This window comes from Halichoerus grypus, chromosome 10 (genome assembly GCF_964656455.1).
Source record: "Halichoerus grypus chromosome 10, mHalGry1.hap1.1, whole genome shotgun sequence".
NCBI classification, from domain to species: Eukaryota; Metazoa; Chordata; class Mammalia; order Carnivora; family Phocidae; genus Halichoerus; species Halichoerus grypus.
The window spans coordinates 14,590,876-14,662,964 of NC_135721.1; the positions used below are offsets into that span (position 1 = coordinate 14,590,876).

Genomic DNA, 72,089 nt, shown 5'->3' on the forward strand with positions numbered 1-72,089 from the left:
CAGAATTCCCAGGGATTTTAAACCATGTTAAAGAAACTTGTATGTGCTCTTCATTCTAGTTTACTGTCTTCAACAAGCTCACACATACTCCCTGCCCATCCCAGCTCTAGCCTGGTCAGCCCTGTGGAAATAGAGGCTACTGGTAACAAAATCATTTAAACCATCTCTTATAACCTCCTTATGAAAGCCAAGTGTTTCTACTTTCAGTATATTCACATGCCTCTTTGTGAGAGAGAGTTTAATAATCCAGTCTTGTGAAGATTGGGCTCAATTTTCTGACCTGAATCTGAGCTCTGTTCTGAGGCCTGCAGAAGACAGAGACAAGACACTCCACACCACAGACCTCTCTGATGAAGGACAGAAACTACAGAAAGGCAATGTGCTTTCAAGAGACTTCTGCAACCACCACCACCACCCCTGATCAAGCATTACTCACTACCTATGATCCAAAAGTTCTTATCATAGCTACTTGGCAATTTTATATTGAGTGGAGCCTCTGCCATTAGAGCAACATTGGATGCTTAATTCGTGGCCACAACTTGGACCTTCTGATTTCCCACTGCATCACATTTTTTCCTCCCTTTCAAGCTTTATTAAGGTATAATTGACAAATAAAAAATGTATATATGTACAATGTGATGTTTGATAGATGTATAAATTATGAAGTGTTACCACAAATAGGTGAATTAACATATCCATCACTTCATATAGTTACTGTGTTTTGTTCATGGTAAGAACACTTAAGATCTACTCTCTTAGGAAATCTCAAATAGCAATAGAGTATTGACTATAGTCATCATGCTAATTTCAAATGACTTATCTTCAAGTTAGTAATTCTTTCATCTGCATGATAGAGCCTGTTGTCGAAGCTCTCTGTTGAGTTTCTCAGTTCAATCACATATTCTTCAGTTTCAGAATTTCTGTTTGGTTCTTTTTTATGGTTTCTATTTATCAAATTTCTCATGTTGCTCATATATTGTTTTCTTGATTTTGTTTGGTCGCCTGTTTTCTCTTGCATCTTGTTGCACTTCTTTAAGATGATTATTTTGAATTCTTTGTCAGGCAACTTATAGATTTCCATTTCTTTGTGGTTGGTGACTAAAGTTTTATTAGTTTCCTTTGATGGTGTCATGTTTACATGATTTTTCATGATCTATATAGCCTTGCACTGGTGTCTTTGGCATTTGAAGGAGCAAACACCTCTTCCAGCCTTTACAGACTGGTTTTGGCAGGTAAGATCTCCTGTTAGATCTCTGGGTGTTGGTGGTATCTCTGGTATTGCAGTTGAGTAGGGTTGGAGCCACATCACGTGGCTGCTGCTGGGTTCACAGTTAGCAGACCTGTTTCCAGGAGCTTAGGTGGTTATGGATACTGCCTGGTCCCTAGGAAGACAGGACTGCCTCCAGGATCTTGGTCAGTGAGGCTGGCACTGGGACAAGGGTCCACTTCAGGGTCTACAGTTGGGTACACAGACAGAGGGGCTGTTACCAGGTATGCAGAAAGGTATGGTTCCCACCATTGTCCCTGGGAGGGCTCCTACTTCATCACAGGGCAGATCTCTGGGTGGGTAGGACTGGCCCCAGACCACAGGAGGGTATGGCTCAAACCAAGTCACAGAGCTGCTTCAGGATCTATAGTCAGGACCAGGGTCTGTAGGTCTGCCTCTAGGGACACAGGAATACATCTCCCACTGGGTCCCTGGGTAGGCAAGACCAATCCCAGACCATGACTGAGAGGGGCTAGAGACAGGTCATGGGCTGCTTCAAGGTCCACAGCCAAGACAGGTCAGTTGGCTTTCTACCCAAGACATAGGGGGTGTGGATCTTCCCAGTTCTCTTGGCAGATAGTGCTGGCAGATAGCCTTGGCAGGACCAAGGACAAACAGGGCTCTTGCCAAGTCCACAGGGGGATGGGGCTGTTTCTAAGTCTATAATTAGGACCAGAGTTGGCAAACCTGCAACATGAGTGTGTGTGACTCCCTCCTCTAAATGGCCCTCCTTGGTCTTGGGCTCCACTGGGGTTTCACGACATACTACCTAGATCCCAAAGCTCCCACAAAGGCACTTTTGTCCATTGATGGCTGCCAAATTATTATTGCTGTTGGAGGATATGAGTGGAGAACTTCCTGTTATACGACCTTGCTCTCATCCCATTTTTCTGTTTGGTTCGGAGACCCCTGATCTGGTAAAAGATAAGATGAGGTAGGAGCAGATGTTGGCAACTGCACAAAAAATTTTAGTTGCTCGTGTGTGATTCTTGGTCTAAATCAAAGGGTAATATTAGATTTGATAACGTATGTTGGGGTTCTTTTGTGGTGGTTTAGGTTTGGGTTTTCATTGGTTAGTTGGTTCATTGGTTTAGGGGAATTTTGTTTTGTTTTGATTTGTTGTTGCTTTTGAAACCATCAACCTGAAGGAAAACATGAGTTAGAAACAGAGCAATGAAGAGGCATGTAATAAATTATCCTAAAAATAAACCACGATCATATATCTAACTTTGTAGAAACAGGATGAATTTATATCTCCTAAGCTTTAAATTTTTTTCTTTATTCTACCACCAGAGAGGAATGGCAGAAAAAGAGAAGAAAGAGGCACCCCCATGGCATCTTTGACAGAAAAATCTGGATTCTGGCCAATCATAAGTATGTGTCTAACTTATAAATATTTGAGGGAATAGAAATGGGAGAAAAAGAGATCTTATTTTTAATTGTTAATGGGAATTTAAAAATAATCAATGAAAGTCAGAAAACTCTTGTGGGCTATTTTATGGGAGACTTTTTCTGTACTGTCCTTGACCTAAGGGGGTCATGAGCTGGCATCAATCCCTAAGACATGCAGCATATTTTAAAGAAAGGAATGCAACATGTGAAAGTAGAGAGTTAGCAGCATAAAAATATCAGATTTTGAATCACAGAGCATGTAATTATAAAGGCATTAGAGGGTTTCCAGAATAGTTCCCCATTTAATACATGGGGAAGATGAAACTATAAGAGGAGAAATGGACCCAAAAAAGGGGAAAAAAAACAGGCACTTTACCTAAGAGGAATTTCAAATAACTATAAACATATGTAAAGTTGCTCAATTTGATTAGAAATGAAAGCTGCCAGTTAAAACATCAATAAGATATATTTAACACTTACGATATTGGCAAAAGACTTAAAATATGACAATACCAAGTGTTGGTGAAGATGTGGAAAAAATAGAAACTCTCTACCAACCAGACAGTAAATAGGCTACAACAAATTTAGAAAGCAGTTGGGCATAAAGTCGAACACACATAACTATGACCATCCATTCTTAGGTGTATATACCCTAGAGAAACTTCAGCAGATGGATCCCAGCAGAAAAGTCTAATAATGTGCATAACAGAATTATTTGTAATATCAAAAAGCTGCAATGACCCAAATGTCCACTGAGAAGAGAATGATTAAATAAACTGAGATAAAGTAGCATGCCATTTAGTACTGAAAATAAGTGAACTATAACTATATAGTTGAATTTCTTTTTTTTTTAAGATTTTTTTATTTATTTATTTGACAGAGAGACAGCAAGAGCAGGAACACAAGTAGGGGGAGTGGGAGAGGGAGAAGAAGACTTCCCAATGAGCAGGGAGCCCGATGTGGGTCTCGATCCCAGGACCCTGGGATCATGACCTGAGCCGAAGGCAGACGCTTAAGGACTGAGCCACCCAAGCACCCCTTAGTTGAATTTCATAAATACAGTTAAAAGTATAAAAAGCAAGTCAAAGAAAAATACATTACAGTGTTTCTCAGTTTAATAAAGTACAAAAACAACACTAATGAATATACTGTTTAGGAATAGGGTATGTGTGTGTGTGTGTGTACATATATACAAAAACAAGAAAATAACAAAAAAAAACCAAAATCTAAAATAATGGTTAGCTTTGGGGTTTAGTGAGGTTAGTGTTGCCAATAGGGAGGGACACATGGAAGGCTTCAAAAGTATGGGCAATGTTCTACTTCCTAATCTGCTTGAAAGGTACCCAGACATTTGTTTTATTAGTCTATAAACAATACATATGCCCTTTTATATATGTAATTGTCAACTTTAAAAACAAAATTAAACTTGTAACTTTAAAACAATCAACACAGACCAGTAGTCAAAGGTTAAGTAATTTTCCCAGGTCATTCCACAAATAAATGACCAAATACAGGTGATCTAGTTTCATCATCCAAGCTTGTAATGACTGTTATTCAGCCTATCATTCCACTAGACAATATATACTATACTCCTTACTTAACCCTGCTGAGTCTCCGTCTCTTCATCTATAAAATGGAAATTAATTGCAGTTTGTAAAGCTCTAAGCACATTGCTTCACCCATGTTATGTCTTCAAGGAAAGGTAACCCTAAGAAGGAGGAAGAAAGGAGAAGGAAGGAAGGAAGGAAGGAAGACATAAATGGAGAGAGGGAGAAAGAGAAGAAAAATGAGAAGGAAAGAGAGAAATACCCATGAGGAATGGCATCCTTAAAGAAACTGCACATGCCCAATTTAGAAAATGCACGAAATGGAAGTGTAAACTAGAAAATCTGTTTTCTCTTCATTGCTGCAGGCCCCAGAGCATCTGGTCTCATTAAAGGTGCAAAAGTCGAATATCCTATTGAAAATTCTCTTTGGTGTAGGAAATTAAGTTAAATTAAAAACATGACCTTTCTTTCAAACTGGCAAAAGTGATCTCGCTCTCTAAGCATGATCGTATCCATCAGCAATACATCAAAACCAGACGTCGCTGTGGGACTTCTATGGCAGAGCCATCAACCTCCTTTGAGACTCCCATTTATTTGGCTCCATTCAGGCAAAGAGGATCAGGTTCTTTATAAAATCCAAAAGAAGAAGGTGATATCCGCCCAGGGAGGAGGGTTTCAGGTCTTCTCTAACATTTCACAGGCCATTCACTCAAAGGGAGAGCTGCTCACAGCCTAGAGGGTTGCTGCCCCCACTCTTCACTTTGGATACAATATTGAGCAGGGCGGTGCAGACAGAACTGCTCTCTCTGGCAGAGATCAAGTCGTGAATTCAATCGTAATCTTATAAAACCCAGCTGGGAGAGCCCTGGGGACCCGATGGGGACTCTTGGCAGGAACACACATCCACGATCTGATGTGCCCTCCCTCTCCTTGTTCTCTGCTTTCCCCATCCATCCCCAAGCAGAGACTATCTTTTCCCTACACCAAGATCCTCCAGAGCAACAGGGCATTATCAGTCTCATTTTGCCATCCTACCAACAACTACAAAGCCCATCTTTTTGCAATCCCTCTCATACCCAGGTCTTTCTGGAGGTCCTTCTGTAGTCCAGAGAGAATGCAAGGGGAAAGAACTCTTCAAAGAGCAGAGCAGCAATGCTGATAAGACAGGAGTCCAGAGCAATGGCAGCCCAATGAGAAAGTAACTGGCCTTCTGGTACCAAACTCGAAAGAGATATTCAGAAATGCATACAAAGAATCTACGCATAAGCATAATAATTGCAGTGTTCTTGGGCGCCTGGGTGGCTCAGTTGGTTAAGCGACTGCCTTCGGCTCAGGTCATGATCCTGGAGTCCCGGGATCGAGTCCCATATTGGGCTCCCTGCTCAGCAGGGGGTCTGCTTCTCCCTCTGACTCTCTTCCCTCTCGTGCTCTCCATCTGTCATTCTCTCTCTCAAATAAATAAGTAAAATCCTTAAAAAAAAAAAAAATAATTGCAGTGTTCTTTTTTTTAAAGATTTATTTATTTTAGAGAGAGAGCGAGCAGGGGTGGGGGGCAGAGGGAGAGGGACAGAGAGAATCCCATGCAGACTCCCTGCTGAGCACAGAGCTTAACACAGGGCTCGATCTCATAACCTGATCATGACCTCAACCAAAATCAAGAGTCAGAGGCTCAACTGACTAAGCCACCCAGGCACTCCGATTGCAGTGTTCTTTACAGGCCCAAGTAGTCTGAAACAATTTAATTGCCCAATTTAGAAGATGGTTATGTAAATTGTGGCTAACTCTACCATATCACTTAAAATAGGCTATGTCATATGAAAACTCTGGTCCCCAACAGGAGGATATTTTTCCAATTACATTATTATTACTATAATAATTTTATATTACTATTAAATAGAACTTTACAATTTACAATGAGCATTTCTTTTTTTAAGATTTTATTTATTATTTATTTGAGAAAGAGAGAGCACACAAGCAGGGGAAGGAGGGGCAGAGGGGAGGGACAAGGAGACTCCTCACTGAGCAGGGAGCTTGACATGGGGCTCGATCCCAGGACCCCAGAATCATGACCTGAGCCAAAGGCAGATGCTTAACTGACTGAGCCACCCAGGCGCCCCTACAATGAGAATTTCTTATGTCAGACTTATCCCATTTAATCAGCACAAATGTATGAGCTAGACACTGTTCCTGTTTATAGATAAGGAAACATATTTTCAGAAAGATTAAACAATTTGCCCAAGGTCAGATACCTAATAAGAGGCAGAGATGAGATTCAAATCCAGGTTCTCAATTGGAGTTGGGGGGAGTAGATATACATGCAAAAAAAATGGTAGGTCATACTTGAAAGGGCTTCGGATAATTATGAAATGCACTGGAATATGTGTTTGACCAATATCAAGGGCCAAAAAAGACTTTTGACACTTTGTACTGGAAGAGCAAAACATTTACAACTGTGAGGAGGCTTTCAGCCTAGAGCCTTTATAGTCAGGGGTCTGCTAAATAACCTAAAGTGATGGGATAGCTGTATCTAAAATAAATAATAATAATAATGAGGAGGAAGAGGAGGAAAAAGAAGAGAATGAAAGAGGAAAAAATGGCACTAAAATAATATTTATTTCATAATTTTCTAACAAGCACCTTATAACTCCTAAAAAATCCCTTAAAAATTACATATTGGAAAACCAGAATCACACAGAGCTTATTTATTTCCTTGACACTTTTAATTGTTTTGATCACCAAAGGCTTTTCAGAGTGAAAGTAAGTATAGAAAACTCTCCTCAAATATCTTAGTTATCTTCTGGTCTTGATCCTACTGGTTAGCAGGGGATGTGAAGTCTGAGGCAGTCATTTGGAGAAATGTTAAAAAAAAAAACATGCAATAGCATTATTCACAATAACCAAGATATGGAAACAACGTAAGTGTCCATCAATGGATGCATAGATAAAGAAAATGTGTATATATTATGGAATATATACATATGGAATGTTATACAGCCATAAAAAATAAGAAAATCTCACCATTTGTGACAACATATATGGATCTGGAGGATACTGCGTTAAGTGAAAGAAGCCAGACACAGAAAGAAAATACTGTATGATCTCATTCATATGCGAAATTTTTTTAAAAAGTCAAACTCAGAACCAGAGAGTAGTTGTTGCCAGGGCTGAAGGACAGGAAAAATAGATGTTGGTCAAAGGGTACAAACTTCCAGTTAGAAGATGAATAACTTCTGGAGATCTAACATAGAGCATGGCAACTATAGTTACTACATACTTGAAATTTGCTAAAAGAGTAAATCCTAAGTGTTCTTACTACAAAAAGAAAAGGTAACTAAGTGAGGTTATGGGTGTGTATTAGCTTGAATGTGGTAATCATTTCACAATGTATATGTATATCAAATCATCACATTGTATACCTTAAATACATTCTCTTTTATTTGTCAATATACTTCAACAAAGCTGGAGAAAAACATACACAATACGTGTAGATATAGTCTTATTCATCATCATCATCAATTCAGAAAAAAACAAGCAAACTAAAACATGCATTGAAATACAAAGAGAAAATTATACTGTGGTAATACAATATGAAATGTTTTGAGTGTGTGTGTGTGTATGCATTTATAAACTAAAGAGAAAAGGGTAGTAAGGAAGAGAAAGGAAAAAATGAGCACTTAATTCCACCCAAGAAGAGAAAGATTAAAGCTACTGTACAAAACACTAATGGGTTTCAAACAGACCCCTAATTTCTGAAGGATATGCTCAATTCATATTTGTTCATCCGGTCCTTTCAATGGACCCATCTGCTACTCATGGAAACCTACAATTGTTGTTAATGAATCCAATGTTCTCTAGGTTTTCCATAAAAGGTTCTTTAAAATAAATGGAACTTGAGTAGCTAAACTGTTTTTAAAAGAATAGTCCATAGACTGTGCAGTGTTACTTTCCCCACACTCTACCACGCACTGAAGTCTTAATTAGAGCTGTAGCTATCTGAACTATTTTTGCCTTTGACTTTATAGCACAACATGTAATTCCTATTGGTATAGTAAACCAGTAACTTCAGTATTTGTTAAAACTAAATAAAGTTTATAAGCCTATCAAAATACCTCTTGTTTCTTGTAAATGTTTAGGAAACATTTCTGAAATGTTTCTGAAAGTTAAGGTCTTAAGAGTTAGCAGGAACCAGTGACCTCACTTTGCACTTTTCTTCCTTCTGAATGAAGCAAGCCCTTCACTCTACAATACTAGGGCAAGGAGAGCCACGGGCATCAGAGAGGGGAGTCAAAGAGGAGATTGACCACAATAAGAACAGATCTCTTCCATAACCACACAAAGTCCCTGAAGATGGCATGCTTGTCTGTTAATTGCCTAGCATCATCCATTAAAAATGGTACCTGTGGGGTGGCTGGGTGGCTCAGTCGGTTGAGTATCCAACCCTTGATTTCAGCGTAGGTTGTGATTTCAGGGTTGTGAGATCGAGCCCCATGTTGGGCTCAGCACAGAGTCTGCTTCAGATTCTCTCTCTCTTTCTCCCTGTCCCCTCCCTGCTTTCTCTCTCTTTCTCTCTCATAAATAAATTAATTAATTAAATCTTTTTAAAAAATGGCACCTATATTCCCAAGAACTCCAAGTGAAGTAGGAAGGAAGAGTGAGGTCTCAATCCACATAGTAGCCCTTGGGGAAAACAGCCTTTACTTATTCCCTATTTCACTTCTGAAAAATTGTGTCATGTTATTGCTCTTTGGCAGGGTCTTGAAATAATGCCTAGATGCAAAAAGTAATAAAAATCAGAGTCTCACCAATATTCCAAAGGACTACACCTCTGCCTATAAACCACCAAGTCTGTAAGATAGAAATAACAGAGACACCACCCTCACTGGGTTGTGAGCACTAAATAAGACAATCCATGACACACACTCAGTATAATGCTTCGCAGTGAGAACTCTAATGTATTATTATTAGTTGTTGCTACTATTGTGGTTGTTCCTATTAGTAAGAGGCTCTACAAGGCAAGCCTTGAGTTACTTCTAGGGAAGCTATAGGTGTTGCAGCCTTTGGCTGATTCAACACTTTCCGACCTGGTTTTGATAGATGATGATCTCTCTTTAGGCCAATGTAGTATGTGGAAATATTAGAACAACATAGCAATAACAAAGCTATTCGTGGTTTATTCATGCATAACCCTTTGAAAATCATGAGAGTCCTTGACATATTTTAGGCTACCTTGAAAGACTTGTCATTACTCTGTCTCCTTTCCTCTCTTCTTATTCTCTTTTGAACACAATTTAGTCAGGCTTTTGATTCTATTATTCCACCAAAGCAGCTCTTACCAAGACCTCCTGTGATTTCCAGAAGTCAATTTTCAGCCCTCAACCCACCCTCCCACCCTCCTTACTGAAATATATTTTCCCCTTGACACAACCCACTTGGTTCACTTCTAAATTCTTCATCTTCTCCTATTCAGTCTCCTTTCCAAGACTCTCCGCATCTTCCCAACTTCTAAATGATGAGTGCTCCAGAACTCAGTCCTAGGAACTTTCTTTTTCTCTATACTGGCAGTCTCACATAAACTTGTGGCTTTAAATGACCTTCATATGCTAATGACTCCAAAATACGTATCTCCAGCCTGAACTCTGGAGAATTCTATCTCCAACTACATGCTCCATACCTCCAATTAAATGCCATAAAAATTGTCATGTCCAAAACCAGATTTGGAATTTTTATCTCCAAATCTGCTCCTATAAGTCTCCTCCAACTCAGTAATTGGTAACTCTATCTTTCCAGTTGCCAAGGATAAATTCCTTGGAGATATTGCTGATTCCTCTCTTCTGGTCATACTCAATGTCTGATCTGTCAGTGAGTCCCCCTTAGGCTACACCTTCAAAATACAAAGAGAGAATACAGCTCTTATCACCTCCACCACTACCCTTCCCTGAGTGAGATGGGAAGCTATCAGGAGACTATGAGCCAAGAAATAACATGACATGACTTAGGTTTAAAAGGACCTCTGGCTGTACTGACAATGAACAGCAGGGGGTCAAAAAGAATCTATCAGATGGGGTGCCTGGGTGGCTCAGTCGTTAAGCACCTGCCTTCAGCTCAGGTCATGATCCCAGGGTCCTGGGATCCAGCCCCTCATCGGGCTCCCTGCTCCGCAGGAAGCCTGCTTCCCCCTCTCACCCTCCCCCTGCTTGTGTTCCCTCTCTCGCTGTCTCTCTGTCAAAAATAAATAAAATCTTAAAAAAAAAAAAAAGAACCAATCAGAAACCTATTTCAGTAATTCACACACTAGATAGCAGTATTTATTGCTGTATCCCCACTACCTAGAATAGTATCTGGCTTACAGTAAGTGCCTAATAAATGTTGTTGACAAAGGAATAAATATAGCACCAGCAGATTCTGAAGGGGCTGAGTCAAAGGTCAGGATTTGTCATAATAACAGGTAGATTAGACAAGCTACTCTATTGGTGCAAAATAGAGTATATAATATGCAGTAGATGCTCAATAATTGCATGTTTGACAATTGGTTAATTGGTGGACGTATGGATGAACGATGGAAGAAAGGAAGGATGAATTGACTAATGGGTAGACTTTAGGAGGTAGGCCAGCCAAGCTGCTCCAGCAGCTTGGACCTTTGTGAGATGGAGAAAATGGAGGACAAGGGCTCAGAGAAAACAATACACCCAGAATCACCACCAGAATAACCAAGGAAAGGAATGTGGGGGAGATGTCTGTCCTTCAAAACTTCCAATTCTCAAAAAAAAACTTACTACACTCAGAAGTATGTTTTGATTTTCAACAGTACATGAAATTGACCACACACATCATAAAGTAATAGTTTTATTTGTTCTGTGACATTGTGAAAATTACAAATATTTTATTGAGCCAAAATGTTTAAATATCTATTAAAATGTTGTTTTAACCCAACTGATAAAGATACCACACTTAAACAAGCTCTACTCCTCCAGGGTTCTGCCAACTACCCAAACTCATCATTCACATTAACACATGCACAGCCCTCTATCACATAACACATCCTGTAGCAGCATTTTGAGCCATGTCAGTCTGGACTTTTTCTTTGGTAATATAAATCTCTAAGAGAGACTAAAATATCTCTTTTTGTCCATAGGAATTTCTCAGTGACTTATCCAAATGCTATTATCAGTCTGCTTCTCTACCATCTTGGCCTCTTCATTACACATTTCTGGCTCAGAATTTCTGGGAGAGACTGAGCAGCCATCAATGGTGGCCTGAGGTTAGGAACTACAGCCATGCCCCATGCAATGATAGTTCAGCACTACGGACAGCAATGTGTATGATTGTGTACCCCCACCCCCAAGAAATTTTGTGTTCCAACTACACTCAGAATGTACCCATATTACATTAGTGTCTGCCCAAAAAAACAGCAATAATAACAGGTGAGATTTATTGAATACCCAATGTGTGCCAAGCATCATACTACTATGTTTAGTCCTCTCGAGAACTCTACAAGATAGGTATCATTATTGCCATTAATTGATGAGAATCTAAGGTTCAGAGAGATTAAGTAACTTTCCAAATGTCAACAACTAATAAGTCTCCAGAGTGGGTCCTTGATCTCTTTGCAATACCATCTCTACCCCCACATACACACATAAGGTTTCCTCCCAAGAGCCCGATGAAGCTCTAGCTTCGTGGGCCACCAGTTCACTTCCTGATAACAAGCAGTTATTTTCCTGTCTCAGAAAGGAAAGAAAAAAACAATTTTCCTCTCTCAGAAAGGAAAATATGACAACCATCAGGTGCCACCCAAGGAGAAAGCCATCATTGTGCAAGGGAGAGAAAAGGGCCTCTAAAGACATGTTTTCCCCAGCCATATCTACAGGTTGCTCACAAGGTCTCTGGGCACATAAAACCACAATGATAGGCATATTCCATTTACAAATGCTTGCATGTTTTCATTTTCATTTCATTTCATTTCATGTCTCTGAAATTTACATTTCTTCCCAAGCATAGCAGTTTTCTAATCAATCCCTCATGTCTGCTCTCAACCATGTTTCTGAGGGCCAGCTGCAAAGTCCTTGGCCACAGAAGGACCTTGCTCCCCAGTGATGTGGGCCTCATTGTCTTAAATCTAGGAAAGGCTTTTTGATCTCCCTGCTTAGACAAGATTGTGGCCAGGCACCTTTCCAGTATCCTTCCAGACTCAGCATTCCCTCTTCTCCCAGATCCTTCCCTACTCACTGACATCAAACTCTACCTCCCCTTCCATCTTCATCTCCCATAGTTCTGAGCAGCCATACCTCTTTTTGGGTCCTTCTCTTGCCCTGATGACACATCTCATAGAGCTTTCATCCAGGGATATGCACATGACTCTCTACTTAGACTGTAAACTTATTGAGGACAAGAGGTACCTCTAAAGGAGGCAGCCTTGATCCTGGAACTACCCCAACTTTAAGCATTATTCCTTTGACTTTCTATGGAGCTATATTCTTATCAGTCCATGGATCCTAATTTTGACATTAAAACATGGTCAACACATTCACAACTTTGGATCTCTCACATTGAGTGTTGCCCCTTACCTTAGGATACCCACCTCCCAAAATACACACAGACACACACACACAAGCATATATGTATATGTATACGTGAGTACTTGCATGCGTTGTTATGCATGTGTGTGTACGTGTGTGTAGTACTTTCTCTGCTACTGAATTACTGACTTCCTAAGAATGAGGGATGTGTTCTAATTCTTCCCTGAATTTCTAAGCCCTGGAACTGTTCCAGGCGCATAGAATGTGCCAGGTATTTGAAAGGTAGGTTTAAACACAGATCATGTGCATTAAGTGGCTCAAATACTGAAATGTGAAAAACTCTCCCATGAGCGTCTCCTGGAAAGAGCCTAACCAGCCAAGTCTAACCTGTCTGTGTGTGTACTCAAGAGCTGGGAGGTAGTGCTGAATCTCCAACCCACCAAGGGATGTGGACAAGAAACACCTTTACCCCAAGCACCACAAGCAACTCATCCCCCACACACACCCACTGATCATCTTCTAACGTGCCAGACCCTCCAGCTAGGAATAAGAAACTAATTGGCTTAATTTTAACTACTTTTTAAAAACACTGAAGAAAATTAAATTCCTAAAATAGGACACAAAAAAGGAGAGTAAACTGCTCTTACTGAATACCTCTTGTGTGCCAGGTTTATTGCACATATTATCTCACTTAAGCATCGCAACCAACCTGAGAGAGGGAAATCACTTTCTCCATCTCAGGGAGCTCTAGAAAGATCTGAGACCTCATCTGCACACCTGAAATGCATGCTGCTGGCCCACAACACTTGTGGGATGCGAGATTGATCACACAAGCATCCCTGCTCAACTCACGCACTATCTGTTTCCATTTCTTCTACAGCTCATCAGAGATGGTGAGCCAACTTGAGCACATAATACAGTACCTTTATGATAGAAAAACAGTAAAGATTTCCTGTTGTAATATTAAATGCCACTTAAAGGAGTACAGATGCTGAATCTGAGTAGATTAGCCAAATTCTGGTATAAACTCCAACTCTCAGAGTTGTATTCCCAAGGCAAAGTAAAATGTCCAGTAGCAGTTACCCCATTCCTCAACAAAAAACAGCTTTCTAAAATGTGATGCAAATAAAATATTACATTTCTTAAACTATGTTGTCTTTAGGTTGGTTGCGTATTTTCTATTGGAGTTAATACCACATATCGAGGTATAGGAACTTAAGACAGGCAACTAATACAGTGAGCCATTTTAGGCAAACCAAAATTTAAAACAGCAATGTGCTCTGCACAATGTAACTTGTGTTACATTGCTTTTGGTCCTCACTGATTCTTTGCTGTGCAGTATGAAATCCTTTACCTCTGGCTGCAGCTCTGGGCAGAGCAGAGAAGCATGTGTTGGCCAAGGAGATAAACCTGGTACATGTCCTCTAGGCCTTGCTCTTTGGGATGCTCTGCCACTGCCCTCATGACACCACTGTAGTCCAGCTTTGCGTTTCAATCCTAAATCCGGAAAAGGCATCCAAGACTCCAAACTACTATCTTCCCCCTAGACTATTCAGCATGTCCTCCCCACGTCAGAGCATTGAAGTTCCAAACGAGACAAGAATTAGACCCACTTTCCACTGTGTCTGGTCTCCATATAAACAGCTGACAGTTACTGAAAATTCTGTTATGCCTGGCACTGGGCTAAGCTCATTATACAAATGACTGTGTTTACTATTCACAACTTAATTGAGCATATTCATTTCTTACCTCCACTTTACAAATAATGAACTGATGCAATTCCAGAAGTCAAACTCTACAAGGACTTTATCTTGCACTGTGACTCCAAGGCCTAGAATAGTGTCTGGCATGTGAGTGCTCAAGAAATAATGGCTGAGAAGAGTGATACCATCAGCATGGTGGAATTGATAGTTTTCTACCATCTTCCTCTTCAAAAGCACTGATTTAATCACCCATGAACTAGAATGCCTTTGTGGAAGTCTGGGAGTCCAGTGGAGAGGTTCCAGCACATAGCTGGAAAAAAAAAAAAATGAGATTTGATGCACTGAAGAAGGTAAGAGGAAGTTTCACTTTACCCACATTACCCTTCCTCCAAAGTGGCAGAGCTCATTGCCAAGGGAGATCTTCTCAGCCTGTGACTTCTCCCACAAGGGAAAGTAAGAGCATCTGAGTGAGCACCCAGCTTCCCCTGCTTTGTGGGATACCACAAAAGAGACCCAATTCTTTCTCATTTCACCCAAAATCCTGAGGTGTGCTGCCTGAGTGGGGAGTGAGAAGTGTCAGGGAGAAGAGCAGCCAGGCCTCTTGGAGGGCATCAAAGAGACATATATCCTACTAACCGTGTTGCACACTCCATCAGGAAGCCCACCAATGAGCCATTGGGCATATCTCACCTACAGATCCTCCTACTGGTCCACAGGCACTCCAAATGCGTTGCAAGCTCACCCATACCCCACCCCACCATCCTGTGGCCAGCTCCCTCAGCACAATCCCTATGGCAACAAAAATGAGCCTTTGCAGACAGCTAGTGAGCACATGCAGAAAGCCAGCCCAATTCAGCAGGATTGTGATAAAGCACGCAATTTGAGCATTCAGCACCGTCCTAAAGAAAGCAAATGGGTAGCTGACAGCCCCAAATCTGGTTTTGCAGGATCGAAAGAAGGCATACAATCTTAAGAATTCACCCTCTATGAGGGAACAAGAACTGTGGAGCAGAAATATCAATAGAAAAGATCTAAAAAAGGCTTAGAATCCCTAATATAGATGATGGAAGGTATTTCCCAAAGCCAGTCAGTAAAGACTGGAGGAGGCTGATTATTTCTTTAAATGTGAATGCAATGACACAAACTTCAAGGAAAATTAAAAAGTAAGCAAGCATAACACCACCACAGAAATAACATTTTCTAATAACCAACTTCAAAAAAATGAGATTTGTCCAATAAAAAACACAAAATAATCATTTTAAGGAAACTCAGTGAACTACAAGAAAACACAGAAAGGCAGTTCAGCAAAATCAGCAAAACAATAACAAAATGAGAAGTCTATTAGAGAGATAGAAATCATTTTTTAAAACAAGTTCTGAAACTGAAGAATAAAATGAATGAAATTAAAAATTCAGTAGAGAGTATCAGACTGGATCAACAGAAGAAAGAATCTGTGAGGTAGAAGACAGATCTTTTGAACTTGTCCAATAAGAGGAGTACAAATCAAAAAGAATGAAAAAGATTAAAGAAAGCCTATAGGGACTATGGGATACCATTAAGAGAAACAATCATGCATTATTGGAGTCCCAGAAGGAGAAAATAGGAAGAAAGGGGCAAAAGCTTATTTAAGCAAATAATGGCTGAGAATATCTTAAAACTAGGGAGAGATTTGGACACTATTGGTGGGAATGTAAATTGGTACAACTACTATAGAAATCAGTATGGAGTTTCCTCAAAAAATTAAAAATAGAAATACCATATGATCCTGCAATACCACCCTGGATATGCATCTGAAAGAAATGAAATTATATTGAGACATCTGCCCTTCCATGTTCATTACAGCATTATTCACAATAGCCAAGACATGGAAACAGCCTACATGACAATCATGACAATCAACAGATGAATGGATGAAGAAATATGATAGATAGATAGATAGATAGATAGATAGATAGATAGATAGATGATAGATAGATGGAATATTATTTAGCCATAAGAAAGGAAAAATGTGATATATCATATTATTTAGACATAAAAAAGGAAATCTTGCCACATGCAACAACATAGGTGGACCTTGAGAGTATTATGCTAAGTAAAACAAATAAATAAGTCAAAGAAATACCGCATGATCTCACTTTATGTGTAATCCAAAAAAGCTAAACTCATAGTAACAGAGAGTAGAATGGTGTCTCCTGGGAGCTGGGGTGGGAGAAATGGGGACAAACTTTTAGCTCTAAGATGAGGAAATTCTGGGGGACACATACAGCATAGTGACTATAGTTAACAATACTGTATCATACACTTGAGAGACTGAGAGAGGGGAAAGCAGATTTCCCAACATTATGCGTGGTCACTGCTACCATGACAACTTGTCAGAGAAGCTTCAGCTCTAAGATCTGCCCTTTGTCTGCAGCACTCACTGAGGCTTGGGGCCACTAGCCAAAGCTTGGGCAAAGGATTTTACATCAGGAAATTTCAGACCTGGGCTTAACACCAGGATACTGATGTCGCCGCATTCCGATCTACAGGAGTTAGGAGTCAAACCTGGCACAGGACTCCCTGCTAGCATGCTACCCTTAGCCCAACCAGCTTTCCTAATCTTTGCTGACACCTGTGTCATCTGCTTTTGGTTCAAAGCCTACCACTCTGGGTGTTCATCCAGTTTCCACTAAGAAAGTCACCTAATATTCTATACCAACTGTTAAGTGTTAAATTGTATCCCCTAAAAAAAAAAAAAAAAAACTAAAGTCCTAACCCCCAGTATATCTCAGAATTTGACCTTATTTAAAAATAGGGTTGTTACAGATGTAATTAGTTGAATTAAAATGAGATTATATTCGAGTAAGGTGGGTCCCTAATCCAGTATGACTGGTGTCCTTATAAGTGGATGTCCATTTCAAGACACAGAGATGCACAGGGACAAGGCCATGTGTGATGAAGGCAGACAATGAAGTTATGCAGCTGCAAGCCAAGGAACCCCAAGGATCACTGGCAAACTACCAGAGGCTAAGAAGAGGCAACAAAGAATTCTCCTACAGGTTTCAGAGGAAGCATGGCTCTGCCAACACCTTGACTGCAGACTTGTAGGCTCCAGAACTGGGAAACAATACATTTCTATCATTTTAAGCCATTTAGTTCATGGTGCTTTGTTATGACAACGCTAGAAAACTACTACAGAAATTATTCTATGATCCAGCAAGACTGCAGTAGCCCCACTCCCACCCCTGACTCACCAATAAGCACACTTCCCAAACAAAGCTCTGAAGTGGCATTATATCTCGTGTATCCAAAAAGCAGTACTTTAGCAGACTCGACTAGGGAACTGTGGCCAAGGACCAGAAAGGAAGCAAGAAAGCAGCCCAGTCAAACACATATGACACAGTTCACGTTTTTAATTCCTAGAAGAGATCTTCAGACACTCATTTAGAACCTACTGACCCTTATCTAAGAAACTGCCCTAAAACAGAGGGGATGCATAAACTCCTGGAGAGTAGGCAAGGAGCTGATAGCAGAGGCAAGCAGTCACTGAGGAAGGAGAAGACAGACTACAAGTGACATTTTAAAAAAATCTCAGCATCCTGGGGCCATTTAGAGCAGAAGGAAACATTTCTACATTTTAATAAATGCCTGGAAAAGAACGATGCATTTGATTCATCCAAAACGCGTAAGTGTTTTTTTGCAGTCAATACGGAGTAACAGGGACTATTTTTATCCCTCTGCATGGAAGGAGTCAAAAGCCAGACAAAATATATGAAACAATAGTGTTCAGGCCATAGGATACCAGGCAACGAGGGACAGCGATTCCTGAGAGACAGGAAAAAATGAGGTGAGCCCTACTGTTGCCTTGAGAGAGTTTGCAGGCTTTGGGACTGGGAGGGAGGGTCCAGGCAGAGCCCAGGTTCTCTTGAGTTGAGGAACAGAGCAGGAACTCCCGTGAGCTCCCAGGGAAGAGTGCCAGCAAGAAAAGAGCTGCCGAAAGAGCAGTCCCAAGATCTGGAGAGTCTCTCTCACATCTTCACGGTGTTGGGGAACTACCCAAGGCTGGGGAAAGAGCCACCAGAAAGGGTCAGCAAGAACAAGCCCCAGAGTTCATACACACCTGGAAATAATTCCTGTTGCCACAGCAGAGTAGATAACCTCATAATTCATAGAGCATCAGGCAGAGTACTAAGCAAGGTTTTTTTCCCCAGTCGTGGGACAAAATTGGCCCTGAACTAAACGCTGATTCCAGTAGCACCGAACAAAGCTTAAAATACTTTAACAACAGTATGGTCTCAAAGTATCTCCCCACGAAACACTTATTGTTTACAAATGGGAAAAGGGTAAGTTTAGGGTGGTAAAGCCTGGCAGACACAAGTTAATCAAATGATCAAAAGTCGAGTCCCCAGAACTGGACAAATCAGTGTGCCTCCTGATAGGACACATTAACGGCATTCCTTATGGGACACTCCTGCCAAGAAGGCATGATCCAAATCAAATCATGGGCACACGTTAGGCAAACCCAAACTGGAGGACATTTTACCCTATAACTGGCCTTCAAAAGTGACAAGGTCATGAAAGTCGCGGAAAGACTAGAAACTGAGGTTGAAAGAGATGAAAGATGTGTAACAACCAAATACAACACAGGATCCTGGATTGGATCCTGTTTCTCTAAAAGCCATGTTTGGGGATGCTGGTGGAACTGGAATGAGATCTCTGTGTGAGCTGACAGTAATACATAGACGCTGATGTCCTGATTTCGATTTCGATAGTAGTACAGAAAGTCTTTCTTTGTCAGAATTACACACCGAAATCTTCCAGCAACTCATTTTCCAATGGTTCAGGGAAAAAATTATTTGTAACATTCCAGCAAATTTTCTGTAAAGTTGAAATTTTATTAAAATAGAAAAATTAAACTTTCCTAAGGAACATGCAGGAAAATTCTAGTAAGTAGAGAGACATTCTATATTGCTAGAATGGGAAGACTATATATTGCAAAACCATCATTCTTCAACGTAAATATTATGAAGTCAATACACTTCAAATTAAAATTCCATCAAAAATTCGTGAAACCACTAGGGAAAAGGAGCCAATAAAATATTGAAAACTAAATAAAGCAAGGAGGAATTTACATTTCAATGTATTTAAATTTATTTCAAAATATAATAACCAAAAGAGCATACTGTGGCACCAGCCTACAAAACAGAACAATTGAACAGAATGAAAAGCCACCAAAAAAGGTCAAGTATGGAAATGGCATTTGAAATCAGTGAGGATGAGTTATATGTTAAATATTAGGCTACTGGTTAATAAGTTTGGGGGAAAATTTTAAATATGTACCTCATACTATATATCAAAATAAATCCCATGTACATTAAAGTTTAAATACAAATAATGAATCTATAAAATAGAGAAATATAATCAATATATTTCTAAAATCTTGAGATGCAAAAGGATTTTCTAAATATGACATCAAGGCAAAAACAGAAAGGAAGATATAAATGGAATTGTGTACCTATGTATTTAAAACCTTTGTACATCAAAAAGTACACAAAGATAAAATAGTTGTAATAAAATTAGTGAAGTTATAATGTCCTTACTATTACAGAACATGATATATCAATTAGAAGATAAACCCCAAAAAAGAAGAGAAACAATTCACATAAGAAGACAAATGGCTAACACATGAAACTGAGTGTTGAATTTCATTAGAAACAAAAATGCAAATAAGAAAATATCGGTTCTTCACCTAGCACATTAACACAGGATAGATGCTCATCCAAAAACAACACTTATAATAATAAAAAATGAGAAATAAGCCCAGCTTTTTTTTAAAACAAAGAAACTGTTAAATAAATGGAAATATTCTGGTAAGTAGAGACCTAAGATGGCCCCACTATTTCTCCACCCTGGTAGGCATGCCCTGCACAACCCTGCCGACAATAGTATGATGGCATTTACTCCACTGATTAGGTCACATTATATGACATAGTTGTCCTTAAAATGAAATTATTCTGGTGGGCGTGGCCTATGCATATGAGCCCTTTAAAAGCGAAGAGTTTTCTCCAGTTGATCACAGAAGAAGCCAGAGTCCAAACACAATAAGGATGCACTGCACCATTGCTGGCTTGCAGATCAAAGGGGCCACATGTCAAGGAAGACAGGTGGCCTCCAGCTGCTAAGAGTGTTCCTTAGCCAACAACCAGCAAGGACAAGAGGACCTCAGCCCTATGGTCTTGAGGAACTGAATTCTGCCAACAAGAAAGAGCTTGGAAGCAATTTTTCCCAGAGCCTTCAGAGAACTTAGCCCAGCTGACACTTTGATTTTGGCCTTCTGAGATGTAAGCAGAGACCCCAACCATGCCATGCCAGACTTCTGACCTATAGAACTGTGAGCTAATACATGGGTATTACTTTAAAGTGCTGAGTTTGTGGTAATTTGTTACACACCAATAAAAAACTAATGCAAATATATTCACACAAAGTATTAATAGGTGTTTTCATTAAAAGTGCAAGAAAACTGGCAAATGCGTAGGATATAATATTTGGTTTTTTAAAAGGAATCAAAACCAAGTATACAATATAATCACAACTTTACTTGACATGCATAGAAGAAAGACCACATGAAAATACATCAAAATGGCATGAGAGGTAATATCTGGTGAAAGAACTGAGTATTTTAAATTTCTCCTTTATACTTTTCTGACCCAAGTTTTCCAAAATGAGGGTATATTACTTTAACAAGCAGAAATTAAATCAGCTATACTTCAATAAACTGCCAAGAACAAAGCATCTGGTTTTGAGGGGCTACTAAAGTATTTCAGCTAGTTTATCAATCAGATGGGAAAAAAAAGGATACTTAGCATCTTTATACTAATATTATAAATTAAGCTCTGTTGTGAAATAATAATTCATAAACACAAGTCAAACACATGGGACTGTCGTGTCTCTGACCATTTCAGGGCCAGTCCCTGATGTGACATGAATTCTGGAGCCTGTGCCTGCCCAGTTTGACAGCTGACCAGCCCAGCCTCAGATGCTGTGAATGAACTTGCGGAATGCTGCAATATTAGCCTTCTCTGCTAATCCTGCTAATGCACTCACAATCTATTTGACAGGCTGCCCATCACGGCCCCTCTGTCAGGGCAAGCAGCCTTCAGAGGTGGCTGTGACAAGGGGATTACAGAAAGGACACCCGGGAGGACAGACTGGCCCTCCCTCTGCTGCACTCTGACCAGCTTTGTAGATAGGCCGCATACCACAGAGGGCATCGGATTTGTCTTCAATATGGACGTCTTGGCACAGAGTACCAGAGGGAGATGTTCACCAACCCAGGGGGATGAGTGTTTTCTGACAGCCACGCCATTCTCCAGTCTCATCGAGGAGAGAGACAAGGCTATTGGAAGGGACAATTCACAGGGCTAAGGTTTCTAGCTCATTCCTTAACAGCAGAGCCCTCCTCCTCTGCAGAGATCCTGTGTGCTCTAGAAAACTAGGAAAAGTTCTGGACTCTTGGGATGAGTCATCACACACCTCTGCCCCCTCCTTTCCCTCTGGTTACCAGGTTCCTCAGTGAGTGGCTGACACCCCATAAAAGTTACATTTACAGCTTGGTCTTCATTAAATTAGCAGGACCGCTTTATTTGCCTTCTCAATTTTCAAGGATGTCATTTTAAATGTTTCATTTAAATACAAGGCAAAACGGAAATAAAAGGTACATTCTTCATACTAGCAGATTACCATTTGAAAAAGTAATATAGGATTTGTTCAGAGCAAAGCTGCTGTTCCTTTTTCTGAAAAAGTCCCTTCCAGCCAGCCTCCATCACTCAGGCAGCGGACAGCTCCTTCTACCTCAATTTATACACATGGTTCTCAAATGATCGGAAGGACGCTTTTTCCAGAAACAGTTAACTTGTTAACAGAAAACTTCTTTTCTCATGAAGTTTTCCTCACGCCTATAATCTGGCCAAGGCTCTTGAGCTTCCCGCTCAGCTAGGAACATGTTCTCAGGCTCAGGTGCCGCAAAAGACATAGGGAGTGCTGAGACAAACAGAACTGGCCCAGGTCCTCGAGGAGCCTGCAATCTAGAAGAGATGACAGTGACCCAGGGTTAGAAGTGCTATGAGCGAGGTTTCTGTATGAGCATCTGGGAGAGATCCCTGGACCAGACTGTGGAGGCGAGAGGCTGAGGCCATGTCCAGAAAGAGTCTAGTCTGGGTGACCTAAGTTCCTCTTACTGCCTTCTCCAGCTGTATTTTAGCCACACTCATCATTGGTGCCTCTACTGCAAGGTGAACCCCTGAAGCTTAGCTGTCATAGCCGTGTCCCATCAGGACAGCACCCAGAGACCCACCTGGGCCTCAGTTTCCACTCTGCCATCTGTCCTTGCGATGCCCAGCTGAGGTGCTTCAACATTATTCAGGTTCACAGGCTTGTAGGGAAATGAAGAGAAATGCAGAGGAACATCTCACACACCACACTGCCCGTCTCAAACAAGCCACACCCTCTGCTGATGGAAGACCAGCACAATAGCTCTCATGCAGGCAGGGATCAGCCACAGGCTCCCATTTCCCTTTCTCCCAGGAGGGCTCCATCCTGAATGAGACCCTTGGCAGATTGCTCCAGAGCAATCTGGAGCAGGAGCAGAGCCTCCGCCTTGTGCTTGGAGGCAGAGGCTAGGACCCCGGCCGGCCTTCATCATTCCTTGGCTTGTGCTCAGCATCCCCTGGGAAGCCCAGAGCTTCCTCAGCCCACCCCTCTTACCTAGTCTCTCCCTCCCCAGGAGAGGTAAAAGCCCAGCACTCTTCATCCTTCTGGGCAGGGCAATCAGAATCTTAGAGATCTCGGTGCACCTCAAGGACAGGGAAGCAGTAGAGGGTCTTGTGAGCTCATGAATTTTGGAGTCTGAAGAACCTGGAATTGAAGGCTGGTTCTCATAACATACTGTGTTGCCTTGTGCAGATATATACATCCAGCCTCCATTTCCTCATGTAAAAAAAATGAGAAGAATAGTATCCGTGGATGCCAATCTCTCGGCACAGTGTTCTGCATGTGGGAAGGACTCAATAAATGGTAGCTCTATAAAATATCTCCTCCTAGCATATCTCCTAGGTCTGCATCTCAACATCGGCTCTCGCTAAGGAAGGAAGGGTTCTCATGAGAAAATGAGGGATTCCAGACCCCTGGGGAGCAGGTGAGAGTTTGTTTTCAAAGGGAGGTAGACTCTGAAATCATCCTGCCAACAGAAGTACTTTCAATTAAGGCAATTTCTGTTCATCATTTAGAGGCACGCCTCCCCAGACACAGGAGAGTATGCACCAAGGAACACACCAGACATTAAGCCCGCTGTGCGCCCAACTTTCTGGCTGCACATTTACATGGGGATTTTCTGGGAACCTCAAAGGACCTGGTGCCAGCCAAGCAGGCTGAGCTGAAGACAATCACCCATTGTAGAAAACAATGAAACCAACAAGCTGGAAAAGTCAGAATGGATTTCACCTGGCCTCCTCAGGCTACACTAACAGATCCTTACTGATACTCATGCTCTGTGTCTTTCTGGCCCATACCTATTATATGGCTCAGAGTGATTTAGGTGACAGGGAAGTAAGCCAATAGTAGACACACACAGAGAAAACTCGAGACGTTGCTTTACATTTTTTTCTGCCATTCAAACATGTGCTCTGCAGCCAATTGTAAAATGACCTTAATATCCACAGATAAAGTTCATGTCATAGTTAGCTTTGGCTCACTCCCTAACTTCAGATTCTGAAGATCACAAACAGCAGATGAAATTTACAGGGATTCTTCGTTAATTCCTTGCCACATCTAAGAACCAGTCCAAAGACAGGAGAAGAGATCCTGCCTACCATGGGGTTGGCGGCAGGGCATCTTGCCACCTACAGATGGCCTTATGCAGAAATCCCCATGTCAACACAGCAGGATGGTTGGTGTGGTCTAACTACCGCAAACGCTTTCCTCTGAAATTTGAAATGAGTTTGCCTTGTTTCTCTAGAAATAAATATTTATGATTCAAATCTTTGTGTTCATTTTTTTCAAAATTTGTGTTTTTGTAATTGTTCTTACTTCAAGACCAGTTGGTTTACTTTTATTGTGCTTCTGGGACAAGTCAGAATATCCACATGCTTCTGCGTAGTTCCCAAATGTGAGACTGATTTTCTAATTATAGCTATTTCGATCCACGTAAGTCTGCTACACAGTTCTGTAAACCACGTGTGAGGCTTCTGCCTGACTCTGCATGGGTGACGTAACTAGCTGCTGGGCAACTAAAGAATCAGAGTATCCAGGAGAGAAAAATAAATGTGGTTGCTCACTCATAGCAAAAATGGACATAGTCAACTATGTCAATTAAGTCTGTAAAATGTTTATGGCTATCCCAAGCACTTTTTGAATTCTCTTTGCTCAAAGACATTTTGACACCAAAAGAAGCCGAAAAGCTATGAGTGTTTATAGATACTTTTTTAAGACTAAATAAAAAGAGGTGGATAGTCTTTAGCCATATTATCTATATTTATGGCACAAATCTAAATTTTCCCTGACCAAAGCTGTACAAGTCAGAAAAGATAAATACTTTTATTCTCATGGACAGGTAAGGAAATTGAGGCCCTAAGAGGTTACGGGATTTGACTAAGGCGACCCAACAAAGTTAGCAATGAAATGTGTGCCAAGACACAGGCTTCCTGCTTCCCAGTTCCTTTTATCTAGGTTATCTATTTAAGTTGCCCTGACTCATGGAAGTAAACATTATGCTGTAACCACATATATCTGGAAAAAGCAAAAACTATTGCTCTCAATTTGCATGATGTTCACACTTAGCCTATGATCGGGCACAAGTCAGAGGTCTTAGTCAATAAATAATATTAACTGAAGAGAAGTTTTTTGCTTCAGTAATTATTTCTCTCCCTGACCAAGGCAACACTAAGAAAATCTGTAAGGCACAAGAAGAAAAAAAAATCCTGTCCTGTTAGGAAAATTTGGACAATTAAGGAAACTAACCTAATATTTTAGGAAAATTTGGACAGATTTCTGAAATTCCATTCTCAAAAATTTTAAAAAGTTTAAAATCCTATGGAAATATTTATATTAAAAATTATAACCTGAACACCAGACACAGGAGTAGAGTAAAAAAGAAATCCATGCTCCCAGCCACTAGATACATTAGATTTTTTTTTTCTTTTCATAAACAAAATAATAAAAGACTCAATTTTCCTGGGTCAAAATTCAAGACATTATAGCTACTTTAAAAATATCAATTGTTTTTTTTTAAATCCACAAGGATCCTACATACCAACATTTGAGAGTAGGCAAAAGTTTTGTAACTTTATAATAAAATACCACCCCAGAGCATTTTATGTCAAAACATAAAGTGAGAATTTTGTATTACAAAATTAAAAACACCACAATACCTTAGAGTGGACACCCAGGACCATGTTAGAACAATAAAAGAAGTGATGCCAGGAAATGGGAATTTGTGGAGAAATTTGTCCCTTAGTGTATAGTTCCATAAGGCCAATACCAGTTCACTTATGCAACAAGATATTCAAAGGGCCATAGATCACCCGTCAGGAAAGACGGAATGAGGACTCTGGACTTCTGTCTTTGTCTGCCTGCAAAGGTGGGCTCCTCCCTGCCCTACCCAGGTGTATCTGAGAAGACTGAGTGGGCAATCAAACTTGCACCATCACCGAGAGGTAACAAGACCTTCCACCCTACCCCCAGCAGAAGCCATGTGGGAACAACAAAAAGGATCTCTCCCCTCCTAGCCTAGGTGGTGTCATGGAGGCCTAGTGGGGAGCCTGAAATCTCACCTCTACCAAGTAGCAGTGTGGCACCCCTCTCTTTCCAGAGTGCCAAGGGAGGCCAACTGGGGGTCCTGGACATTCACCCCCACATGGTAGTGGTGAAGTAGCACCCCTTCTCCCACCATGTCACAGCAAGTCAGAGGAAACTTACTGAAACAGATTTGAATAAGATCCAGAGTTTCATAACACAATACCAAAAATTTCAAGGGTACAATCAGAAATTACATGTCAGACCAAGAACCAGGAAAACCTTAATTTGAAAGAGAAAAGATAACCAACACACATCAACATCGAGATCACAAAGATGTTGGAAGTATCAACAAGAATGTGAAAGCAGCCATCATAAAAATACTTTAATAAGCAATTATGAACCCTTGCAACAGCTGAAAAGTAGAAAGTCTCAGCAAAGAAACAGAGTACATAAAAAAATATGGAAATTTCAGAATTAAAAAAAATACAGTCATTTAAATTTTTTTAAACTCTCAATAGGAAGTAGCACAACATTTTTCAAGTGCTGAAAAGAAAGAACTGTCAGCCCAGAATTCCATACCTGGTGAAATTATCCTTCAGGAATGAAGGAGAAATAAAGACATTCTCAGATGAAGGAAAATTATTAGAATTTTTCACCACCAGACCTAACCTAAAATAATGGCTTAAAAAGTTCTCTAAACAGAAAGGAAATGATAAAAGGAGGAAACTAAAACTATGAGGAAGGGGAAAAAAAAAATTTTTTAAAGCAAGAACATGGCAAAATAGGCTAAATACTATAGACTTTCCCTCTCCTCTTGAGTTGTCTAAATTATGTTTGATGGTCAAAGCAAAAAATATAACATCGAATGACTTCGATGTTAGTGTATGTAGAGGAAATATTTAAGACTATTCTGTCATAAACAGGGAGGATAAAAGGGCTTAAAAGTTGGTGTTTTAGGACAGGCTGCTATAACAGAATACCACAGACTCATTGGCTTAAAAGGACAGGCATTTATTTCTCACAGTTCTGGAGCCTGGAAGTCCAAGATCAAGGTGCCAACAGATCCAGTGTCTTGTGAAAGTCATTTTCCTGGTTTGTAGATGGCTGTCTTCTTGCTGTGTCCCCCCATATTTATGAAGCAGAGAGAAAGGAAGCAAGCTCCCTCAAGACTCTTCTTATAAGGGCATGAATACCATTCATGAGAGCTGACCCTCAAGACCTAATTACCTCCCCAAAACCCCATTTCCTAATACCATCACATTGAGGGTGAGGATTTCATCATAGGGATTTGGGGGAAACACAGTCAGTCCACAATAGGAGGTAAGGTTTCTACATTCACTCAGACTTCTAAAATATTGATACAAGTAGATCTTTGTGGTGATTTTATAGTTCTGTATCTTCATTGTGGTGGCAGTTAGAAGAATCTACCTATTCCTATTTTTGTGGGGAAATAGCATAAAACTATATGCATACATTGTACCAATATCAATTTTCTTGTTATGATACTGTATTATCATTATGCAAGGTGTAACCATGGGAAAAAAATGGGTGAAGGGTACCGAAGGGTACATGGAACCTCCCTGTATTATCATTGTAACTTCCTGTAAATCTATACTTAATTCAAATTACAGGTTTTAAAAAAAGCAGAACTGTTCTAGATTAAAAGATGCTAAAGACACAAATGCAATATGAAATCTTTTATTGGATTCTGATTTTTAAAAATTCAACTGGTGGGAAAATTGGAGGAAACTTTAATGTAGATGGGATATTTGATGATATTAGGCAAAATTATTATTGATAACAATGTCGTGGTAATGTAGAATAATACCCTTATTCCTAAAATATGTGTGCTGAATTATTTAGGGCTAAAATATAATGAAGTCTGAACCTAACTTTCAAATGGTTCAGGGAGAAAGCGAGAGAGAAATATAACAAAACATGATCAATTGTTGACTTTATGAAGACGAGATGAGAGTGTTCTTTGTCCTATTCTTTCAATTATTCTGCGTGTTTACAAATTTTCATTTTAAAAAAGTTTGAGGGATGGAGTGATGGAAGGAAATGTGATAAAGCAAGTATAGTAAAATGTTAATTGTGGGATTTAGGTAGTGGATGATTGAGTGTTAACTATAAATTTCTCTCTATTGTTCTGTATGCCTGGAAAGGTTTAAATTAAAATATGGGGGGAGAAAGCTGAGGAAACATATCAAAACCCAGTGCCCTCCCCCAACACTCCTAATCCTCCCCGGCCCAGTTAAATACATACTTATGATAGTTAAAATAAAGCATCATTTGCCAGGGGAAAAAAGCTTGCCTGGCTTCCCGCCTGGAGAAGCCCTAGCAGGGCCTCACACTTTTCCCAAAGTGGTAAAGCCCCAGTCACTGACATGGTCCCCAATGCTACACTGAGGAATCTCCCGTGAGTACTGCTAACTGTCAAGGAGAGACAAATCTTAACATGTTATATATATTAGAACTTCAACAACAAAAAAACAATTCTACCATCATAGTGGGAGTTTTTAACACACTAAAGTACCAAAGTTAGGTATTAATAGACAAAGAAATTGAAAAACTAAAAAGAATATAGAAAATAAAAGATTTAAAAGATAGATCTATGGCACACAGATCCCTTTAACAGTTAACAAGAACTCTCTGAGCCACTCCACTCACTTTAGAGTGACTCTGCTCAAATATTTCAGTGTGGGCTGGTCTCTCTAACAAGGCCATACATAATAGAAACTGTCCCTGACAGGTACAGCACCACCCCTGCCCTGGTTCTTCACCAACCACAGACCTACAGGAGGAGCTACGTATGCTGTGAGATACCGTGAAATACTGAAGATATTCTGAATTCTGCACAGACATGTTCAGCTCCTGACCCAGGTTAATAAGAAGTGAACCAACCTCCCAAGTAAATCTCATTATTTAAGGATTCTCCAGAAGCTCATTTTCCCTCTCTGGTCCTTTGAGTGGTGAAGAATCTAGCGATTCCTGCCCCATCTCCTCTAGTTTTATTCCATGTCCCCATGCTACCATCTACCTACAGTATCCAAGTGGTACCCACTCCTACCAGTGACAAAAAGCAACCCATCCCTGCCCTTGTTACGACAAAACTCCTTATCTTATCTCACAAGCAAGAGTTCAATCAAACCAAACATTGAAAACTAATTATGCCTACACCTCCCCAGAGATGGCTTAGCTGCTAAGATCCAACTCCATGTTTAGAAATAAGAAACAAAACTCACTCCATTTGTCCATCCACCCCACTTTTCTAAGTCCTTCTATTTTCTAATCGCTGGAGCTGGAACTAGCATTGGCCAAGAAAAATGGCAAGGAGTGGTATCAGATAGCCAGGGCTCAGGTGGCTAGGTAAGAGGAACATTCCTGCAGATCTGTCCATGTAACAACAGTGTACAACTATCTTTTCCGTAGGCCATGGACACTCTAGTACAAATCAAAGAAAGCACATATCCAAAGAAGACTGTAGCTGGGTGTGTTTGCAAAGTGCAAGACACCCTACCTCCTATTCAGTCCCACTTGCCACATATATAGGCCCCTGCCCTGACACCTCAGTCTGCCCCAAGTTGTATTTTTCACCCTAGGCATATGCCACAAAGGAGTGGTAAGTAGGGCACTTACATTTTGTCTCCCACCTTCCTCTCTCAAGCAAATTTAAAAATAATCTGTGAACTGATTTATCCATTCTTCTCCACGGAGTTAAAGGCGGCTTCTTTCAAGTTTTCTAGGAAGTTTCATGACTACCAGTCCAGGTGACAGCCTTCTTCCATCCCATTTCATTATCTCTGGGTGATGAGAAAGTAAAGAGGGAAGATGATTCTTTTAGGAATAAGGCAGCTTGGGAGGCAGGCTACTTCAGGATGCTGAGAGAAGCATTTCTACTACCTTTACATGGTGCTTCATAAATGCGAAAGTTGTTCTGCAACACATGAGGGCCCAGTTGTTGATTCGAGTGGTGAATAAATGATTGAGAAAATATGTATGATTTTGACCTTGTAAGTGGCAGGAAAAGCTACAACTGGGTCTTCAGGCCCCTTGCCTCAAAGGAAACGCAACTTCTAATTCTTCCTCTACCACTGACATGAGGTTTGACCCCCTCATCCTATCTCATGTCCATAGTGAATTTTTCATCTGGAACATATGCAACCTGAGCCCAACCATCAGTCTGGCTGTCGCAGCGTCCCAGAAAGCCAGGCTGAACCGGCAGGGTGGGTGACCAAGCCTGTGCCTCCAAGAGCTCCGCTGGACTGGTGACCAAGACCTCTGCCTCAAAAACCCAGAAAAGACTGGGGCCGAACTGGATCTACGGCAGGGGCGGCCCGCACACTCCCTCTCGGCTCGAATCCCAGGGACCTCCGTCGGACCACGGCAGCGTTGGATTCGAGGCGCCATAGAGACTCCAAGGGTCTCTAGCCCGCATTAACCCAGAGCTGCCCTCTTCGGCGTTAACATCTCTAGGGCTCATAAAGACCGATAGCAGGATGCGCCCGCTGGGCCAGTGGTACTCTGTGTTCGTTACACCTGAAACTGGGACACCGAAGTCCACACCGACCGCCCAGAACCGCCGCGGGACGGTTAACTCCAGCGCCAGCGGTTCTGGGCAACGAGTTCCTTCTGCGCCTGCGCGCAGAGCATGCGCAGTGGTGGAGGCGGTGGGTAGGCCGGGGCAACGTGGGCGGGGCTAGTATCCCGCCGCGGCTGGTGCTCTGAAACCCTACCCGCGCGGACAGCATTCTAAGCCACGAGATTCCGGAGGGGAACGCTGCCGGGCACTCTTCCTCACTCAGGGCACCTACCAACGCTTCGGGTCTGACCCTATTGTCCGGGAACGGACTAATTCTCCGCGCGTTTCTGGCAGGATTCGCAGGGCGGGGCCGGGAAATGTGGGAGCCGTAGTATCACCGCCCGTCTGTGACGTCATCGAACTGCATAAATGAGATCCCGCTGTAGACTTGGCGGAGCTCTGGCGTATCTTGCCGGAGGCCTGTGTGGCGTCACAGCGCCCTAGTGCTGTGGCAGGTGGGGTGGGATGCCTCTGAGCGGCTCTGGAGACACGAAGATTCCAGGGATGGGGTTGGGTATGCCACGTTCTTGGTGCTGAGGTGCTATCAAGGAGCCCTAGACCAGTCCACTGCGTTTCTCCCTTCCCCACGACCCTATGTTAGCTCTGACTCCCGCGGCCAAGAGGTCCGCAGGGAAAAACGGTCCATCCTACGCCGCAGAACCCTGACTACATTCGGAAGGAGGAGGTGGAACCTTAACCTCTTCCTCTTGGGGAGAAGCCCCTGCGAGCTGTTCTTTCCCCAGAGCGCTGCTGATCTCCCAGAGCGAGCACCAGGAAGCTCCAGGCTGCCTTGAAGGTCTCTTGCGCCTTCTACCCATCAGCAAAGAGGTCCAGCCAAGTAGCGCCCGCCCCCCCCCTCACAGGAACAGCTGGCCTAGCAGCTTGGGGGAGGGCCCCAGCTGAACTCTCCTCTCCCTTCCTTCACTCCTGAAAACCGACCTAAGTCACACTGGGGACCTGAGACCAGAGAAGCTTAATGTCTGAGAACTGGAGTCAGGGGAGGTGGGGGGGCAGAGGAATGGGGTCTTCTAGAGGTGTGTGGGGGGGGGAGTTGTCCCCTTGCCGCGTGGGCAATCAGTAAGACCCACCCAAGCATTTCCGGCATTCTCATTGCTTTTTCTTGCTACCCACAGAGTGGGAGCTGGAAACTGCCCCCAACCACGTTGCCTGGGAATTGTAGCCTGTGCGGTGTCTGGGGCCCGCAGCCCCAGCTTGCCCTTCCACTTGCTGTGCTGTTACTGCGCAATCCATGAAATCACTGTCAGGGGATAGACGCAGCGAGCTATGCTGCGAAGTGGCTTCTGGGTCCAGCAGGATGATAGTGAGCCACTGGTAGGGCAAGGCACGGTGGAGGAATTGTGAGTCAGTGCAGGTCTTTGGACAGTACGCTGCGCGACTCCCAGGTCCTCGCTATAAACCCTGTGCTGGGAATCCATCCTTTAAGGATGCACACTTGATATTGCAGGGCCTACGAAGGACGGAAGGAAGGGGATTCAGGTTACCAGAGGTGGGGTGGTCCAGAATGGAAAAACCTCGCCTGCAAACCTCCCCCATTTCATAGCCTTCACGAGGACCTTGGGGCGGAGCTAACTGCAGAGGCTCTGGACGTCCTGGGGGAGTGGGAGGTGGCTAACGTGGCGGCTGCGGGAGCTGAAGCAGTAGTAAATCCTTGAGAAAGATGGAACCCCGGAAAGAACAGAGGAACTGAGGGAGGCGCTCTCACAGGTCCTCAGAGGTGCCCAAAGCTTTCGCTAGGGTTGTGTGTACTCAGGCACTGTCATCTTAGAACAGCCACGTCCCCCGACCTCACGGAGCTAATAAAGGAACCGATGTGGCTCCTGCAATGGGCCTTAACATAAGCCATGGCCAAGTGCGCACACCTTACTACGGCTTGCACTGGCTGGGCTAAAGCCGTCGAAGCCCCAAGTCCACTGACTAACCCTCCGTCTCTGCGCCCAGAAATCAGTTCTCTGGGATCCAGACTCCGTTTCTCTCCTGGGGAGCGTCCTTATGAAGCTGGGGAAGAAGGGCTGTGATCTTGCTCCACTAGGGGAGATCCCCCAGGCCGGTTCAAACCCGGACTGTCCTCATTCTCAGTGGGCCGTGGGACCGGTCAAGAAGGTTTTGAGGGCAAGACCAGACATCTAGAGGAGTGGTGGACAGGGCCTGCAGCGGAGAGTTCATCTAGAGAGTCCATCTAGATGAGTTGTGGGCAGGATACTGTGAGGTGCCCCAGTCCTGGGCCGCCCGTCCAGGCCTGTCCAGCAGGGGGCAGCGTGGCTCCGAACGCGGAGGACCGGGCTCATCCGCGCCGGCCCAGCCAAGGCCACACGGGCAAGTTGGGTTCCGGAACCGCGGAGTTCCAGCCCGCGCTGGGCGGGGAGGCATGCCCGGAGGAGGTGAGGACGGTGCAGTGAAAGGCGAGAGCGTTTTAACTCCTACGGCCCCGGCTTCCTTTCTCAGGCCCGCAGGGCCCTGCCTGAGGCTGGGGCATTGGGTCCCCGCGGCAGGGAAGCTCGGCCCAGCCGTCTCCGCGGCCGCTGAGAGCCGGGCACAGAAGCCCGCGAGGCCGCGCGCTCGGCTTGGGAAAGGCCGCGGGCGCCAGCGCCTGCGCCGCCCTGCGGTCGGGACTCTGGAGCTGTGGGGAGTCCCGCCCCGCCCCAAGCAGGAGAGCCCCCGGCGGCCTGGCCTCTAATTGTGGGAAAACTAGACGCCCCGGGGAAGGTTCAATTTGTGGAGGGCGGACTCAGATTTCTCCTCCTAAACTTCCCGGGCCTCCCAGGGCGCCCGCCCCCGCCATTCCTAACAAGGCTTTAAAAACTGTAGGGAATCTTCGAGGGCGTGGGGCCGTGCCCCGGGCAGGGGACGAGCCCCAGCCAAAGAACTGTTTCTGGGGGATCCTAATGGAAAGAGGGCTGTAGGTTTGGGGCTTTGGGGGAGGCAGCGGTGATTGTGCACGTGCAGCCGGGTATGGGGCCCAGGGGACAGTACTGGGCCTGAGGCTATCAGTGAAGGCACCCCCTTCCCTCACCAGAGCAGATGCAGGAGGTCAGTACGGAAGCCTTTGGTTGGAGAGGTGGGTGCCATTCTGTTCCCTTAGTGGACCCTAAGCGACCCCGGGACCCGGAGACGTTGAGATTTCTCACGGCCGACGTCCTGGCCTGGCCGCAGGCTCGGCTTCTTTATAAAACCCCAGCGGTTTGGAGGTGAGGACTGGGGACCCTGAGACCTAAGACCGAAATGGAGGAGTGAAATAAGAAAAGAAACCTGGGACGGGATCCGAGGTAGACCAACACAGGGAGAGAGGAGGCTTCTCCATCCATCTCAACCCTAGCACCTCAATAAGGCGGGGGTCCGGAAGCGGGACAGGTTGGAGCGGGTAGGGAAACCTGCTCCTTTCGAGGAAAGGAGCCTCCCAGTTTCCTGTGTTTGGGAGGGAAAATACCCATCCTGCAATGCCTGTAAAATAACCGTTTATTTCATATTTTAAAAAACTCCAGTGATAAATGTCCGTTACCGATGGTCAGCATAAAGTGCCAATCGCAATACAACGCCCTGCTCCTAGCCGGCTGCTCGCTCGTGGTGACTGGGCGGCGGAGCAGGGGCGCGGGAGGCCGGGCCCCCTCCAGCCCCAGGGCCCCAGGCCCCCCCGCCCCGCCGTCTGAGTCCGAGGGCCAAGGATCCGCGGCCGCGCGGCGGCGCAGGGAGGGGGCATCCGCGGCCCCGCGGTCCCAGGGCCGGGCTGCTGAAGCAGATACATGGATTACACTTTTGCAGGCTCCCCGGGGTGGGGATGGGGACGGGAGGAGGGGGTGAAAGCTGCGAACGCGCAGAACTTTTTTCCCTCTCCCCTCTCTCTCCGCAGGCAGAGTTACAAGCTTATATGGTCAAAGAAAAAAAAAAATAATAAAGAAAACGTATAAAATAACAATAGAAAAAGTAATACTTCTGGGAGAGGCGCCGCTGCGGCTCCGCGGAGCTTTCGTTCTTTTTTTAAATGCAGTTTCCCTTCCGCCACGTGAGTACCGCCTTTTGGCCAAGACTTTAGCCGCGTCCTGGGGGAGCCGCCCGGGTGGCTGGGGTCACGGCTCGGGGCGGGGCTCTCGAGTTCCGCGTGCGCCCGGGACCCAGGGGACAAATTTGGGATAGGGAAAGGTCCCGGGAACCCCTCCCGCTGCCCGCCGGAGTCGCCTTTGGCTTCAGGTCCCTCTGGAGGAAGGGGCAGCGTGACCCAGGGTGCTGGTGACCCGGAGGCTCTCTTTAGCATTTGATCTTGGAGGTTTTGAGCTCCTTCACCTGTGAGTGTAGCGTCTTGTGGACAGCGAGAGTCCTGGACTGGCAGAATCCTTTCCCACACTCCTGACACTTGAAGGGCTTCTCTTTGGAGTGGATATATCTGAAAGCAAAAACAGAGAAATTAATCTTTGCAAAATGATGTCATGTTATACACAGTTATCCAAGATCCCCTCCCACAGCAATGAGGCACTTGCCCTCCAAAGAAAGGGGGGAGGCAGGCGGGGGGTACCTAGTGTGGAGTGGGCAAAATGCGAAGTTTGTGGATCGAGTAGGGAGGTGAAGGAAACCCATAGGCAATGTCTGATCCATCGGATCGGTCCACAGGTCCAGCTAGGCCCGCCCCTGCCTTCCCCAGAGGGACAAGCACGGTTTCCTTATAAGGCCTGGGTTAACAATAAAGGTGAACGAGGGGACCTGGGGGGGTGGGCAATTTGCTGGAGCTGTGCTGTCCAAGCTGGGGCAGCACTAGCCACATGTAGTTATTAAAATTAAAATTCAGTAAAACTAAAAAGTTAATCTTGCAGTCACACTAGTTGTGCATTTCAAGTGCTCAGTGGGGACATGTGTCATGGGTCCCGCTTTCCATCACTGCAGAAATTTGTAGTGGACAGTGCTGCAGATGGGAGAAGGGTGAGGCCAGCTGTGCCTGCCCGTCTGGAGCTCGTGGAGACCTGACTTATTCTTCCCAGGCTCTCTCCACCCCATGCTCCAAGAACCTATCCCTGAGCCTTGTCGGGCTTCCTTTGCTATGTTAGAGAACTCCCAGGAACTCTGATGCTTGGAGCCAGAGCTGGGCTCAAGAACCGCCTCATTAGGGAGGAGGAAGGTGAGAACAGAGACAGACAGCTTTTTGGGGAGGGGGCACCCGCAGTACCTGTGGTCCCGTAAGTGGTCTTGCCTCCGGAAGGCTTTGTGGCAGATATCACAGGTGTAGGGCCGCTCATCCGTGTGTGTCCGCTCATGGATAAGGAGGTTGTAGGACTTGGTGAAGTGGCGGCCACAGAACTTGCAGACAAACTCCTTCTTGGTCTTGGAAGGCAGGCGTCCCCTTGTGGGCTTCTTTTCTGGGGACAGCTTGGTTACATCCAGGAGAGCACCCAGCCCACCAGCGGGGGACCCAGGACCCTCCCCCCGGGCAAGCTTGGATGGATCTTCCTGCGTGGCAGCCAAAGCCAGGTTGGCAAAATCAAAGCGTGGCTTGGTCTTGAGTGCGGAGGGGCCGCTGCCTCCAGCGGTGATCTCGGGCTTAGGCTGGATTACATGAGGAAACCAGGGAAAGGCGGGCAGTGGGAAGCGCGTGTCCACCAGGCTGGACACGGCGCCCGGCACTTTGGAGAAAGAGGAGCGCGGCAAGTGCATGGCGGGGTAGCCCAGCGTCCACTGGTGCAGGTGCACAGCGTGCAAGGCACTGAAACCATACAGGTTGGGCAGGTGGTCCGAGGGCACCGTGGGCAGGCCATTCACTGCCTGAAGGAAGGAGTAGTTGGTGAGCTGCAGGGATGGGTGAATGGGCACCGGCGCTGGCAAGGTTTTGCTGCCCATTGTGGTAGTTGCAGTGGGGTCTTGATCTCAATCTGCAAAGGAAAGAAGAAAAAAAGAAGGGAGAAAAAAAGAGAAGTTCAGGGTAGGTCGCCCTCCTCCTGAATTCCAGCCCAGCCACACCCTCTTTGCCCCCCAGGGCAGATGCTGGGCATCTGAGACCCCCGCTGAGGGAACCCACTGCCCTCACAGAGAAGATGGAACCCTCTCTGATGCAAGGGCTCCCTCCAAATGGCCTTCGCAGAGACACACAACTTGCCACAGAAACTAAATCCCATGGAACTCAACCAACTTAAGTGAAGGCCTCCAGTGTCCAGAGCCCTGAGAAAGGCAGGGACACAGGGACACTGGTGTGTGGAAATTTACATCCACACAAGCCTGAGTCAACACAGAATTGCACTCTCCTGCAAAGAGAACAGGAACTTGGAAGCACACTTACACATTCATGTGCAGATAAACAAACATAGAAACGCGCAATGACAGATAAACGCGGATTCACGCGTTCTGAAGCAGTTGACAAGGTGTATCCCAGATAAACGGAGATGATCAGTGTTGTGCTACTCAACAAAATGCAGGAACTGGCCCGAATGTGGTCACACACACATATGCGTGAGCACACACATACACACACAGGAGATCGCACCAAACCCACGAAAGGCCTCACAGAGAGAGCACACATACAAACACACACAAATCTGTATGTCTCCTGCTTCCCGTGCATTAAACTCTACTAGCTGATCTTCAGTTTGGCTTCCAGAAGTCATGTCATCTTTCTCCTCAAAACTCTCAACTTTGACGTCAAATTTGCTTTTCTGCCTCACTATTAATGAGCCCTGTGGACAACACCCTCTCTGCTTTTGGACTGACTCCTTACCTTAGCCCCTGGGGATCACCTTTGTTTCAGCGAGGACACTCACACCCGCATTCATTTACTCATTCAAACATCTGCCGTCACACATGAGGGAGCTTCAGTGCCCTCCCTACCCCATAAAAAAGGGGGCGGTGTCTTTGGGTTCTCTGGATGTTTCTGTGTGCAGTGACACCTGGGCAGGTAGGTATGCCCATGGGCTACAGAATTGAGGCTGGGCCTCAGCTGCTTTGATCTCTGCCCCTCGGAATGCAAGGCCGGGAAGCTGAAGGGACCAAGCAGACGGGCATCTCCTGGCCTGCTTGGTCAGGGTCTCCAGCCTCCGTGGACAGATCAGGGCTCTGTAGAGAGACTTTTCATCCCTGAGCCTCCCAGACATTCCTGCGATTTTCAGTCTGTCCAGTGAAAGCAAAAAATGGAGAAGGAAAGTAGAAAGTACATGTGGGGCCTTGGGAGGCCCAAGTGCTGAACTCTCTGGGCTCTGAGCTGGAGGCTACTTAAGAAGTCACTGTGGGAGCAGGGTACTTGGGGAGCCCTTCTCCTTGCCTGTCTCACTTCTGCTGCCCACTTCTTCCTTTACTCCTCATTTCCCCCTCTTCTCTTCATCAGCTTGTTCCTCTAACCTTCAGTAAGTCCCCCTCCCTCAGTTGTGCAGGCCACTGTTCTGCTCCTTCCAGGGACAGACCCTGACACCACGCAGACAGCTTCCCTGGCCTAGCTTACCCTCAGCCCAAGGCCAAAAGTCCCAGTCAGAGACTCCGCAGCCTTTCACTGCAGCAAAGCTTTTAATGGGAGAGTGCCCTGCCCATTCAGGAAGGAGTAAGGACAATCCTGACCCAGAAACGCTTTCCCTTGGAAGCTGGCAGAGAGGTCACTGGCTGAATAAGTGGGCTGGTAGGGACAGAGGTTCTACTGGGGGTGGAAAGTGCAAAACACGGAGAGCCTGCAGAAATTTCCCCCTGCAAGTTACTTAGCAATGGTCTGAAAACCCAGCGTCAAGGCAGCAATTAATTCAGCCTCGGGGCTAGGGGAGGCACAACTCTGCGGTGACCGAGCCTTGGGAGCAGGAGTGCCCACCCCGCTGGAAAAGCCAGGGCCTTCGGACCAGTCTTCTCTGCTGCTTGGATCACTGGTGGCCCCGTGATCCTAGACCGACGGGATCATCCTAGAGCGCTAAGACATGGCGAAGCAAAATACGAATGGGGCCAGAGAGAAAGCAGGGGCCCTTTGGGGTTGGGGAGGAGAGAGGAGGAAGAAGGGAGAAAGAGAAGACTCGCCAACTTCAAACGTTGGCCCAGACTTAGGCGAGGTGAGCGCTCTTTGATTTGCTGTCACCTCTTCTTCCCCTCCAGGCGCTGGAAATCAGATCCTTATCTCTGGCTCCCCGGGGCCCTCCCGGCGCCACCGGGGCCTCAGCTTACTCCTCTCCGCTCGACCTATCCGCAGCCGAGCGATCGGCGGTGGCGCTGGGGCTCTGGGCTGCACAAGGGCCCGAGCCCGCTCGGTGCCCCGGTGGGGAGCCCACCAACGTCGGGTACTAACCTGGCCTTTCCTCGCCTACCCCCAGGAGCCGAGAGGACCTGGGGCTCCGTGGGGGGAGGGGGCGTTTGCAGCCATCACTGCTCTTGGGAGCCAACCTTTCCGGGCTATCTGCCCGATCTTGTTTCCCCCAACACTCAATTTATTTTCTTCAGCAGCGCAGCCAGTTTCTTATTTTCTGCCGCATTCCGAGGCCAGGGCTCCCCAGGCTCTCGCCAACGATTTTCCCGGGGACGAAATTCGTTCGAAACGTGGCTCCTTACACTAGTACCAAGAATGGGCGAAATGCACGATCCGGTTTCAGGCGGTCAACTAAGAGAAAAACACAGTCTCACACTCGCCTCTCCAGCCGGAGAGGATGGACGAACTCCCAGCCCCTCCGGGCCCCGTTGCCCTGACCCCCGCGACTCGTGTGTGAACGCTTTAGATTTTTAAACACCAGGGGAAACACCTCTCCCCGGGCCAGGCGGCCACTTGGCAAGGAGCTTGAGCCTCGGGACCTGGGAGGTGCGGGTAAAGATCCCGACTGCACGCAGCAGAAGCAATTCGCGCTTCCGAGCCTGGGTCCCCTGCGCAGTGCCGGCGCTGCTTCCCTCGCGCGGTGGAGCGCCAATCTCAGGTCTGCAGCCAGCCCTACGCTGGGCATTAATGAAGTGTGTAGAGTCTATTAAAGTGGTTTATTCGGGGCTAATTGAGCGTGAGCGAGTTAACTGCTTGCATTAATGAGAACGGAGCGAACTCCACGAGCTTGCGCCTGAAGGAGCCCAGCAGCAGCCCCAGAAAATCATCCCTGACACCGAATCCCCAACACACTCGCGGTGACAGGAGTCCAGACCCCTGGTGGGAGGACTAACCACCACCGGATACTTCTGTTGAATTCTCCCAACAAACGAGACCGAACGAACCCTTCGGCTAGGCGGCCATCCCGCGGCATTTTTTTAAACTCCCGCTGTGTCCTTAGCGATCTGTTCCCCAATCTTAATGAAACCGCGATTACTTTGAGGAGCCTGGGATAGAACATCAACCCACTGGTAGTCCCCTGTCCCTGTCAGCCCCTCTCTTCTCTAGGAGGCCGTGATCCTGGGAGACCAACTAGCTTTGCACGTGGTTTCTGTTCCCAAAAGCCAGCGCGCAGCTCTTCGCCCGGTTGAAATTTACCAAATTGTGGCAACAAAGAAACCCTCGGAGCTACTTTACACCCTGAGAGCCTATCCCGCTACTGCGCGAGCTGCTGAAAAAGGACTGGATGTGGGTTTTCATTCTTCTGATCAGAGACATTTCGGGAAAGAAATTAGTTCCGCAGGCAGCCCCTCACCTCTTTTCCTCTCTCCTCCGACTTCCCCCTTCTCTCCCGAAGGCTGAGTTAGGGGACAGTCCGGGGAGGAAACGAATCCTTCCCTTATAAGCCCCAAACCGGAGACACTCACGGCACCCATAGCGTTTCCGCTACTTCGGCGTGCGGGTCACCGATTGGAAAGTAGTGTTTCGCGCCCCCCTGCACCGAAACAGTGGCGGGTTACTCCCCAGGCCTTGACTACACAGAGCAATTATCTATAGAGAACACCCCAAAGTTAGAGCTCAAGTGCAAGGCTGGGTCAGGCACGAGGCCCTGCGCTCCCGGTCCAGCCGGCCTGATACCTGAGCGCAACTCCGAAATAGGAAAAAAGAAAACTTGCACGTAGAGCGCGACCTGGCTGGGGCATGCACCTGTCCCTGGCGCCGTCGGCTGCGGCCACGGCCATCCATCCACTCTCTTTTCCTTCTTCGTCCGCTAAAGTAGGTCAGACTGAGCTAGGCGTGCATCTCGGGAAAGTTTGTGCCCGCTGAAGTTTCTTCGGTTTCTTAGAGGGGGGCCCACAGGCTGACTTCCGAAATCCGCAGGCATCTCGCCCCGGATTCCATGGAGCCTGGCCGCACGAGGAGCAGGAGTGGAGGCCCGCCCCCTCATTCCCCGGAGGTCAGAGGCCGAAGACCCCGCGCGGGAAGTCCCCGAGTCAGCACCCCCAACCACCCTGGGCTGCAGCTGCTCTCACTTTCACAAAGGTCCTGCAGCCTTCGTTTGGCAAGAAGAGCTTCCTTCTGGGACCCAGAGAGAGGAGACACCCGCCGCACTGTGACAGGGGACCCGGGAGTGCTGCCCGCATTCCCCTCGCCGAGCAGGGGCTCCCAGGGCTGCAGTTACCTTGTTCCGCGGCGGTCCCGGGCTGAGGGCGTCTCTGGGGCTCCGCTGCGGGGGACCCGGGAAGCCAGAGGCGCTAGATTCCACAGGCACCCCCGGAGCTCTAGAGTCCTGGCTCCTCTCCGGCTGCGGGGACTCGGAGCGCCCGACACGCGGGAGCGCTCGACTGCCCCGGAGTCCTGCCCTTCGGGGGATGGTGAGCCCCGCTCGCGGCTCCCTGGTTGGGTCTGAACCGGGAGCGGCTGAGAACTTGCTGGGGAGAGACCGAGCTCCGACTCACTCATCCCTTAGCACCGAGCCGCCTACTTATTTTAATCCACCACCCTCCTCCCTCCCTCCCTCCGTCTCTCCCTCCCTCCTCCCTTTGCCTCAGGATTCCTCCCCTCCCTCCCCTGTCCCCCAACCCTGCCCTGCGCCTGCGCACTGAGAGACAAAGTTTTGCTGACCGGGGCAGCAGACTTTGGCAGCCGCGCTCACTTGGCCCCGGACTCTCCCGACCTGCGTCCCCTGCTTTTCAGTCCGGTGCGACCCCTTTTGCATTGTTAGGCCCACCACGGCACCCCTGGCGTGCTAGAGGAAACAGCCTCAAGCGGAGGAGAGCAGGCTGAAACCTCGCATTTTGCGGTCCTATTCCTGCATGCCTGGGACACAGCCTATGCAGGGTTGGGGGGGTACACCGGGATCCCCGCCCTGTAGCTTGGACTCCAGAGCTCTTTGGCCCCTGGCAGAGTCGCCCTTTCTCCCAGAATCCCTCCCCAGAGGCGTAGGGCCCTGGGTATGGAGCAGTTCCTGGACATCTACGGAGTGCTCACCCCCAGGGCAGCCCAGACCCCAATGCCTAGGGCTGACCCCAGACTCGGGTTGTGGAGTTCGGTGGAAAGATCAGAGGTGGAGGGTGGGGGAAGGAGGTCAAGAAAGTTATTGTCCTAGATTCCAAAACCCTCTGGGATTCCACCCTAAGGCACTGTCGCACCCTCCAATCATGTATTCATTTGTTCTGGAAGGATAGGTTGGGAGTTTGGAGAGCAAGCTGCAAAGTTCCTCAGCTTCAGGACCTCTGAGCCCAAGGAGCTGGTTCAGGTGGCATTTGGGACCTAAGGAGGGGTCAGGATTCTGTCTGCAAGAAATTCTGTCTTCACTGCTTCCGCCTTAGGGAGAGTGCCCATACCTTACTGACTGCTGGGCTCTGAGAGCTGACCTCCAGCTGACCCCAGCCCTGACCTCTTGCTGCCACCTCTCTGGAACACCAGCCCTGGATTCAGGAGGAGGCAACGGTTTCCCAGGGCTTGGGTGGGTCCAGATTTACACCACTGCACTCCCAAGGTTTGCCCCAAGGTTGCTGCTGAGTGATCCACCCAGCGCCTCAGTGGGTCTCTAGCGTATTACTTCTGTGTCTCTGGGGAGGAAATGGTGCTTTGTCCAGCTTCGCTCTGCAAGTCTGATGTGACATTTTTAGGGTGTCACTCTCTGACCTAGGGAAATGATAGTGGAAATGCCCCCAAAAGACATAGTTGGAAAAAGACCCTTGTCTTATCCACAGGCCTTTAGGACAGAACCTGGCCTCCAGCCCCTAGGTAACTTTGACTTGGGTGGGGAGGAGGGAGAGGGGGTGCAGTTTTTGTCCCAAGGGACTGCACTCATCCCCTGCCACAGGCTAGTGCTGAGTCAGGGGCCCACATAAGTTTGCCTATGCAGTTGGAATCCAACAGCTGCCAGCATGGGGCGACATTCTGGCCAGGGAGCAGCCCCTTGGGAGCAGAAAGGAGTTGAGATCACTCCTTTCCCTGAGATTCCATGGCAGCAAGTTCTAAGAGGAGGGGAAGGCCTGGAAGGAAAGCCCAGCAGGGTATTCCTGGATTGTACTCGCTTCCACCTTGGTCCAGGGAATTTGCCTGTACCAGTCTCAGGCTTTCCTAGGAGACAAAGCTCGGGAACCTCCATTAGCAGCCATGAAAGCATCCAAGAAAGGCCCCCACAGTTGGCTGTCTGGCTGTCCAGATTGCTTAGGAAAAGTTCCGAAGAGGACATTCAGGTGGGATGGAGCTTCCCAGGTGTACAAACTCCATCTCCTGCTCAAAACACACAGTATAACTGTATTTCCTCCATCTTTCCATTTGCCTTTTTCTTCTGAATCAGGGCCCTTGGCCAACATGCTTCAAGGACTTGTAGAAATCTCCAGGTAGTAGGATCCCTAAAGAGCTCTTGGAAAGAGAGTCTTTAGGAATTCTGAAGAAAGGACCGTGCAACTGGTTGTTGGATGCCACTTTTGCCAGCGTACCTGGAAAACTGATTTGGACTCAGGGCAAATCTTGGAATTTAGCAGGTGTAGGGCAAGATGGGGATGCAAGGTTGGAGCTGGCTCCTCATAGCCCAGCATCTCGGGCTTTGCCTCCCAGAGGCTTCTGGCTGCCTCCCCCCGGAGCTGGTCTGCAAGGTAGGACAAGACAAGGTGAGAGCTGTGGGACTCTGGCACAGCTGGGACAAAGATGGGCCTGTTTCAGATACCTGGCTTGGAAGATGCTCCTTCTAGGTCTTGCTCTGACAATGAACAAACCCAGAAACCTCAGAAATGAAATGAAAGATTTGCTAGTTGCTGGAGTCCTCCACCCCAATCCAAGCTCCCAAGGCGGTGACCCACAAACCATGGCCTCAGTCTCCACTGGAAGCCAACCAGGTTCTGGTTCCCCCTGAGTAGGGCAAGCAGAAGAAGCCCAGAAAGCTAAGAACCCCTCTGCCCTCCATTCGGGGAGGAACAGCAGAGGATCCCCTCCCCCGACTATTTAAGAGAAACTGATCAGCTTAAAGGAGGTCTATTTAAGAGAAACTGATCAACCTAAAGCAGGTCGCAGTGCTACGGGACTCCGACTTGGATGGATTGAGGAGGGCAGGACCCAGGACACCTAAAGTCTCCCATGTTACTTTTTAGGGAAGTCGGATTCATTTAGGACCGACAAGGACATCACGTTTGGAATTTAGTAAACGTCTTCCGTAGCCAGAACCCAACCATCCTATGGTGTCGGAGCCCACTGCAGGTGACGAAACTCCTGTGTGGACACCCATCCCATTCCCGGGCGACCAGCGCACTCCGCCACCCGCGGCTGCAGCTTCTGCTCACTTTGAGCCTGCAAGCTCCCGCCGCCGGCAGCTAGACCCGCCGCAAACTCCGCCGGGGCTCCCTCCGACTCTCCCGCCCGCCCACCGCCGGCAGGGCGCAACCGCGGGGGCCCACGGGGGCCCAGTCTCCGTTGGAACTGAGCATCCTTCGGAAAAGGTCCCCACACTAGCGACCAGGCCTCCAGGTCCGGGTTACACCCCGCCAGTGCAGGTGGGGTCCAGCGGAGATCCATAGCCGGGACTGCAGAGCTACCCGGTCTTTGCATGGCTCCCAGTCCCGCAGCGAGCCCTCGCCGCCACATTTTCTGGGCACACTTGGGGTTGTGACAGCCTCCGTAGGTCTCCCTGCCGCGGCCCCAGCTTCTCTCCCAACCCCTGCTTACTGGGAAGGAAAGAGCCCCAGCCTGTCTGCAGAGTGAAAATTGAACGGCTTCCAGAAAATTAACTAGAACGTGGCCTCTGTGGCTTTGGGTGTGTTTTGGATAAAACAAAAATGAACCCCACTTCTCCCTACTCCCCAGCCACACAAAAATGACCTCATTTTTTTTTTTTTAAAAAGTTATTTACTTAGCACTTACGAGTTTTTGCTTCCAAGGCAAGCTTTCCTGTAACTACTTTGTGGACAATTGGGGCTCTGCTCATTTGACCCCCCCTTTAAGCATGTACAGAGCTTTCAAATAACCCGGAGATTTAGGTATCCCTCTGTAATCATTTAGATGATGGATTGTAATGGCTCAACAGTTCCTCTGGAACCATTACGATCAATCAGGTCAAAATCCAGCTTGGGGAGGGGGTAGTTTTTAAGCAGGGGAGGTAAGTAACACGACATCCACACACACTTGTACAGATAACACGCTCTGATAACGTACAAACAACTCCAGAGTCTTAGCAGAATAGATCCCAGGTGAACCCAAGAGCCGGTGTTTATTGTGACAGCGACAGACAAGTTACAGTATCAAAACTGAAAGGGAAAGTGAACTGTTTTTCCAAGCAGTTCCCGTTTCGTAAGTTCTTTGAGTCCGTAAATATCTTGTAACTATTTGTCACCTTACTAAATGTAACAATACACGTATGCATATATCTACCCTTGGTTTATAAGAAGAACATGTATAAAGCACGAAGATTCATGTGAAATTGCATGAGTCCTGGCCATACTATCATCTGTAAAATGAAATGTTGATGATGCCTTATATTGTGAGGAGCAAGTGTAAAATGTGTGTAAAAGGTGTAGTGAGTTTACACTTTTTGTACAAATGAGTTGTCAGAATTATTTTAGACACTTAAACACATCTACCTTCTAAGACTACTGAACTTTTCCTCTTATCCAAAGGTGGAAATAAATGTATTAGAAACGAAGCAGTGTCTAATCAAACGGAGGATGGTGAAGAGAAGTTATTTTAACTGAATTCTGTATAGGCAGGGTGAAACCCTGGGAATAGAATTACCTTACCATACCCGCGGCGCTGCGTCTTTAACGGGCTACATCCGCGGCGGTCGGCGCTGGAGGAATCAGCGTTCGCGGTAATTAAACATTTCCAGACACTGGAGGGTTATTATCTGCATAGCGATTTCCGGCGAAGGGACTCAGAGCTAGTCTGGCCCCGAAGTTTTACCGAGAGATTCGGGGAAGCAATCCTAAAGAAAACGCGCCACCTGCTGGCAAGCAAGTGGCATCTCCCGGCACCCCTTCCTCCCAAACTCTCAAATCCAGTTCTATTTAATCTTACCTACAAGTGGGTTTTTTCCCCTTAAATTTTCCTATGTGAGTTACGAAATTCGCCTTTCCTCGTTTAAAACCACGCACACTCTTGCGCTTCCAAGGAACAAACAAAAGACGAATTCCCTTTTGCCACGAGGTTTCTGGTTTTCCCTGCTCCAAAACCAGATTTGTGAGTTTTTGTTTTGTTTTGTTTTTAAATAATTGGAAATCCTTGGCAACTATCTATCACCATTAGTTTCTGGTCCTGGGAAGAACTATTTGGTCCCTCCACGGATTCTAATTCTGGCTTTATTAAGAACCATAGGAATGAAGAGAGGGAATCTGCTTCTGTAATCAGTTTCCCCGAAACACATGATGCTTCCCTACCCTTGTGCTTCCTCCCAAGCCATTAGAGTCCAGGTCCTTTGTCGCTCCCTTTCCATCTGAATTCCTTCACAGAATACTATAGCTGGACCCTCTTTTTTCCTTGGCATCAAAGCTGCATCATTTAAATTTTTTTTTAATTTTTTGTTGAGAAGTAATTGACATACAACGATGTGTAAGTTCAAGGTGTATAAGGTGTTGGTTTGATACATTTACAGTTTGCAATATGATTACCACCATAGCGCTAACACTTCTATCACTTCATATAATTATCATTTTTGGGGGTGATAAGAACACTTACTGTCTAGTCTCTTAGCAAATGTGAAGTTTATAATGCGGTATTGTTGACATATAATCACCATATTGTGTAATAGCTCTCCAGAACTTATACTGGTTGCAAGTTTGTACCCTTAAATAACATCTCCCCAATTCTCTCAGCCCCCGCCCCCTGTCCCTGGTAACCACCGTTCTACTCTCTGTCATGAGTTCAACAAAGCTGCACCTTTGAGGCTTGCTTTCCTTGTCATCAAAGCTCCAGCTTTTTGGATAAGGACAGAGAGAAGTCTTCAGAATATACCCCATAATGTGCTCTTCAGTCTGACCTCTGCCTACGGAGGAAAATAGGGTAGGAGATCCTTGGGAGCTTCGGCTGTGCTGTTCTTGTAGGCCTGTGGCCACCTTCCTCACACTTGAGAATCGATGCAGAGAAAACAAGCTAGGGACTGAAGGAAAGACACTCTCCCTGCACCTACCCCAGACTGTTAGAAGAAGGCTCGCTCACCTACCACCCATCACTCTCTTTGCTCCAGTGAGAGGTAGCATCTCCCAGTTCCACATCCTGAGCTTGCAATGAGGGGAGGAAAGGAATGGGACCCGACTCAGACATTCCAAAGAACTACCAAGGCTGTCAATGCCAACCCTCCCTAGGTGACGTGAAGCTGTGGGACGCCTCAGTTTGATGCATGAATAAGGGTATTCACTGGACAGAAGGAGATTGGGGGCTTCTGCCTCTTTAGTGTTTATGGCAGGAGGGCTTCCTGAGTATAGACTGTCACACCGAAGTAGTGTTGAGTCCCGAGTGGTGGCCCCACTAGGAGAGAGGCGCTTGCCCTGGGAACTTGAAAGGCATCTGGATGAAGTTCTAATAAGTGGTGGTCCTCCTCCCCCTGCTATGACTGAAACCCAAGTACCAGCTTTAGGGAGGGGGAGGGGTGAGAGATTGGAATTGAGAATGTTCCATAATATTGGCCCCTTGAGCAAATCCAGAGTGACCAGCGAGCTGTGAGAGGGCCACCCCCTCTGCTAGAAGAGCCCTTGTTGCTCTGATTTCTATGAAATCAGACTTCATAGGAGGGAGAACAAGCGGTATTTGTGGATCTGAGTGGCATTACAGAGCAGTGCAATATCTGCATGGGGCAGGAAACCACACTCCCTGTTTTAACCAACCACAAGGGCCAGGCGCCCTTCCTCCGTGGTCTCAGCCTGAGGTTGTGTGGACCCTGACAACTCGAGCTTTGCTGTAGCTCCCTTTATTCCCAGGTGATTAGTTTGCTCCAGGCAAATCCACTTGCTGATCATGCATCCCGTTCATTCCCTACATGCGAGCCTTTTCCCCGAAGATAAAACGTCTGCTGAAACACTTTGAACAGATCCAAAATACAAAAAGGGGAAATATATTAGCATATGATTTTTCACTTCAAAATGACTAATGGTTGGGTTCCTTTGGTATATTGGGTGTTAGTTTTCATATCATGTGTCAACAGTAAAGAATTGGGGAGAAAATGCAAAACTAAAGTGTTATTATCAACGTATTCCAGATAAAGAATTTTCAGGAATCATGACTTGGTTTGCCAAAAATTCAGTCTATAATGAATATTTCAAAAGATTTGTCTTAAAAAAAAAAAAGATAAACCATGAATTGTAGTAGCGGGGTTTGTTCTTTCTTGATTTTCTGAGAAGCTATCTAAGGATGAGCTGCAAAACCCTATGAATGGAAAAAGTTTGGTTCTCAGTGCTTCTGGTCCTGCAAAGGCAACAAAGTGACTGGGGGCTTGAAACACCAGAGTGGAAGGCTTGACACGGGGCACTTGAGTCTTGGGTAACCTGTTACAAAACTCACCCACTGAGGAAAGGAAGGATGAACCAAGGACCCGCAGCTCTGCAGCTCCATTTAGGAGCTGGCTGGTCAGCTAATTCCTGCTGGGATGGTAACTGACAGGCAGTTAACGTGTTACTGGTTTCAGAAGGTGCTTTTCAAAATCCTGTAGCACAGAGTCACACCCAGAGATTTTCCACAGTGCAGATTCCTGGGTCCCATCCTCAGAGTTTCTGATTTGGGAGGCTTGCTGTGGGCCCTGAGTGTCTGCATGGTTTCAAAGCTCCACAGATGATTTGGATGTCGGTGGTCTTTTGAGCACATACATACTGAGAGCCATTGGTAAAGGAGGACTCTGGCCCATGGTATACGGGTCTGGCTAAGGAAAATTCCAAGGATTGAAAAGTTATCCAGAGTCACACTGGGGTAGGGGTGTCTTTTCATAAGCCCCCTTTTCTTTACCTGCAAGAGAACTTTACCTGATAATTAACAAAAGCCTTCTCAGTTTCTCAATTTTAAGATTCCACCTCGTGCATGTTATAGGATGATGAGAGATTTGGGGCAGGTGCTTGGGTTCCGACACTCGCATCGTATAGGAAGCTCCATGCTGCCAACATGTGGGATTTGTCCCATGAGAGAGCCATCCTGGGTCTTGAGGAAAAACACCCATTTCAGCCCATGAGAAAAACGTCGTCACTTCTGCAGGAGAGTTCTCTTGGTAATACAGATGCCCAGGAGAACGGAGGAGCAAAACTGCCCTCTAAAGTTAGGTACACAGAGTTTATAGCTTGGTCTATGAGTGTTATCAGAAGCTGCAAGGAGAAGGAAAGGGTTGTGGGCCGAGTGGGGAGTCCTTGGTTTGTCCATTCACCCTGCACATTCCAGACTTTGTAACAGAGAGCAGAATGGAAACACCACAATAGTTGCTTATTCCCTGCGTTACTTGGGGTCAGGACAGCAGGTTCTAGGCAATAGGGTTGGTTTTGTTTTGTTTTGTTTTGTTTTGTTTTTTAATGCTCTTCTTTCATTTTGACAGTACTTTCCAATTTGGTTTGGCAACAACTCACTTTATGTGTCTATTAATTTTAAAAACCATGGGAAGTGTCTGTGTGAGTACTAACAATTTGAGTCACCTATCATGTAGGTGCAGTGCACACCATTTTGATGCCCAGGCTCTAGCCCTGCTCACTGTCTTTGCCCCAAACACACGATTTAATCTCAGCTTCTAGAATAGAGAGGAAAAGCTCCTGGATGTACAAAATCAAATCAAAGAGCCATAGACTAAAGCTTAGAAAAGCTGTAGCCCCAAACCACAGGTGCCCAATGGACCCACAAACCCTGCTTTGGCCCAAGAGTAAGCAGTGTGGGCCGATCGGCTGGCCAGTAAACTGATTCTGGCCTTTCCCCATCGTCACTGTCCTCTCCTGGCTCTCCAGAGTTTAGGGTGCTTGAGCAGAGCACCCACTGTTAAGCTGGGCACAGCTTCTCTGTAAGACAGGCAGCCTTCAGAACTTGCTCGAGGAGATGGGGGATGAGAGATGTAGCAGCCCCTGATGGTATTTTGGGAGCAACGGTACTTGCCTCTACTTCCCACCTCCTAGTTGAAAACAGGAAGGGGCTCACAGGATCTTCTTTGGTGAGACATGAACTTACAACAGTAACATACACATTATTGATGATATTTGTACATTAATAATGCATCACTGATGTGTCATTTTGGCACAGATAATGTTTTGAAATTCCAAAGGCATCCCCAATTAGGGATGGTGTGTTGAAATTACGTGAAGGGTCGCTCTCTCATAAATCCCAAAGTTCTTAAATATGCACTCTTGTTTGATTAGCCCCAATCTCTGCTAAACTCAGTGAAGTTATCATATCATCCTCATCAACACTCTACCAACAAAAAGGAACCAAGTTTCAGCAAGTGTGTCTCAGCTTCTCTTTCAACCCCCCTCTTTAAAATCACATGCAGGGGCGCCTGGGTGGCTCAGTTGGTTAAGCAACTGCCTTCGGCTCAGGTCATGATCCTGGAGTCCTGGTATCGAGTCCCGCATCGGGCTCCCTGCTCAGCAGGGAGTCTGCTTCTCCCTCTGACCCTCCGCCCTCTCATGCTCTCTCTCTCTCTCATTCTCTCTCAAATATATAAATAAAATCTTTAAAAAAAATAAACATAAAAAATAAAATAAAATCACACGCAGGAGATGCCTAAGTCGAGGTGTGAGGTGCCATGGCCGGTGGCACCATGGGGACAGCCACCAGCAGGGGCCGCACAGGGACATGGGGGCAGGTTGCTGGCCCCTCCTCTCCCTCTCCAGGTGTCTGCTCCTCCAGAAGCTCACAGCTCTCCGGCTGGCCCCATATGACTCCTTCCCTTATTCTGAGGTTGGAGGGGTGCGAGAATCACCACATCAAGGGAGATGTGCCTTTTAAGAGCAGGGTCTGGAAAGAATCATGTTTAACCTACAGGACTGGCATAGAAATGATGGAATCGCCTCTCTTCCAAAAAGCACAGAGTTATCAACTCCTGGAGGAACCTTAAACATCTCGTCTTTGACACCTCCATTTCACAGATGAGAAACTCGAACCTTCAAATATTATTTACCCAGTACCATGATGGCGACACAATCCAGTGGGTACTCTTTCCATGTTGCTCCCTGCTCCCCATCTTTGTGAGTGATGTCTGGGAGTGAGGGGTCTCCCCAGGGCCTCCCTTTGTTCTCCACCTTCAGGGCACAAAGCCTGGAGCAGGCAGCGATGTCCCGGGGAAGAGGCCCTGCGTGACCCGGGCAGGCACGTGGCGGTCTCCGGATGCACGATGGATGACTGCGCCTGGGCTTTGGATGATTGCTGCTCAGTGCAGCAGCTTTATGAAAACATTAAATGTCATTACTTATTTCTTCATGTCCAAAATGTATACTTCAACATTTTTTCTCTGTAGACAAGTGTCCCTTTTCCTTCAATCTTCAGGCCAGATGTTCCTGGTGTAACTGGTAACAGCTGCCAAGTTGGCAGGCATGTGGCTCCGGGTAAGTCACTTTCCAAAGACCCCAAGGCCCTCTCTGCAAAACCCCTGGCATGACAGGATGAACCCATACCTGGCCCTCGCAGGCCACCCGGGGAAACCCCGGGGAAGGCTGGGACCGGGAATCGGGGCGGGCAGGTTGCCAAACCGCAACTGCATTTCCCTCTTCCCTGGGGCTGAGCTGGAGTCCCTGGATAAGGAGAGCTGCCTGAGCTCCTGCCCCTCGGGCTTCCCTTCAAAGCAGTGTTTATAGTGCCATCCCCCATTATCCACGTCCTCATTTATCTGGGCACCAAGTCATTTCCCTGGCTCTCTGTCACCCTCGCCATAGCCCGCTATGATCTCAAGTTGACATTCTATTGTTTTTGAATTTTGCTCCAGTTGTAACCGCCTGGTAGCATTTATCTTCTCTGCTCCCTTGGGCTTTGGTGAATTCCTCAATAAGGTCCCACCTCAGCGCCAGTGTTTCCAGAAAATGCAGGCACAATTTACTTCCATCTTCAGTGAACACTGGAGACACGATTCGGGCCAAAAAAATAACTCTTGCCTTTGCAATTTTTGGCTCTCGGGCTAGAAGAGCCTATTATGCGAGAATGTCATCCTGGTAAGTAAGGCTGAATTTATAAGACATGCAAATCCAAGGACAGAAACAAACACTCTCCGGACATCACACAATGTATCTATGGCTGGCTGCAGCATGATGCTCCCTCCAAGAGGTGGCGAGCTCATTCAAAGTTCTGGCTCCTTCAGACAGGAGTGAGGCCAGCACTGGGCAGGAGTAAACCACTTTGGTGAGGCTGGATGCTGGCTAGATATGAACTCCGAGGGCAGAAGACCTCCTAGGCCTGAACTTTCAAGAGGCAGGTGGTGGCAGAGTGGTCTCCAGGAGTGTTCCAGCCACTGTCCCTCCATCCAGGATCCTGGGTCTCAGCCTTGGGAAGAAGCAGCTTCCACCACAGAAAGACCAAGAAGTGACAGAAAGGCTGGGCGTTGGGTCCTGACCTTGCGTCTCACTAGCTACTTGGTCTTGGACAAGCTACTTAACCACCTGAAACTTTATCTGTGAAACGAGGTGAACGCTTGCTCTTTGAGATGATTCTGATTAATGAACCAACATCTGTAAAGCTCCTGGCACCGAGGGAAAACCTGATCAAGGTTATTTCCTTCTTCTGCAGGGACCAGATTGTGGTTTTGTAACTTCGTGAATGGAGTGGTCTTTTAGGTGAATTCCCTCCTCAAAATCAGGACCGTTTTCAACCTGCTGCGACAGTGCGAGTTATTACACCGATATCACTCGGCTTCAAATCCACCTTCCTACACCCCACTCTGTGGTGCTGGGGCTAGGACCCTACAAGCCCTATTCTTCCTCTCCCAGCTGTTAGGTTTGTGTGTGTTGGGGGTAGGGGGAAGCCTGGAGGCAGTCGGCTCACCGTTTCTGTCAGTGTTACCCTAGCACTGCCCTTCACTCCGTCTCCCCGGGTGGCTCCAGTTTCCAGTTTCTTTCCTAGCTCCCAAGCCACAGCCTCATCATGCCCCAGACAGGTGCCATCACCAGCTGCCACTGTCCCCCCATGGACTGGAAGGACTGAGCCCCTGACCCATGGATTTCCTCTTCTGAGCTCCTGAGACTTCTAGAAGCAGTAGGGATGGGCTACCTCCCCAGAGGGCTGAGCTCCAGCTCTGCAAGGTCCCTCCTCTGAGCTTCTAGGTTCTGATAAGCCCAACCTCTGCCTCAGTTTCCCCACCCTACTATCTTTGGGTCACTGTGGTGCTCCCACTGCACTTCCTTATACTCCTCCATCCATTTGACCCATTTTCTCTATTGAATTCTCTCTGTTGAAATGCCTAGCATGGTTACTGGCTCCCAACTGGACTCTGACCACTACAGGGATCGTATATCCCAGTTTGCCTAGACTACCCTGGTTTCCAGTAGTTTTCCTGGCATCTTGTCTTGTTTAGCGTTTGTCCCATATAAAATTGTCTTGGTTTCCAATGCAAAACAAAGTCACCTTAGGTGTAGTTGTCCCCTTTAATAGGCCATAGGGGAAGGACTGTAAGCACTTACATGTATTAGGCTTCTCTCTATAGATTTCTATCATTTTCCTTTCTTTGATCCAGAGTCATATTCATATTCACTTACTTTGAAACGGGCATTCCCATCGATTGTTTAAGAAGGGAGAGCTTCTTGAATACAGCTTAGAATTGGCGTGACAAAACCATTGCCCATCACTTCTCTTTCTTATAATTCTACAAATTAGCCCCTGGTGGCTATTTTCATCCATCCATCCCACCCCAGCCTGATCTACTAGGGAAGCAACTGTTCCTGCTTGGAATGCTTTATATACAAAGACTTAATTTTTTTTTTTTTTGAAAATGTTTTCATACCATGGTCACCCTTCCTGTGCAATCCTAAAATGACTGGAGTCACTGCTATCCCCAAGTCTTTGATCAAAGTATTCTCTTTGCCTGAAATGCCACTCCCCTTCTTTCCAACCTACTCACAGATGATCCTCCTCTGCTCAAGTGTCAACCTCCTTGAGCCCTTCCCCCCGGCAAGTGCCTTCATCCTCTTACAAACTGATTCCGTGAAATTCTCTACCTGGCTTTTGGCACTTTACCACTTCTTATTGGGCCTGGTATCTTTTATTTTTAAAAAATATTTATTCATTTATTAGAAAGAGGGTGTGGGGGAGGGGCAGAGGGAAGGGGGCAGAGAGAATCTCAAGCAGAGTCCCCTCTGTGCATGGAGCCCAACATGGGGCTCAATCCCACGACCCTGAGATCATGACCTAAGCTGAAATCAAGAGTCAGACGCTCAACCGAATGAGCCACCCAGGCGCCCTGGGCTTGGTATCTTTTATAATGTGGTCTTATTTTGCTGTAACTTTAAATGCATCTTTAATTGTCAATTTGGCCAGTTGGTAAGTTCCCTGATAGAACTGTCTATACTTCATCTTTGAATCCCTCACAGCACCCATCAATCTTTTCCAGTCTAGTAACATCTGACTTCTTCTCCTTAGTCCCTTTCTGCCCATCCCTCTCACTTCGCCCCTTCCTAATTCACATGTGTACTAGGATATTTTGCACTTCTGTACTTTTTTATTCAAGTTGTTTCCTGCGCTTGTAGCTCTCCTTCCCCTTCACCCGACTCATCCCTCCAGACTCCTGCTGAAGCCTCCTCCGATCCCCCAGGCTGAGCTGAGTAACCTCCTCTACCCCGCCATCATTCCCGTTACAGCCTCTGTCATTGCACTTAGCACATTATCCTGAAATCACCTCCTACATTCCTGTCTCTTCTGATGGGCTTCTTCATAAGCTCCAAGGATAAATGATGTGTCTTGTGCACCTCTGTGCTCACAGGACGTAACACAATGCCTGTCACATAGGAAGCACTTGATAAATGCATGTTGACCTAAACTTAATACATTTTTGCTGAGTGATTGAATGACATCGAGGCGGCAAATCCATGAGCTGCCACTTTTCTCCCCTGGACACATATTTATCTCCTTCTTCCCCTGCCAAAACCCCAACGATGGCTTCACTATGCTGTATAATCTTTCTGTCAGGTCTCTGACACACAAAACACATGTAATCGTTCCATTATGAGGGCTGGCACTAAGTTTAAGCTGAGTGTACAGATTTATTAGATCTTGTACCAGGAAACTAGGGAGGCAGAGAGTTTAGGGGGATTTCCAAAGGGGATGTAAACTGTTCATGAGCCCTTGTATTTCGAGGCAATTCTATGTTCCTGTGGGGGCCTCAACTGTCCTTGTGGATTGTGTTTCTCCATCTTCCTTCGAGAGATGCAGGCAGGCTACTGCTGTAGACTGATGTGTAGAAGAAAGGAAGGGCCAAGGGCAACAAGCAACCTGCACATTCCATACTTGCCATAGCCACACTTAATGAACTAGAATGCCCCGCACTATGGGCTCACTGCTTCTGGGTAAAGACAAGTTGCACATAGTGCAGACATCTGGTCACTCGAAGCACATTTTGCACACTGGCTAGTTTGCTATGCTGATGTGATTGTGAGTTCCTATTCTTGGAAAGGAAAGGTATTGGGTGTGGATGGCAAGAATGCCTACCTAGCAGGGGTTCTAATGGTCTCCAAGTGTTTGCACATCCCTGTTGCCCCAGGAATCCAAACTTTAAGGCTCCATTTAAATCCCATCTCCTCTAAATAGCTTCATCAACCATTGTGGCTTCTAGGACTCTCTCTTAAAGTTCTGAAGATGAATGGTTCCCAGTGTGATACTCCATTGCGTTATCTTAAAAAGACAGTATAGTGCAAAGAGCCCTGGATTAAGACAGTATAGTGCAAAGAGCCCTGGATTGGGATTTATAAAGCTTTCCTACTTGTTCCAGGTCCCTTCGTGATGTTGTCTAGATCCCTTCACACCTCCCTTCTCTCCTCCTCTCCTTCTCTCCTCCTCTCCTACTGATCCCTTCTTCCTCCTGCCCCCTTCTTCTTTGTCCTCCCTTGCTTTCTTTTCCTCATCCTTCTTCTCTCCTTCCTCTCTTCCTCCTCCTCCTGCTTCTTTTCTTCTATGACACAGAACAAAAGATCTCTTTCATACTGCATTGCCAAATTTATGGGAAGGATCTTCATGACGCGTTTGTGAAAATAGTGTGCAGGATACAGAGTGCACAAGAGCAAAAGATGGTGTCAGAAGGGAAGGCTTGTAGACGTTTTTATTTCATGGACCCCGGCTGCATTCAGGAGGGGGGTGGCAGCAGGAGGCGGGCACTGGTTGCAAAGAGTCAAACAAATTTGGGAAGAATGAATTCCAGAGATGGAGTTCAAGTTTGAATTGAATGAGCAGTCACTGCCAAAGTATTCCCCAAGGGGACCTTAAACCAAAGGATGGATCACTGGTATGGTGGCCAAATTTTAGGAACAACCAGAGCAACTGCTGATTCTTTCATTCATTCAATGTACAGCTCACAAGTTTCACTGAGTACTAGACACTGGAAGGCACCAGAAACATGGTGGTGAAGAAGTCACAGTTCTTGTCCTTAGTGAAGCTTCTAATTGACTGGGGGAGATAGGCATGACAAAGCATGGTGGGTATTACAAAAGAGGGGAGCACAGGGTGCTACTGAAGGACACAGGGTGGGCGCCTAGCTTGGTCTTGGGAATTCAAGGAGGGTCTTCCCGGACAAGGTGACATCAGACTCAGGGAAGCAGATTGCAAATAAGGAATAACTAAAAAGCCTGAGAGCAGGCGTCTGACACACACCGCCCCCCCCCCCCCAATTCATTGGACTGTTCAGGGAAAGATTTAGCATGAAACTGGCCAAGCTTCCTCTCACTTGTCCCGGGCCTTTCCAAGATCCTGGCAGCAGTCCAGCAATCTATAATCTTATCGTGTGTTCTTGTAAAATTGTAAAAAGTAGGATATTTAACTGAGATTAGTTAAGATTGCTGTTTCTTTCATTTTGACTATCAGCCATTTCCTATTATGTATGGATGGTCTCCTACACCCCCTTTGCAGAACGACCATGCACTGTAACGTGAAGGTGAAGACCAGAGGTGCCGCTGGGCTATGCATGAGTTCTGAGGCACCCCCACCAGAAGTATGTGGGTAGAGCAAACAAACAAACAAAACCACATAATTGGAGCTAGAAGCTAGTCTGTGGGAAAGTTTTTCAACTTTTAACTCTTATATGAGAGACACTTGATGAAGGTTTTCTTAAACTTTAAACATTTACAGTATTACCAATAGCAAGCTATAAAGCTAAAATAAAGTTGCCTAAACTATAAACGGTAAAAAAGTAAATTTTGGTCCATCATGCTAGAGGAAAGACTAAAGTATCTTTTTATTCTCTATATATCAAAATTTTTCTTCTATGAAAAGGTCGTCAAAGAGTATGTAGCCAAAAATGTTGGGATAATTCACTATGGAGGTATATCAGGCAATTATTAAAAATAGTTATTTTTCTGGATTTTGTGACACAGGTTATATTTGTCAGTTCTTTAAAATACGTAAATTTTGTTCTTTCTTTTCTTATTCCAAATAAATATCACATTCACATCAAATTTTGTTTTTGCAATTTTGAATTCTTTTTCTTAAAGAGGGCCTCCCAAATCAGGCAAGCTTTAGGCTTTTCCAAGCCTCAACTTACCCTGGTTAACCAAGTAAGTTCTTTGAACTGGTGGTACTCATCTTTTCTCTAACGGACAGTTTCTCCATAAATCCTAGTACTTCTTGCTTGCTGTGCAAAACCAGTGCCTGAGGCATGTAATGAGTCTCTCCGGGTGCTGTGTCCCATTATCTGAGAGCCACTGGCTTCCTTACCCCGGAGCTGAGCCCTTAAGGGCCTGGGGAACCTAAGGTCCCCAGGAAGGATGCTGTCAAGTGGAGGGTTTGTAGGTGAAGACACCAAGATCCTGGGTAGGGTGCAGCTTGGGTGGTCAGGAGAACAGTGTGGTACATGCACTCCCAGGACGCTGCCTTCAATGAGGTCCAAATAGCACTTGGTGAAGCTGCAGACAGCAGCTGACTCCAGCCTGTGGGCTTGTACTGGGAGGAATGGTCACAGTCTTTAGGCAATGACAGCTGGATACCCCAGGCAGCAACAGCTCAGGGAAGAATGAGGGAGCCATTGGACAGGGCTGGGAAGGCTGGAAAAGCTGGAAAGGCTCAGTTTGCCCTGGAATTGGTTGGCTAATTGCAAAGAGAGATACTTTTCTGTCCCTCTAATTTTTTCCCTTTTGGAAAATGCCTAAAATGTACTTTGGACATTGATAAACTAAAGGGCAAGACTGCTGTGTTAGTCAGGGTTCTGCAGAGGAAAAGAACCAATAGAAGATAGACACCCATACACATGCATACATGTATGCATTATGCATATGTAGGTTTATGCATATGTAGTTTCATGATAAGGAATTGGCTCAAGTGATTATGAAGGCTGAGAAGTCCCCAGATCTGCAGCTGGCAAGCTGGAGACCCAGGGGCTGATGTTTAGTTTCAGTCTGAGTCCAAAGGCCTGAGAAACAGGGGTACACACAGATGGCATGCGTTCCGATCTGAAAGCTGACCAACAGCAGACCCAAGAAGAGCCAATGTTTCATCTCAAGTCCAAAGGCAGGAAAAGCCCACTGTCCCAGCTCATACAGTCAGGCAGGAGGCAGGCCCTTTTACTCAACCTTTCTCTTCTGTCCAGGTCTTCAACTGACTGGATGAGGGCCCCCACTTTGGGCAGGGCAAGCTACTTTACCTAGCCTAAGGATTCATGTGTTAATCTCATCCAGAAACACACAGTTACACCCACAATAATGTTTGATCAAATATCTAGGTACCCTGTGGACAGTCAAGTTGACATATGAAATTAACCATCACAGCCCCCTACCTCCTTTGTCTTGTCTCCTGGAAAATGTTAGTAGTTGGAAGAAAATGAGGGACGATGCAAAACTGGCCTTTTAGAGCCTGGAGAAATAGAGGTTATCCTACCTCACCGTTTTACAAGAGCAGGATATACTTCATGTATCCCAAACATAATTTTAACTGTTTCTTAATTGCTTATTTTCCTAATTGGATTTAAAATTCTCTGAGGGCAGAGAACTTTCCCCTTTCCCCCAGACACACACCAGTCACCCAAAGCTGAGCTTACTAAAGGCCGAATAATTCACAAAGTACCAAGGTGTCAGCCAGCATTGTTACCTGAAACACTCATTGTGCTCTTTAAGGAGGAATGGTCTCCTTCTTCTAGAATCATCTAGAACTCTATTCTATAGACAATGTATAAAATCTGTAAAGACCCTAAAACAGCTAATTTCTACAATAAGGAATAAAATTAAACAAATCCACAAGTCCATTGCAAAAGTAATCTTTCTTTATTGAAGTGCTGTCTCATGTCTCATCATAGGGAATACAGAATAGTGTTGTCTAAGTCTGGACCCCTACACTATGAGCGGAAATTCAAACAAGCTCATAAGAAATTCAAGTACATAATTTGTGGGGTAAGTATTAACTATTTTAAAAAAGGAATAAAAGCTTAACTTAAATCTTAAATAATGATTACACATGATTATAAAAAATCTAAACAAACCCTATGTTAATAATTTTGTTTTTCTGCCAAAAAAAGCTTTAGTTATATAGATACATGAAATATATGCCATTTGGTAAAATAGCATATATTTTTAAAATTTTTTATCTTATTTTTGATGCAATTATATTTTTAAATCCCCATTTATAACAAGGAAATTGAGATAAGACTTCTATTCCGTTTCTTCTAGATTTTATAAATTCAAAAAAATCAAAAAAATAAAATACTGAAGCCACACTGTAGGTGACTCTCCTCTATATTTAGGAGAACAAAAAGTTATTTGGGAAAATTAAGTTGAGGGCCACAGACTGAAAAAAAAAAGTTACCAATTCAAATCTTTATGTTTGTGTTCAAAAAAGAAAAGAAAATATTTTGGATTCTATGTGAAGCATGAGTCTCAGGGTCGCTAAGTGCCTCCAAGATCACACGTGGGCACTTACATTTTAAAAGCACTAAAGGAAGTTATGTGGAAATTCTTCTGAATGGAATAATAGGCACTTGGTTACCAAGGAATGATCTTTATCCAGCATAGGTAGACACTTACTCAGAACTTGGAATGCTGAGGTGTAAACATCATGTTCTGACCCCCTTCTGGGAGCTCACTCACATTTACACTGTGCCATGGGGCCAACAGAAGTGGATGCATGGGAAAGAACGGGATTCTGGTCCCAGATGGCCAAGGTCAGGAAGTGCCCCTCTATTCTGACTTGGGCTGTTTCTCACAATCAGCGGGACTGCTCTCCTGCATTCCTGGCCTCGCTCTCAGATGGCCGCGCTGTGTCCACTCACAGCTGACCCCGTGAGTCCGTCCTGCAGCCTCCTGCATACACTCCTCTTGCTGGTTTGCTCTCCCGGGCTCTAATGTACTCAGCAGCAGCTCCTCTGCTGGGGCTCCCAGACCTTCCCGACGGTGCTGGAAGACTGTTTTGTTCCGTTTCCCTGTTTTTCCCACCTAATGACATAGATACTGGCCCCAAAGCAGCCAGAGATTGCCCACATCAGAGCACTCGGGCACTTCCCGGCCACTTCCTGATGTGGCCAAGTCTGGGGTCACAGGAAAATAAAAAGGAGTAAGGGAAATAGTCACTCCACAGTGCTCCATGTGGATGGCTGCCTTCTTGCGGCTCACCTCCAGAGAGTTTTGCTAAATGAAAAAGCCCAGAACGTCAGGCTTTGACAGGACTCTTGAGATTTTATTCACCCCCTAATTTTATGGTTTGGAATATTAAAACTAAGAGAGATAAACTTTCTAAAGTTAGGATGTTAGAGACTGGCTGAGCTGGCCCCGGAAGCCTGGTCAGGGTGACTCCCTGCCCAGTGCTCTCTCTACGCTGCAAGGCCACACCCCTGAAGAATTATTGCCTTGAGAACATCATCAAACCAACTTTGAACACTCCCATTCTTAACAAGCAAGGTGCTGGCTAAAATGTCACTTTGTCCATGGACTTGAGAACTGTTTTGTGGTCTCCCCACTCAGCGATTTGCTCAGATGGATGCTCTGTCTTCCAACAAATGGAGAAATGGGTGACTGATGGTCAGGCTGGAGAAGCACCTAGGGGGATTGCTTCTGCAAAACCACAGTAGGCAGAAACCTCCAGCCTATTTTTAACCTCCTCCCCTTTTAAATAACTATATTTATATTTCGAATACGTGAAATGGTTAACTCTGTAGAGGAGAGTCAAAGAGGGTACCTAATCCCAGCTTGATGCAATTACTTTAACATGAATTTAAAATAAAATTAAAGTTAACAGTTTAAACTGATGTTTGAGGGTTTTAAAAAGATTTAGTTTCCTTTGGAACCACTGTGTTATTTGATCCAGTACAATCTTTTTGAGCTCCATGCATAACATCTTTACCCAAGTACCATTACTACTAGATTTTGCCCATAGGTTGAGTTACAAATGTCTAAAAATCTTAAAATTATTAAGCTCAGATTAGAGTGTTCAAAGACTATGGTGTTATTTTAGTCTCCTGCCATATCCTCCATTTACTATAAACTTGTTATATTGGCATTCAAATAAAATGTCATAAAGCAAGTATGTAAGGAGGTGTTTGGGGTTTGTTTCAGGCTTCTGCGAGCCAAGTTTGCATGGCAACCAGGATGTATAACAGAAACACTCAAATAGTCTTCATAAAAAGAAATGCTGAGCAGAGCTCAGGAGTGGGACAGCTTCTAAGTTGGGGCACACCATCAAAGCTGGTCGGGGCAATGACGGGGTCTAGATAGGGACAGCATGTCACCCAACATTGTCTCAAGAGTACGCCGAGGCCCCTCCAAGCAGCTGCCAAGTGCTAAGGCATCAGAGGCCAAGCCTCTAAAGATGCAGCTTCGTAGAATTTGCAGAGGTTACAGTTCGAAGGACTCTTCAAGGCCATTTCACCAAACCCCTTGTTTTATAGGTGAGGACATGGAGACCCTGAGCTAAGATTTGTCCTCCATCTCAGAGGTCTGCTATATACTCATAGCAGAAGAACATGGGTATGCCCTCCCCCATGTTCTCTGGTTTAGTGAATTCTCTTCTGTTTTCCCAACTGAACATAAATTGCAACTGTTCTGAATTAGGACGAAAAAAGCAAGGGTGGAGGCAAAAGGCTTTCATTTGGACATTGCCTTAACAGTACTCATAGGGAGTCTTTCCGGGCTTCCCAGACCAATCTGCTTGGTAGATCTTTCCCTAGAAGACCCATCTCATGAAATCGGACAGATGGTGCTTCGTTTTCGCTATGGAGAAGGCATTTGTCAGAGCTAAGTTAACCCATCTACCACCATAAGGAAGAGAGAAACTCTCCTTTGAGGTCCTTTTTGTTTCTGAAACCCAGATGAAGGGTACAAGAGTGGTTACTTGGAATGAGGCTGCCCCAAAGCTGGGTGAGGTGGGATCCATGAACTGGGAACTTATAAAAAGCTTCAATCTATCAGTAATCACCAAAGAGGATGCAGCCTACATGGACAGCATAAAAGTTGCCTATCAATTTCTAAACCTCCTGACAGCCCCGTCGTTTTCTCACCCAGTACTCCTAAGAGGTGGACCGACTGAGGCCCATGGTAAAAACCACACTAACCTGTGAGTACCTCTGAGACCAAAAACTGGAACAAGAAGAGAAGCAAGAAAATGGATGTTTGGCACTGCTGGGAAAGGCTGCTTCATTGTACATGAATCTATTGCATAAAATATTAAAAAGAAACCCATATTTACACCCCCTCAAATTAAAAATCATGACAAGTTTCTCCTATTCCTGTCTTTTTTTTTTTTAATTCAAAACTGATATTCCCACTCCCTCTCCATTCTTCCCTAAAGGCAATCTAGCAGAATTCCTCTAGTTTCCAAGATTTGTGTTTATGCATATGTACAAAAACAGACTCCTAGTGTACACCTTTCTCTAGATTTATTTTATCCCCACTCCTCATAGTTCCAAAAAAATCTCTATTTCTCTAGTTTTATATTTTCCCAAGAAAGAGCTTTCACTAGAGTAATATTTGGGGCCGATGCAAATTCCTTACTCATCCCTTCCCACAGATGTGAGGTGAATTATCTGATTAATGAGTTTGGAAGAAACAATCTTGTTATTACCTCTCTATTTTGGGTGTCAGTTTCTGCAGGATGCAAGCAATCAGATGATCTTTCACCATGTGGCAGACGGCAGCCCTTTGCAAAGAAGGCCCATGATTGTGAACTATGCCAGCAAACTACACAAGATTGTGTAATTTAGAGGAAGTGCTAGGGAGACCAATCAGACCACTGAAATAAACCACATTCCCCCAATCAGCTATATTAGTAATATATATGAGATATGTTAGGTAAAGAACTTGGGAATTTTTTCAGCCCTCCATACCCTACGGAAGGTGGAGAGAACCCATGCAAAGAAACTTGAGTATGGTTAAACCAGATCCTTTCAGGGAATGAAAACAACAATCGTGGAAAGGTGAGATCGGTGGCCACTGAAATAATAAGACACAAGTTTCCAAGAGCCCACATAATTTTGTTTTGTACAGCTAAGAGCCTGAATTTTAAAAATAAAAATGAAAAATACAAGGGGTGCCTGGGTGATTCAGTAGGCTAAGTGTCTGCCTTCAGCTCAGGTCATGATCTCAGGGTCCTGGGATGGAGCAGTTGGGCTCCCTGCTCAGTGGGGAGTCTGCTTCTCCCTCTGCCCCTCCCCCTGGCTCGTGCTCTCTCTCAAATAAATAAATAAAATCTTAAAAAAATAAAAAATATAAAACACTTTCTGGGGTTTGCATTCTGGTGATCCTTACTTGAAGTGAAGTGGGACAGGAAAGCAAGGACACCATAAATATCTAGAGTGGATTTGCCAGAGAAAATCCGGGACACCCAGTTAAATTTGAATTTCAGACAAAGAAATAAAACTTGTTTGTCTGAAATTCAAATTTAACTGGGTGTCTTAATTTTTGACATCTTTATTGAGTAATAATTCATATACCATAAATTTAACCAATTAAAGTCTACAATTAAATGGTTTCTAATATATTCACAGAGCTGTACAACCATCACCATGATTTGTTTAGAACATTTTCATCACTCTAAAAAGAAGCTAGTACCCATTAGCGGTGCCTTCACAGCTGGTCCCCAGCCCTAAGCAAACGCTAATCTACACTCTGTACCATTAATCTGTTTTGTGCCCATACACTCACCTCCCTGGACATTTCACATAACCAAATCACACAGTCCGCGGTGCAAGCGAGCATCTTCAGTTTTGAAATCTGACAGCCCTAGCCCAAGCCATTTGTGTAGAGCAGTGAGGAGTTATGGCAACTGGAGAAAATACAACGGGAAAATAAATATGCTAGAGCAGGTAGGGAAAGTGGCGCGCTGAGAACCTGGCGGGGCTGCCCCTCCCCACATTATGGATTCTTCACACTGGCTCCAAAATCCAAGCGCAGCCAGTCACTCCGGCTAGTTTAAGGGGGACATTTTGTTTGCACGAGGAAACCCACAGCCACTGCAGGAGAGCCAGAGACTCGGGCTGGCTGCCATGCATCCTGGAGCGATAGCCACGCACATCGGCGAACTGCTTGCGCGGGGATCTCATCATCTCCATGTCCGGGTGCTGTGGGGCACCCCCGCGCCGGGCGGGGGGGGGGGCTGCACCACAGACACTGTCGCCAGGACCCCTGCCACCTCTGCATCTGAAAGTCTGTGTGTCCACCATGCTCCCTGATTCTCCCAGACCAGGAAGAGTGTCCACGTTGGCCTTCGTCTTCCGCAGCATGTGAAAAGTGTGGCAAAGACACAGATTTCACTAGGAGGTCCAACTTCAACTCTTGCTGCCCAGGGTGGTGAGCATAATTGGCAGTAACTGGAGTCCTGGTCCTGTGCCTTGGCTACATAAAGATTCAACAATTGATTTCTAGTTCCTACCTCAGGGAGACAGGACCCATTACGTGGGAGAACCACAGGACAGGCGTTCAAAAGATTCTGGGCCACCCGAAGTAGGACGCTTTTACCATCGCTTTTCCCTGGCTCGCTTGGGACGATGTAGAAATGGCTGCCGGCATCAGAAAGGCGAAACCGGGGGAGGGAACGCCGCCAGGCAACTTCCTGGCTGAAGCAGAGGACGCAGGGCCCTGCGAGCAGAGAAAGCACCAGTAGCCCAAGAACACTGGGCGGGACACTTAGGATGCCCGCAGCTCTAGGCAGTCTTATTTTTGGAATCTCCACTCCAGGATAACAAATGTATTAAAATTCACCCGCATCCCCCATTAAACAGAAGTGTTGCCCATACATTCTTTTGGGAAATTCCTTTCGCATTTAAAACTGTTTTTGTTTCAAGTACTTTCTTCCACTTAAAAATTGTAATGACTAATTCGTAATGACCATGCAAGCTCGGGAAATCTTACAAAGTAAGAAAGTCGAGCATGCAGTTCAAGTATAATGAATTTTTTTTTTTTACTAATATCAAATTTAACAATGAAAACGTTTGGCATAATGTGACAGTTTAATGACATCCGTTAACAAACCCTTGTTTCTGATCTTCCAGTTTTCTATTTGTCCTTTGGATACAAATAATAATTTCCTGCTTCCTCCCTTTACAGGGAATGCTGAAAAGCTTAATGGATAGAACAACACAAGGCTAAGCACTTGGGTGGCTCAGACGGTTAAGCATCTGCCTTCCGCTCAGGTCATGATCCCAGGGTCCTGGGATTGAGTCCCTCATTGGGCTCCCTGCTCAGCGGGGAGCCTGCTTCTCCCTCTGCCTCTCTCTCTCTGTCTCTTATGAATAAATAAATAAAATCTTTGAAAAACAACAACAACAACACGAGGCTGTTCCTGTACAAAATTTTCTGTGGGATTGGGTGGGGAAGATAGTTTCATGAAACCCAAGATGGGAGAATAGAATCCAACTGCAAACCAAGGCAGCACATGGTCCTGGTGAGGGTTTTCCTCAAATTGCTGACCCCTCTTCTCCCTCCTCTGGTCTTTAGGTAACAGAAAACCCCATGTGAAATGCACCTTTCAAGGGAAAGACAGTTCACAGCCAAGATCAGAAAGGACTTGAAGAGAATTTACCCACGTTGTATCAATACAAAGAGAAGGCTAGACAGAGTTGCTCCCCTTCAGCATGCAAAAGGCCAGGAAGAGCTCGCAAACACACTGTAGAAAGAGAAGGTGATGAGGTTGAGGATAATATGAGAGATAAAGGGGCACCACACGCAAAAGAAAAACAGCATCTAATCAAGATGACCTCAGAGATGAGATGTTCAAACAACAGAATAAGAAGAAAAAGGAGTTTGTAGAGTTAAGGAAAGAAACCAAGGACCAAGACACCACTTAAGACTAATTAATTATATTTTCTATATCACAGATATATAGACAAGATAAAAATATAGAGATACATATCTGTGATATGTATTTCCTATGATACATAGCATGATTTATTGATTTCTGTGATATAGAAAATATAATTAATTAGAAACAGTTTGTCACAGAGCTGACTACTTCAAAGTGAATTACTGGCACGAAGGAAAAGTCTAAAATAATCCTACTGAATGTGAAGGGAGAAAAGGTTACAATTTAAAAGCAGTGGGAAAGGGGGTGATACCATCTAACCTGAAGATGACTGAAGTCTCTCAAGTGGAGAACCCTGTACATAAAAAAAGTATATACTGAAGTCCTAATAAAGAAAACATTCAAGGGATAAAGGAACTATTGAGCCTACTGATTGAAAGTCACAGTATTTGCAAAGAAAAGCAGACATAGAAAAATTGAATCTATGCTGTAGCCAGTTTAGCTAACAGATTCCAGGAAGCATTAAAAACTAAAAACGTAGGATGACAGAATTAAGACAAAATATGTATATAATATTAATTATACTAACGCATGTAAATAGAACAAAACAATCTAGTAAAAGTTTCATAGGTTGTGTCACAAAAACTAAATCCAAACATATTGCATACAAGAGCAGCTTCTAAAACAGATAACAGGAATATCAAAAGTAACAGGATAAACTAAAGCACCTCGTAGAAACCCCACACCCAAGTTATAGAGGAATTCTGCTATGTTTTTGGCTCTACTTGTAGAGTTTCATTTTTTTCTTTACATTTACATTTTTGATTCATTGTGTATTGTGAGAAATGGATCTAGCTTTATCTTTTTACAAATGACTCTCCAGGTTTCCCCAACATAATGATATAAAAAGGTTATTTTTGCCCCAGTGATCCCAGGAACCACCATTATCATACATAGTTTCACCCATTTCTGGACTTTCTATTCTTGCGATTGGTTTTTCTGTCTATTTGCACACCATTACTGCCGTTTTGAGTATCAAGGTATTGTGATATGTTTAGGTATCTGGAAGGCTACTTCCCTTCTCACGACTATTCCTTTTCAGGGCTTTCCTAGTTACTCCTGCAGGTTTGTTTTTTTCCATACAAACTTTGGTATCACCTTGTCCAGTTCTTACCAGGCTTTAATCAAGGCTTATTGGGAATTAATCAATTTTATAAATTCATTTATAAAGAACTCACATCTTGATGGTGTTGAGATGTCCTGAGCAAAAATGAGCAGTATCTTTCCATTTATTCAAGTCTACTTTTGGATCTTTCAAGAATGATCCTAGTTTCGGGGTCCCTGGGTAGCACGGCCCATTGAGCATCCGACTCTTGGTTTCAGCTCAGGTCGTGATCTCAGGGTGGTGAGATCGAGCCCTGCATAGGGCTCCACGCACTCAGTGTGGAGTCTGCTTGAGTTTCTCTCTCCTCCTCTCCCTCTGTCCTGCCCCTGCTCGTGAGCTCTCTATCTCTAAATTAAATAAAATCTTAAAAAAAAAGAATGACTATTGTTTTTTTCATATAGCATTTGAACACTTCTTCCTAAATTTATTCCTAAAATATCCCATTTTCTATCGCTATCATAAACAGGTTTTCTCTTTCATTTTATCTTCTAGCTGGTTATTATTTGCACATGTGAAATCTATTAGTTTCCATAGATAACAAAGCACCTCAGAACACAATATGCTGAGATCTACCCTACTCCACCCTCATTATGTCATGGGCTGCTTAATCATCATCACCGAGTCCACGTAAAGAAAGAGTTGTAGGGGCGCCTGGGTGGCTCAGTCGTTAAGCGTCTGCCTTCGGCTCAGGTCGTGATCCCAGGGTCCTGGGATCGAGCCCCGCATGGGGCTCCCTGCTCAGCCAGAAGCCTGCTTCTCCCTCTCCCACTCCCCCTGCTTGTGTTCCCTCTCCAGCTGTCTCTCTCTCTGTCAAATAAATAAAAAAATAAAATCTTTAAAAAAAAAAAAAAGAAAGCGTTGTTGACTGAGGGAGAGCTCCAGGTTAGGGCACAGGCCTGGCATTTGCTGGCTTAGTGCTGGTTTATTTGCTCTGATCAGATGAATCCATACCATCCAGAGGAAGGCACATGTGGTGAAGGTAAGTCATGATCTTTTCTGATTCTATGCAATCTGACCTGCTTCTCAGAGGATGGGAAGTCCAAGAATATTTTTCTCAGTGCATCACCATTCGAATGCCATTTGCATAAATTTGGCCTAGACTTTTTTCTATGGAACTCCTTTACATTTAAATTTCGATGAGGTTTCCTGGATTAGCTTCCTATTGTGGGTGTTAACCACCACAGGTTTAGAGATTTAAAGCCCTACACATTTATTCTATATACAGGTTAGAAGTTCAGCATGGGGCTCATTAAGCCAAGCTCAAGGTGCCAGTAGGGCTGCATTCCTTCTGCAGATCCTAGGAGAGAAACCTTTCCTTCCCTTTTTCAGATTCTCATGGCCAGCTCTATTCCTCAGCTCACGGCCCCTTCTTCTTTCTTCAGAGCCATCACTCCAACCTTTGGTTCAGACTTCACATCTTCATTTCCTGACTTTGAAGCTTTTGCCTTCCTGTGATAAGGACCCTGTGATTACATTGGGCCCACCCAGAGAATCCAGCATAATTCCCCCAGATCAAGATGCTTGATTTAATCACATCTGCAATGCCCTTTTGTCAGGTAAGGAAACATATTCACTCAATATCTAGGAATTAGAATGTGGATGTCTTTGGGGGCCATGTCTACCACATTTCTCATTTACATTTTTTTCTATAATTTCATGGTTGATGGAAATTCTGGGAATGGATGCCTTCTGGGAAGCAACAGAGTGTAGGAAAGAACCTATACTCCGGAGTCTGATTGGCCTGGATTTAGCCCTGATGCTTCGCCTGACTAGCTGGGTGACCTTATGGAAGTAACTTTTTTAGGTCTCATTTTCTTCATCTATAAAATTGAGGAGATAACAATAATGTCTACTCCTTAAGGTTGCTGTAAGAAATAAATGAGCTGAAAATGTAAAACATTTAACTCTGTCTGGCCCACAGTAAGCACTCAATATCTGTTAGCTGGGGTCTGCTACACTTCAATTCAAAAAAACTAAATGACTTTTCAGTGGTGTTGCATGAGTATACTTCTTAACTTATTTGGACATTCTTGGATTTTAAATAAGTAAACTAATCTTTCCGTAACCCAAATTGGCCCCTGGCTTTCCCAGTCCAAACAGGGCATACCATCAAAGAAGCCATTTATCAATGTAGGCACACACACATATCCTTCTATGTCTCCACTCCCAGGAGTGTCATAAATTATTCCAACAGAGTGGCAAAGACAGTGGTGAGCTCTGCTCTCTTAAGTCAGCACATGAATAACTAACCTAGAGGGCATTCCTTATTGACATTGTTATACTTGGTATTTCAAATATTTGTTATACACTCCTGTAACTATACAAAGAATCATCTAATCATCATATCTAATCATATTCTGGTTTGTTCTAGTCCCTGCCTACCTCCCAATAACTATTCTCCTGGGGCAGCAGGCTATCAGAAAGAAACTCTTTTCATGGTGTGGTCCCAGCTTTTGTTACTTTATTTTGCAAGCTGAACTTGCTAAGTCTGTCTGCCAATGTACCCGCTCCTACATCTGCAATTATAATTGAATCCACACATTTAGATTTAATCATGCAACCTCATATAATACATTGGTTGCCATAGTTTTCTGCTACTTTAGGCATATTTCATTTTTAAGCTACTGTATCTCTAGTGACTATTTTTGGCAAAGTATTTTATTGGTATCTACTATACTCTCTTCCTTCCCGTTGCATCTAGTTGATGTGTAGGCACATTTACAAACACACGCAAAAGAAACAAGTTAGTATAGTTCTGTCTTGATGGTACTTAAACTCTTCCTGGTTCAATTTATTTTATTCAATAAGAAAGTAAGAAGAGAGGAGCCATAACCTAATCCCTTCTTGCTTTACATGGAAAACAAACTTGCCCAATATCCAGCTCTCAGTGATTTCAGAATTAAAAGTCTTTGAATTTTATTAATATGGATGATCCAGCTCTGCTATTCTGTGTGCCATCATAGTTATTTTAGATTCTTTGTAGGTATATATTTTTATCTTGATCAGCATTTGCCTAGAATATTTTATTTGGTGAGATCTGAGTAATGGAGTAAAACTCAGTGAAACAAATACTTACTGAGAGCCTTTCCATGACACCATTATTCTCTAGTCTGCCTAGGGTTTCCCAACAAAACATCCTGACAATTTTTCCCATCCAGCTGGGTCAGCAAATAGCAAAGATGCCTGCTGGATGCAAAGGGACCCAGTTAGTTGGTAGATCATATCGCTGTAGCAGCAGAGCTAATTCTTGGGCTGCCTCCATCACCGTCCTGAGCCATAGCCCTCCCTGTATATCTCATCCTCCTTTTCATTTCTCAAAAAGCATTCAGGTTAGCGGCTTGGGCCTGTTTCCTGGGTGGACCCCCATTTCTGCAGCCCTCTCCAATGCTAACCTGGTGTCCACTTGCCCAGCAAGGGACACTCCTCCCCTGGACCAGGAACTCCCAGCTCAGAGATGATATTACCTGCTCCTTTTCCCTCCCTGCATTGTTTTGTATGCATCCAGTTGGCAAGTTTCACAGTGGCATTTATCTTGATGTCCCCAGAAACCCAATAAAACTCAGATAACATCCTATGCAGGCTGCAACTCCAGACTTTGTTTTCAATGAGAATACATGAACCCTGGAGGCGCTCTTATGGGATGTAGGGGACTTAACATGACCTCAGAGCCCCCAAAGCTCAATATAGGCCTGGATACATTCTGTATGTGAAATATTTAATTTTTATTTTGTTTTGTTCTATATTCTCTATCTTGACTTAAAGGCAGCAAGATACGATACATTCCCTTAATAAAACTTCCCAACATCAACTTAACCTTTTCATATGACTGCATAAAGAAAACAAAGCATTTGTGTTAAATGCTAAAGATATTAGAAAAAAATACAAAAGTCAAGGAAAGTTATCTTCATATCTAATTTCAAGTGAGATGGAAAGTGTAAAAATTACTATGGATACCACTTACATAGAAAGAGAAATGGAAGAGTCACATTATATATAAATGCAGACACTGAAAGATGATAACCATCATTTAAGTACAACAGTAAACATAATTAGGATAAGACTTATGAGGGGACTGAAAGTTGCTGATGGTATTAAAAATTTGCAATCAACCGTTTGTTGCTTGTGTGAGATAATTAAGATCCAGAGACCTAAAGAGACTCAAAGTGAATGCGTAGTCTAAAGTCAGGGGTCAGGTATCACTCCTGTGGACGTAGTGATTTTGATGTGGTAGGTATGAGAGGAGATACAGTTTCACATAGAGATCCAGGTGTCGACACAGATAGAGAAGCCCATGGCTTTCTCTGAGAATGAATAAAAGCCATAGCAAAACACTTTCGAGGACACAGTCATGGCCAAAGATGTGGTAAGGACTCATGCACTAGGTGTTTGCCCCTCACTGTCCCAGGAAACGACACTGAGGAGAACGGTGATGAATATGCCCCACTTTTCCCGCTCCCCCCCTCCCAGAGTTTGTTGTCAGGCAGGGCGATGTGCCTTCACTAGCAACCACTGTCCTAATCTGTGCATTTTGGTTCACCGGAAGCAGAAACCTGCTTGTAATTTTCCAGTGGTTCAGATTCCAGGATTTTCTCTGATGGAGATGTTCAGTAGTCTGGGT

The 72,089-nt window shown here is 45.2% G+C and overlaps 1 protein-coding gene across 1 annotated transcript; it reads right to left on the reverse strand.

The window, feature by feature from the left end:
* Positions 1-34,232: 34,232 nt before the first annotated feature.
* Positions 34,233-41,473, reverse strand: OSR1 (odd-skipped related transcription factor 1). Its single transcript, XM_036113037.2, has 3 exons — positions 41,201-41,473; positions 35,947-36,646; positions 34,233-35,172 (listed from the first exon to the last, which is right to left on the reverse strand). Exons 2-3 carry the CDS (start codon positions 36,612-36,614, stop codon positions 35,037-35,039), a joined length of 804 nt encoding a protein of 267 aa, XP_035968930.1. The 5' UTR covers positions 36,615-36,646; positions 41,201-41,473; the 3' UTR covers positions 34,233-35,036.
* Positions 41,474-72,089: the final 30,616 nt, after the last annotated feature.

What these genes read in the sequence shown, in the direction of transcription:
- OSR1 (XM_036113037.2), bottom strand. Translation starts at nt 36,614, where the DNA reads ATGGGCAGCAAAACCTTGCCAGCGCCGGTGCCCATTCACCCATCCCTG. An exon ending in GACCACTTACGGGACCACAG is followed by an intron (nt 35,173 to 35,946) that starts GTACTGCGGGTG and finishes TTTTGCTTTCAG; the next exon opens with ATATATCCACTCCAAAGAGA.